General features: G+C 46.1%; 4 protein-coding genes and 1 long non-coding RNA gene across 6 annotated transcripts in view; 3 read left to right on the plus strand and 2 right to left on the minus strand.

Annotated features, from left to right (window-relative positions):
* The first annotated feature begins 12,974 nt into the window (after positions 1-12,974).
* On the plus strand, positions 12,975-41,234 carry LOC130190504 (protein jagged-1a-like). 2 transcript variants are annotated; one of them, XM_056409949.1, is made up of 26 exons: positions 12,975-13,282; positions 15,343-15,669; positions 23,077-23,134; positions 26,155-26,412; positions 26,791-26,851; positions 28,825-28,955; positions 29,033-29,152; positions 29,232-29,345; positions 29,432-29,545; positions 30,283-30,396; positions 30,720-30,766; positions 32,280-32,453; positions 33,197-33,347; positions 33,681-33,845; positions 34,010-34,123; positions 34,737-34,850; positions 34,934-35,047; positions 35,138-35,254; positions 35,845-35,872; positions 36,784-36,869; positions 36,992-37,105; positions 37,650-37,759; positions 37,933-38,040; positions 38,267-38,389; positions 38,961-39,111; positions 39,961-41,234. In XM_056409949.1, the coding sequence occupies exons 1-26, from the start codon at positions 13,217-13,219 to the stop codon at positions 40,470-40,472; spliced, it is 3,591 nt and encodes a 1,196-aa protein (XP_056265924.1). In that variant the 5' UTR covers positions 12,975-13,216; the 3' UTR covers positions 40,473-41,234. The 2 variants fall into 2 exon arrangements, with proteins under 2 accessions (XP_056265924.1, XP_056265925.1); XM_056409950.1 differs by lacking the exons at positions 12,975-13,282; positions 15,343-15,669 and adding an exon at positions 19,089-19,151.
* Positions 41,235-42,797: 1,563 nt separating this feature from the next.
* On the plus strand, positions 42,798-44,459 carry LOC130189838 (basic proline-rich protein-like). The gene has a single exon (XM_056408790.1). The coding sequence runs from the start codon at positions 42,798-42,800 to the stop codon at positions 44,457-44,459; it is 1,662 nt and encodes a 553-aa protein (XP_056264765.1).
* Positions 44,460-48,650: 4,191 nt separating this feature from the next.
* On the minus strand, positions 48,651-52,400 carry rrp36 (ribosomal RNA processing 36). Its single transcript, XM_056409526.1, has 8 exons — positions 52,318-52,400; positions 51,345-51,745; positions 50,883-51,015; positions 50,219-50,285; positions 49,992-50,096; positions 49,795-49,872; positions 49,478-49,595; positions 48,651-49,332 (listed from the first exon to the last, which is right to left on the minus strand). Exons 2-8 carry the CDS (start codon positions 51,736-51,738, stop codon positions 49,181-49,183), a joined length of 1,047 nt encoding a protein of 348 aa, XP_056265501.1. The 5' UTR covers positions 51,739-51,745; positions 52,318-52,400; the 3' UTR covers positions 48,651-49,180.
* A 2,031-nt stretch (positions 52,401-54,431) lies between these two features.
* The window catches only part of LOC130190121 (apoptosis-stimulating of p53 protein 2-like), a 19,814-nt gene continuing 4,090 nt past the window's right edge, over positions 54,432-70,155 (plus strand). Inside the window, exons 1-16 of the mRNA XM_056409324.1 lie at positions 54,432-55,037; positions 60,858-61,005; positions 61,125-61,226; positions 62,885-62,961; positions 63,145-63,246; positions 63,706-63,862; positions 64,573-64,781; positions 65,348-65,512; positions 66,596-66,806; positions 66,891-67,001; positions 67,114-67,214; positions 67,860-68,256; positions 68,409-69,130; positions 69,235-69,372; positions 69,446-69,579; positions 69,654-69,820. Coding sequence (XP_056265299.1) covers positions 54,999-55,037; positions 60,858-61,005; positions 61,125-61,226; positions 62,885-62,961; positions 63,145-63,246; positions 63,706-63,862; positions 64,573-64,781; positions 65,348-65,512; positions 66,596-66,806; positions 66,891-67,001; positions 67,114-67,214; positions 67,860-68,256; positions 68,409-69,130; positions 69,235-69,372; positions 69,446-69,579; positions 69,654-69,820 — 2,980 coding nt within the window. The 5' untranslated portion in view covers positions 54,432-54,998. The remainder of the gene's footprint in view (positions 55,038-60,857; positions 61,006-61,124; positions 61,227-62,884; positions 62,962-63,144; positions 63,247-63,705; positions 63,863-64,572; positions 64,782-65,347; positions 65,513-66,595; positions 66,807-66,890; positions 67,002-67,113; positions 67,215-67,859; positions 68,257-68,408; positions 69,131-69,234; positions 69,373-69,445; positions 69,580-69,653; positions 69,821-70,155) is intronic.
* LOC130190122 (uncharacterized) lies at positions 56,389-60,952 on the minus strand. Its single transcript, XR_008830910.1, has 3 exons — positions 60,869-60,952; positions 59,581-59,880; positions 56,389-59,339 (listed from the first exon to the last, which is right to left on the minus strand). It is a non-coding gene; the product is annotated as an uncharacterized LOC130190122 (long non-coding RNA).

The raw sequence follows: 70,155 nt of genomic DNA on the forward strand, positions 1-70,155 counted from the left end.
ACCTCTATGAATAAAACGTAATCCATCACCATGCCAACGGCGCAACGGAGATGGTTATTTTAACGAGAGTCCGAGGGGTCACCGGCTCGGTTGGAAAAAATAACTTTCCACTCGATGAACGAAGCGAAGCGATCGGGTTTCAGGCCGGAGCGCGTGAATAATTGACAGCGTCCAACGATGGACGTCAGCGGCGTCACAGCTGCCCGTTAACATCGAGAGATCAATAACCCGGCGTGTGGTCGGCGGCGTGGCTCTTCATTCTTCATCGGGATTCGGTGATGCCAGCTGCCCGCTCGAGATCAATTGACCTTTACACCTCTGTGTTTCTTCTGATGGTTTTGTTTCTCTGTTTTAGAGGCTGAGATAAGGATTATTCTTTTTTGGGACTCTTTGAATTTACATCCTGTCTGGTGACAAAGGAGGATTAAAAAAAACAATGTGAAACTGATGTCAGCTGACTCAGTAGCTGCTTGAGTTAGCATTAACAGCTAACATGAGCATGCTAACAACTGATATATATATATATATATATATATATATATGGACATTCTTCATTCTAATCATGAATGAACATTGTGCCCTGAGAGGCTTTATAGGACCTCACAGAGGAAGAAAAGTTATATAAGTATCTTGGATTTTGGAGTGAACTGTCCCTTTAAGAAAAGTTGTTGTCATATACAACTCTGGTAGCAGCAGCAACCTGTCAATCACAGTAAGCCCCGCCCCTAAAGCGTCCCCTGCTTCATGGTCTGTCTGACTCTAAATGACCATAAAGTACTAAATGATGACATCATGCTGTATAGAAGAAGACTTGAAACTAGAGACTGAGACATAAACTCATGTTTACAATGTTGACTGAGGGAATACATCAAGAGAAGTAGAGTCACTATATAGACTTCTATACAACCAGAGGAGTCGCCCCCTGGTGGTCAGGAGAGAGAATGCAGCTTTAACACGTGAAGCATAGACTTCTAAACAACCAGAGGAGTCGCCCCCTGGTGGTCAGTAGAGAGAATGCAGCTTTAAGACACTCCGTGTCTCACCTTCCTGTCTACAGACGAGAAACGACTTTTAAAATAATCCAACGCTTTCAATTTCCTCTCTGGCAAAAAAAGGAAAAAAAATCTCTCGCTTCCAGCTCTGACATCATCACCTCTCCAGCTCGTGTTTAAGAGGTTACCACGGAAACCGTCGCCGTACACAACACCAGACACTCCCGTATTTTGTCACTTGTTTAACGGGCGTATATGCAGCGTCATGCAATGCCCTCCACCTCGTCCTTATAAGAGGAGGAGGAGGAGGAAGAGGAGGAGGACTTTCCGTTCTTTTTCCCGTGAGATGATGACGTGGCTTGAGTTACAGGTTGAATTCTAACTGCCACCGGAAGGTTTCACTATTGAATGTTAGAAACTGGGTTTTTTCGGGGAGTTTTTTTTCCGACCTTTTACGACATCAGCAGATATTTGACCTTTCGGGTCTCGGCTTTCAAAGGCTCAACCCGGGATGTGAACCCACGACCTCTCGCACCTGAAGCGAGACTCCGATCTCTTCTAGACTCTGTTAGTTACTGTGAAACGAAGATTTATTGACTTGTGGACACGCCCCCTCCCCCGATTTCATTGTTGCAGATAACAAGCCATCAGTAACTCCCTTCTCCAACGATGCTAACGGTTCCCCCCGCTTCCAGCCTTTGTGCTAAGCTAGGCTAAACAGCGAGCTTTCCTATGTTCTGAACCAAGAGGCTAGCGGACAGTGTGGTGGGTTTTATGGAGGGGGGAGGGGCTGGACCCCAGAGTCCTCCTGGGTAACTCTCATCTAAATGTGTCCAAGTGAGTCATCTTCCCGTCTGTTGATGCGACGTCCCCTGAGGATCTTTGACCTTTTCAGAATGCCGCTGCAAAGACTCGTCTGAATAGAAACGCTTTGATAAATAACGCCGATGCATTCACTTAAAACGAGAACTGCAGAAATGTCAAGTCGGCACTTTTCAAAGATCGAGAGACGGATTCAGAAAACTGAAGTCCACAGTCTGGATTTTGTCTTTTCGCCCACCAGCACCTGGTTAAATCTGCTACGTCTCATTTCTCAATCCATTTTCCGTTAAAGGTTCATCCTCTGGGAACCCTGAACGCATCACATCCACCGTGACGTACATGGAGCCCGTCGTCGTCTTCACATCCAAAGCACAACTCCAAAAAAAGTGGAAATTTAAATTAAAAAAGGCCCGAAAAGAAAAGACAAAAAAGGAACAAAACTGCCAGACGTCGAGGAATGGGGCGGCGGTCTTTTCGGTCTCGTCGATCAGCCCGATGAATAATTTAAAGTCTCCTCAGACAATAACGTCTCTATCCTCTTCTCCGGGGACCGGTGTTCCGACGCCGGGCCAAACCCGCTGTCATTACGCTGTTTGCTGTTGTCGTGGAAAAACCACCTAAAGTGCAATGTTGCGGTTTCCTTTTTTTCTTCTTCTTCCCCCTCCACTTGAAATAAAAGCCTCATTGGGCCCTCGGAGCGTCTTGAGATCGGCACCGCGTGACGATTCCGACCAGAGAAGAAGTCTTACAGGTTACGCCCTTCGTTCTTTACGGGTTCCGTGAACACGTAGCTACGGCGGACGTGATGTCATCGTGTAACGCAGCCGCATGAAGTTACGTGAGGCCATTGAACACGTTAAAAAATGAACCCAGTGCATGTGGCTCTCAGCCCTGTAATACATTGATATACTGCAGGAATCTCCTCCAATTAGAGTTACTGATTGGAACAAGCCCCGCCTCTCCTGTTCAGAGAAACGTGAAGTGGAAAAAAAAACCTCATCGGCAGAAAAGGTGACAGCGACTTCGGGGGAAGCCGTCCTCAAACCGCGCTGCGTAAACGATGATGAATGCGGCGCTTGTTTGGGGTTTAAAGTCGTGAAACACTCGGTGCGGCGTCGAGGTTACGAGCTCACGGAATGTCTTTTGGCGAGCGTGCGGTCGCGCTATCGATTCGCAGATTGTCATTTATTTTCTTTTCTTTTTTCCTTTTCTTTCCTCACAAGAAATATCGTGGCACGGCAACTTTTTCCCCCGGAGTAATTCATGTCTTTTTTTTTTCTTCTTTTCCCCCGAAAATGAGAAAATGATACCCACCAAATACTTCGGGCCCTAATGCGGCCGCATTGTGAATCAAGATGTCTATATTATTATGTTTTTTTTCATGTCAAGCTTTCTGTCTCCTAAAAATCCGAGTGTGTAACGTACCCGGCGTCGTGTGTAATGTTGGAGTAATTGAGACCGAAGTCAGGAAACAGCTGCTGGCCCGACGGCCGCGGCGCCGCTCCAACTCTTCTTCGCGTGTTAACAGAACCCGCCCAGCCACTTTGAACTCGTCAAATAGAAAGTGAATGACCTCGGGAGCCGAAGGTCACAGTGAAGGTCGACGGAGCTCCACCGTCACCTTCTTTAAGTGTGAATGACGAAGGCGATGAGTTCCCTTACCGGCGGTTTATGTTTCGGTCTTTCACGCCGTGGGTGGAGTCGCATCTCGGCGTCAGCGGAGGTGAAGATGCATTCAAGGAAATACTGGAAAAATAAAACAGAACGCCTCATTCATTTTAATTCGAAAGCCGCCTCAGATCTAAAGATGACGTCATAAATACAGTACATTCCTGCGTAAGCTCTCTCTCTCTCTCTCTCTCATGAAACATGAAAACTGGAGCCTCTTGTTTCTAAACTTCCGTATGAGGTCATCGCTGCATGTGTTACATCATCACATTATTATTCCCTCTGTAACTTCAGTCCTGCACGTAAGGAAATTATCAAATGTATGCATATATATATATATTTATATATATATATATAATATACATGTAAATATATATAACAAATATATATATATATATTATATATATTTATATATACAGGACTGTCTCAGAAAATTAGAATATTGTGATGAAGTTCTTTATTTTCTGTAATGCAATTAAAAAAACAAATATGTCATGCATTCTGGATTCATTACAAATCAACTGAAATATTGCAAGCCTTTTATTCTGATTTATTGCTGATTATGGCTTACAGCTTAAGAAAACTCAAATATCCTATCTCTAAATATTAGAATATCATGAAAAAGTATACTAGTAGGGTATTAAACAAATCACTTGAATTGTCTAATTAACTCGAAACACCTGCAAGGGTTTCCTGAGCCTTGACAAACACTCAGCTGTTATAAATCTTTTTTTTAATTTGGTCTGAGGAAATATTAAAATTTTATGAGATAGGATTTTAGAGTTTTCTTAAGCTGTAAGCCATAATCAGCAATATTAAAAGAATAAAAGGCTTGCAATATTTCAGTTGATTTGTAATGAATCCAGAATGCATGACATTTTTGTTTTTTTAATTGCATTACAGAAAATAAAGAACTTTATCACAATATTCTAATTTTCTGAGACAGTCCTGTATATTATATATAATATATATATATATATTCCTTCAGGTCGTCGTCGTGAAGTGAGGTGCCTTGCCGAAGGGCCCCTCGGCCGCAGACGTTGAACACTGAGCCGTCTGTGTCCAGGTCGTTCCCGTGTTCGTGTGTCTGCAGCGCTCAGGTCCCACCGATCAGCCGCCATGTTCAAGATTCAAGATTCAAGATGTTTTATTTGTCACATACACACACAGGGTGTGCAGTGAAATGAAAGTGGCAATGCTCAGCAGGAATGTGCAAGGGCAACAAGTACACACTATTTACAATAAAAACAACACAATATTTACAGTAAGTGTGTGTGTGTGTGTGTGTGTGTGTGCCTAAGAGGGGCAGTTGTGTGGGTCTATGTGGGGGTCCTGGTGAGGTCGGAGTTCACAGTCCTGATGGCCTGAGGAAAGAAACTCCGTCTCAGTCTCTCTGTTCTTGCAGCGTGACTACGGAGGCGCCTGCCTGACCGCAGCAGCTGAAACAGTCTGTTGTTGGGGTGGTGAGGATCCTTCATGATCCTGCCGGCTCTGGTTCTGCACCTCCTGGTGTACAAGTCCTGCAGGGTGGGAGTGTAGTTCCAATAGTGCGCTCAGCCGAACGCACTACTCTCTGCAGAGCCTTCCTGTCCTGAGCGGAGCAGTTGCCAAACCAGGCTGTGATGCTTCCTGTCAGGACGCTCTCTACAGCTCCAGAGTAGAAGGACTGAAGGATCCTCTGGGAAACTTTAAATTTCCTCAGCTGCCTGAGGTGGTAGAGGCGCTGCCTTGCCTTTCTCACCAGAGTGTCTGTGTTTGTTGACCATGTCAGATCCTCGGTGATGTGGACTCCCAGGTATTTATACCCGCTCACCCTCTCCACAGTAGTCCCCTTAATCCCCAGTGGTGAGTACGTCCTCTGTTGTTGTGCCCTCCTAAAGTCCACAATCAGCTCCTTAGTTTTGGTGACATTCATGATGAGGCTGTTGTCCTGGCACCAGAGTGACAGATCAGCAACTTCCTCCAGGTAGGCCTTCTCGTCGTTGTCGGAGATCAGGCCCACCACCACTGTGTCATCCGCAAACTTGATGATGGTGTTGAGCTGAACCTGGCCACACAGTCATGTGTGTACAGGAGTACAGTAGGGGCTGAGGACGCAACCCTGGGGATCCTGTGTTCAGGGTGAGGGATTTGGAGGTGTGTCTGCCCACCCTGACCACCTGTGGCCTGGCGGTCAGGAAGTCCAGGATCCAAGCACACAGGGGGTGTTCAGTCCCAGCTCAGTCAGCTTGCCGCCAGTCTGGAGGGACTATGGTGTTGAAAGCTGAACTATAATCAATGAACAGCAGTCTCACATAGCCCCCTCTGGCTGTCCAGATGAGAGAGTGTGGTGTGCAGTACCTGGGAGACAGCATCATCCGTGGATCTGTTTGGGCGATAAGCAAACTGCAGCGGGTCCATGGAGGAAGGAGGAAGGCGCAGATGTAGTCCTTTATCAGCCTCTCAGCATTTCATGACCACCGAGGTGAGGGCCACCGGTCGGTAGTCATTCATACATGCTGGAGAAGCATTCTTGGGCACAGGGACAATAGTGGATCTCTTGAAGCAGGCGGGGACCACGGACTCAGCCAGGAGAGGTTGAATATTGTGGTGAACACTGGAGCTAGCTGGTTAGCACAGGTCTTCAGTACTCGCCCAGATATGCCATCTGGACCTGCAGCTTTCCTGGTGTTCACCCTCAACAGAGCCCTCCTCACACTGTGCTCGGTCACAGAGAGTGTGTGTTCATCCCCAGCGGTAGAACTCACCTTGGCTACGCTAACGGTGTTGTTGTTAGGCGGCGAGCTAGCGCTGTTGCTGCTAGCCTCAAACCGTGCATAAAATGAGTTCAGGTCGTCCGCTAGGGATGCGCGGCACTCACCATAGCGCGGGTCTGCTCTGGTAGTTTGTAATAGTCCGTAGCCCCTGCCATAGGCGCCTGGTGTCGCGCTGCTCCATCTGTGATTCCACTCTGTCTCGGTACCTCCTCTTGGCGTCCTTCACCGCCTCCTCAGTCCATAGACCGCTGCCTTGTACTCGTCCATGTTGCCGGATACAAGACCGGAGTTATAGGCAGCAGTACGGGCGTTCACAGCTTCACGGATGGATCTATCAACCCACGGCTTTTGGTTAGGAAAGTCCCTAACTTTACCGTGGGGACGATGGTGTCCGTTTGCTATGAGGCTCATTGCTACTTCCGTGAACTCGCTGACGGAACTGGAACTGGATTGGATCATGTCCCAGTCGACAATACTCAGAGCGTCCTGTAGCTCAGCCTCTGATTGGTCAGACCACCGCATTACGTTCCTCGTCACTACTGCTTCCCGCGATCCTTTGTTTATACTCCGAAGCAGAAAATGGCGGCATGGTCTGATTTCCTAACGGAGGGAGAGAGACAGCCTTGTAGCCTCTCTTGAATGGCGATAGCAGTGGTCCAACGTTCTTTCCTCTGGTAGCACACGTAATGTGCTGGTGAAAGTTCGGCATGACTTTTTTAGGTTTGCCTTGTTAAAGTCCCCAGCCACCACCACAGCCGCTCGGGATACTTGTTCTGATGCCGACATAACACATCGTAGGTCCGATAGTGCTACGCCGGTGTCCGCTTGTGGTGGAATGTAGACGGCTGTGGTGATGACCGAGCTGAACTCCCGGGAAGGTAGAATGGACGGCATGAGATCGCCAGATGTTCCAGGTTCGCGAGCAGGAACGAGAAAGAGTCTTAATGTTCTTGGGGTCGCACCACATGTTGTTCGTCATGAAGCAGACCCTCCACCCTTAGATTTACCAGACTCTTCCGTTCTGTCTGCACGGAAAACAGAGAAGGACTCGTTGGGCATATGACTCTATCCGCACCAGCGGGTCAGCCAAGTTTCCGCCAGACAAAAGATGTTACAATCCCGCATGTCCCGTTGGAATCTGATCCTTGCCCTAAAATCATCCATCTTATTTTCCAGAGACTGGACGTTAGCAAGAAGGATGCTGGGCAAAGGTGGACGGTGGGCTTGAACTCTCAGTCTGTTCCGAATTCCGCCCGCTTTCCTCGATGTTTTCGCCGTCCCCGTAGTAGCGGCTCCACTGTTGTTGTTGCGGTTCGCCGCAATCTCCGCCGCCACGCTGGATCGATGGAAAAAGTGGACAAAAACCCTTGTTTTGCGCAAAAGTTTATGTCCAAAAGTGTGCTGCGGTCGTATGTTGTTAGTGCCGATGTGTTTGTGGCAAAGAAAATATTAAAAATAAACACAAAAACTAAAAGAGCGCACAATCTCCGCGGAGCTGCCGCGACGGCGACTGGACACAGCCGCGCCATCTCATATCGGTGGGAACGCCGACACACAGAGAGGGGTTGTGTCTGCGGCCAGAGTGCATTCTGGGAAGGATACGCATCCTCAGGGAGGACAGAAGGTCGATTCTCCCACTTTATTAAGTCAACATTCTTTATCCCTTGAACGCATCGTCAACACACTAGAGGAGCCATGAAGGTGTGTGTGTTTGTGTGCGTGTGTGTGTGTTATTGTGTACTTGTGTGTATTTGTGTGCGTGTATCTGTTTTTGTGTGTTTGTGTGTGTGTGTTTGTGTGTGTGTTTATTTGTCTATGTTTACATGTATCTGTGTGAGTGTGTGTATTTGTGTGTCTGTTTGTGGGCGTGTGTGTGTGTATTTATGTGTGTTTATGTATGTGTGTGTCTGTTTGCGTGTGTGTGTATTTGTGTGTGTGTTTGTTTGTGTATGTGTGTGTCTCTTTGTTGTTGTTGTTGTTTGTTTTGAGATCAAGTGAACCAGCGAGACTGTAAAGGGCGGACGGAGGGAACCTTGAACGTGTCAAACAAACTCAGGACTTTCACCCAGTGGACCTCCGTCTGGGTCTCATTCCTCTGGGAGACGAGGCTGAACTCTTTTCTTTTCTTTTCTTTGTCCCAATGTTTTCCATTGTTTCCAAAATAAGAATGACAGAAATAAAGATGGAGTGTAATACCATCCGAACACACTTTAAACCTCTTCAATCCAAGCCACTGAGGGCCAGAAGACAAGCGGACCGACTGAATACTCAGACCCCTGTTGCAACATGTGGTTCAATAATAATGGAGGATCACTTTCACTTTGGACTGGATTTATATAAATATAAAAGAATCCTCCACAATAATCTTTGAAAAAACACAAACTGAAAGCTGAACTTTAGGGATGGAGGTCTAATCTGTCCCCAGTGGAAGCAAGCAGAATAGCATCAATTTATATATAATATATATATATATATGTATATATATATGAATATATATATAATATATAAATGAAGATATATATACATTGCATATATATAATATATATATGAATATATATAATAAATATATATGAATATATATATATATACATTATATATATAATATATATACATTACATATATATATTATATATGAATATATATATATAATATATAATATATATATAATATATATATATATATATGAATATATATATAATATATATATATAATATATATATCCCAAATGATCAAAAACAATGTAAATATATTATTAAATCTATCAAACTGTGTGCAGCTGAACGAGGAGGCGTGGCTCTGGCCTGAGGCCTCCTGCTGTGTGCTGACACAGAAACACTCGTGAGTTTTATTTTCTTTTGCCTCCAGATGAACAAGAGCTGTGGCGCTGGAGCGCCGCCAAGTCTTTTGCACACCGCACGCTGAGAAAATTCCTGACGCGACTGCATCGAACCGCAAAAGTCAACATCAGCTGATGTGGAGCTGCACGGCGGCGAGGAGGAAACCAGCTTTACACACGGAGGTGCTCTGCTCCTCGTAGAGTTTAATAACTTACCTCACAACTTAAAATAAATAATGATGAAGAAAACTTTATATAAAAGAGAAACATGTGAAAAATGGAAACTATTCCAGTGTGTCAATAAATAAAAGAACTTTACTGTGTGGATTGAGCCATGGACACACACACACACACACACACACACACACACACACACACGGTCATGACATCTTTAACTCTCGCTCAGGTTTCCACCATTGTCTTCTTGCAACAAGACACCTGATTTGTATAAGTATAATCTATACATATATATATATATATTCATTTTTTTACAGTGTTTTATCTTGTTTTCTAATGGACTCACACAGGTGGCCTGAAACACTACCACATTTGTCCACAGGGGGGCGATACAATCACGAATGGTGTAGCTTTAACTAATCAGACTTTTTTTCTTCATCTTTCCCTAAATAAAAAGTAAATACATTGAATACCTTTTTGGAGACTCAACGCACTCATGGAGGACAGGCCTCAGCATCCGGGTTAGTTTCTGCTCGGGATGAAAGAATCTGAAAGGACTCACGGGAGGTGAAGCTTTTGTTTTCTTGTTTTGTTTGTCAGTCAACACGCCAGTCCGTCTCACTTCCTGTCTCACAAATCCCAAAGAAAACCACAAAAATTAATATTTTCTTTCTTTTAAAGGCTGACAAACAGGAAGTGATCGTGAACTTGGTGCTATATTCTGCCGCGTATTAATCTGTATTAATCTGTATTAATCTGTATTAATTGGGTCTCCTGTGTAAATGTTGCAGTTCGTTGTCATTGAGTCACATGCAACAAGGAGCTCTACAGATGAAAACAAGATAAATCAGGCTTTGATACACTCTGATTTTTTTTTCTTGACAATAATTCAGCCCCAGAGGCGTCTCTGAGGCCAAAGGAGAAGGAGAAGGGATAAAGTCTTTCCTCTCGCTGTGGTAAAAAAAATACTGCCGATGAACCTCTGTGGTTGTCTTCGAGGAGTTTGTTTCGAAACACTCGGTCCCTCCCAGCGCCGCCGCCGCCGCCACCGCCACCGGCCTCGAGGTCAGAGACGGTGGGAGGACGGAGAGTGTGGGAAAGAACGACTTCTTCTTTGGAACCAGAGGAGTCGCCCCCTCTGGCCAAACGGTAGAATGCAGGTTTAAAGTCCGACTGGAACTGAATCACTCCCGAATTCCTTTTTAGGGGAATTTCACTCATTTGCATTTTAACCTTCAAACTCCTCCCTCTTCTCGCATTTCACTCACAATGCTTTGAGAAATCCACGTCCGGCGGTCATCGAAGGTCATCGGAGGTCATCAAAGGTCATCGAAGGTCGTCTCCGCCGTCCGTTTATTCGGTTGCGGGTTGATTTGCTGGTTAAAATGTCCACGTGTCGTTTTTTGGGCTCCGTTATTGTTTTGCTGAAATGTCTTTTGTCAAAAGAGGAAAATGGAGGAGATTTTCCAAACACATTTCTAATTTTACTAAATGTAATTACCGTGCGTCCGTCTGCAGCCGCAAGATTCCGCCTGAAAATTGATAATTTCAGAGAAAGCAACATGAAAAATACCAGAAAACCAAAGACGGCGTTTTAGAACGAACGCCGACCGAGAACAACGGAATCACAAACCTGGTCCTTGTTATTCCCGTGGATTGGGGGGGGGGGTCTATCTGATTATGGAGGGGGTTGGGTGCTGTTGGTTAGGGTGAGGTGGTGAGGGAGGAGGGAGGGGGGGGGGTCTCTTTCAGTGACAGCAGTCCAATAATCTATTCATGGGGCTCCTCGAGGGAAAAGAGCCCAGCTGCCCTCATTTGAGAATAAGGAGGAGGCCACCTTTGTTCCGTCGCTCGGGCTCTATTTCATGAAGAAACATCAACCACCTCGACCGCCTCCCCCTCCTCCCATCGGCCCCTCCCTCTTTCCTCCCATCACCCCCACGACTGCCTCCTTTCATTCCTCCACTCCCACCACGTTTGGCACATTTCGATATATCTTTTGTTCGACGCTCACGTTTTAAAGGATGCAGTTGTGCTGTTTGTTGGTCCAGGATGAAGATATTTTATATGCTTGTATGCGTTTCATATTTTTTGGGTTTCATCATTCACACATTTAGCGATCGCCCATTTCTGCTGTCTTTTCATATCCTGAAGAAATGTAATGTCAAATAAAATGTTGGAAAAAATATATAAATATCTGTGTCTCTCTTTGTCTCTTTCATCATTTTTTAAAATTCCTGAATCTTATTCTGCTTAATAAAATAATGATGATAATAATCAAGGATTATACAGGACTGTCTCAGAAAATTAGAATATTGTGATAAAGTTCTTTATTTTCTGTAATGCAATTAAAAAAACAAAAATGTCATGCATTCTGGATTCATTACAAATCAACTGAAATATTGCAAGCCTTTTATTCTTTTAATATTGCTGATTATGGCTTACAGCTTAAGAAAACTCTAAAATCCTATCTCATAAAATTTTAATATTTCCTCAGACCAAGTAAAAAAAAAGATTTATAACAGCTGAGTGTTTGTCAAGGCTCAGGAAACCCTTGCAGGTGTTTCGAGTTAATTAGACAATTCAAGTGATTTGTTTAATACCCTACTAGTATACTTTTTCATGATATTCTAATATTTAGAGATAGGATATTTGAGTTTTCTTAAGCTGTAAGCCATAATCAGCAATAAATCAGAATAAAAGGCTTGCAATATTTCAGTTGATTTGTAATGAATCCAGAATGCATGACATTTTTGTTTTTTTAATTGCATTACAGAAAATAAAGAACTTCATCACAATATTCTAATTTTCTGAGACAGACCTGTATGTTCAAACTAACTCATGTCGAAGTTAATAAAAATAAGAATATTTAAAACCAAATTAGAGAAAAGCCTAAAAAGTTCAAGGAAATCAAATACAGATAACGTTTTAAAAATAAAAAACTAAGTTTGTAAAAGTGTGTTCAAGTGACGGCTTTTATTTTGAAACCTGTTCAATTAACATTAGTTTGTTTTCATAAATGTTTCATTGTGGTTTGTGAAAGTCCAAATATATTCTATAATTTTTTGATCTTTTGTACCCTAAATGTCTTTTTACCCACATTATATAATATTCGTTAAGTCATTATTAAGAAGCTCTATATGTTTCGACATATACTATTTAAATTTTAAACCCACGATAAAAAGATGCTCAATATTACCTCAAAACTACTTAACCAACCATTAAAAACAAATAGTTATTTCTCTATATTGTGAAAACAGTTGATTTAGTAAAAATATATACAAGAATACAGAAAATGATAAAAAATATATACAAAATTAATAATCATGCAGGACTTGAAAGCTCTTTTTGGGATATTTTTTGCATAGAATTAAAATAAAATGTTTGTGTGTCAGTGAAATGTTGTGTTTGACCCTTCAGAGCCACCGTACCAGTAGCTGTATTTTAATACTACCGTAAACATCTCCAGCAGGACCTCACTTTCTTCTTTCTCCGCCTATAATAATCATTCAGACGTTAAACCTCTCTCGAGTCAGATTCGGGTCTTTTATTTTGGCCTCCGTGTGTGAAGGCACTTCCGCACCTCCATGTGAGCTGACTGTAAACAAACCGCGTGTCTTGAATATGCACGAGTGGGCGTGGCCTGTCATGGTGGATATTACCCAGCCTCCTCCGGAGCTCCACCACAGTGCTGTCCGCGCTTCAGCTGCGTGCCTCCGCGTCTGGTTGGAGCTGTGATTAAAGAAATAAAGGAAACAGAAGAAGAAGACGAAGAAGAAAAAGAAGGAAAAGAAGAAAGCAGGAAAATAGCAGACAAAAGGTTATCGTGCAGTAAGGAGGTAGAACACCTTTTTGTTCCTGTCTTCGTGGACATCTTTCTGTGCATGTCCCACCCGGAGGGAGCGGAGGGTCGCACCGACCACACCTGAGCCCCGCCGGCCGCTCGGCAGCAGCTCCCCGCCGGCATGACCCTCACCCGGAGCTCCGTGCTCCTCCTCCTGCAGCTCCTGCTGCTCTGCGGCCGCATGCAGGTACACCAGACTCCCGCGAACACAGCCAGGCTGTGTCACGTTCAGCCGGATGAGGTTTGGGGCAAAGAGTCCAAAACATGGAGCAAATATTTTTTTTCATGTTTCGGGGGAAAGAAGAAAAAATATGATAGTGACGTCTTGATAATCAGCTGCTTTCCATGAAGTTTGACAAAAGTTACAATATTTTATTTTAAATGTTAATACGCTTAGTGTGTCCAGTTGTTCCTATTGATCTTATGATGATGTGCCTGGGAAAAAATAATAATATTTAAATTGTTAAATATAAGTCTGCTACATTATTAAAACCCCAAAAATAATATTTTTTGAGAATTTACTTTGGATTTCCAGGGTTCATTTAATTATGTACAAAACAAACATAATCCTTTTTTTAAATGTAATTGTTTTAATTAACCTACATAATATTTGAAAAAAAAGAGATAAATCACTTAAATATAAGTTGACTCTTTGAATAAATGACTTTTTTTAGTGATTTTAATAAATAAATAAATGTTTTTCAAACCCAATGCTGCTTTTGCTCTTCAGGGGTTTTGACTTCAAATGAGATTTTAAAAAGGACCGTCGCTTCATATTTACAGTTGTGTGCATTAATAAGTGTTTTTTTTAATACTTCTACTCCATGAGGAAATGCATTCCATTGAGTTTCGGTCAGCTTTGGATCACATGGACTACGTTTTGAGGTGGAAAGTCTTTGGTTCTCTTTGCATTGACAACATTTGTATTTTATGAGAATCATTTTTCTTCGCCGTGATGAGATCCTGCAGGAGCCCTGAAGTCGTGAACAGAACCCGGAGCTCGGCGGCCCGCAGGAGGCCGAACCCGCCGACACTCAATGACTCCCTCTTTCCTTCTTGGTCTTCGAGAGTCAAACTAACGTCTCGTTCTGTTTGATCTTTTTAAAGCTTCCAGCAAAAGCAGCAAATTTTCACTTTTTAAGAAGCTGCAGTCGGAAAAAACATTTGATGCTTTTCTTCTTCACAGATTGTCTCTGAGAGACTTCCTGACGCCTCGTTGCTCCGTCTGACTTCAGATTCATGTTTCTTTCAAACTTGCTCAACTTCATTTAAACATTTAGTGGACATCGCAAAGTTGTGTGTGAATATATATGACTGAGAATATATCCCCCTGATGATGTCATAGTGATGTCACATCTGGGTCGCCTCACCTCGGCTTTAAAGACGACACATTTGATAAGCACGAGGGGGGGGGTGGGTCTAATGATTGTTGTTGTGTTGCATTATGGGAAATTGAGGATATAGCATTTGGACCTAAACTAAGGATTAAAAGTGTGGCTATCTATCTGGTCCAGGAAACAAGAGGTTGTTCCTGATGTAGGAAACGAGAGGTTGTTCCTGGTCCAGGAAACGAGAGGTTGTTCCTGGTCCAGGAAACGAGAGGTTGTTCCTGGTCCAGGAAACAAGAGGTTGTTCCTGATGTAGGAAACAAGAGGTCGTTCCTGATGTAGGAAACAAGAGGTTGTTCCTGGTCCAGGAAACAAGAGGTTGTTCCTGATGTAGGAAACAAGAGGTTGTTCCTGATGTAGGAAACAAGAGGTTGTTCCTGGTCCAGGAAACAAGAGGTCGTTCCTGGTCCAGGAAACAAGAGGTTGTTCCTGATTTAGGAAACAATAGGTTGTTCCTGATGTAGGAAACAAGAGGTTTTTCCTGGTCCAGGAAACAATAGGTTGTTCCTGATGTAGGAAACAAGAGGTTGTTCCTGGTCCAGGAAACAAGAGGTTGTTCCTGATGTAGGAAACAAGAGGTTGTTCCTGATGTAGGAAACAAGAGGTTGTTCCTGGTCCAGGAAACAAGAGGTCGTTCCTGGTCCAGGAAACAAGAGGTCGTTCCTGGTCCAGGAAACAAGAGGTCGTTCCTGGTCCAGGAAACAAGAGGTTGTTCCTGATGTAGGAAACAAGAGGTTGTTCCTGGTCTAGGAACCAATATGTTGGTCCTGGTCTAGGAACCGAGATGAGTGTTCTTGGTGGTGAGTCTTCTTGTCTTCTTTCCCCTCCCTGTGAACTCACCTGTCCCTCCTCTCCTCAGGTCTCTCGGGCCTCGGGCCACTTTGAGCTCCAGATCCTGTCGATGCAGAACCTGAACGGGCGTCTTCAGACCGGCGCCTGCTGCGACGCCACCGATGACGACGACGACTCCCCCAGGGACGCCGCGGATCGGCGGTGCCCGGCGGCGGACGAATGCGACACCTACTTCCGGGCGTGCCTGAAGGAGTACCAGCTCAAGGTGTCCTCGGCCGGGCCCTGCAGCTTCGGCGCCGCCTCCACGCCGGTGCTCGGCGGGAACACCTTTTCTCTGGGCGGCGCCAAGATCGACAGCGCCAGGATCGCGCTGCCGTTCAGCTTCGCGTGGCCGGTGAGTTCAAAAGCGCCGCAGCGACGAGGATCCGGTTGTGTTCGAGCTTATTCTCGCTTCCTCGGCCAGATGTTCAACATCAGGATGTGGAACTAACCGGCGGTCGTCTCCGGTTCTCCGGCTGGTCCAGTTGTCAGTAAAACTGAACTTTAGTTTTAGAGATTTCACCTTCAGCCGAGGGGGAACCGCTGAACGTCTTGTTCCGTGGGTTCAGGACGAATTGGTGTCCAATTATTTGTTGACTTCTTCCCCAAACAAAAGTCTTCTCTCGGATATCGACAAGACGAGGAGGAAGAGAACCGCTTTAACTTACTTACCGCTCGGTCGTTATTGGCAACTAATCGAGCCACGAAACTGTCCGTTCACGAAATGCAATCGCACACTTTAGTGTTTTCTGGTTTGAGTTGTCAATCTGCCGGTTTGCACCGAGCCGGTCACAGAGTTCTGTTTATATCTCCATCATCTGGATCTGGTAGTTTGATCTGGTTTGAGTCCAGATCCCCGTGACGCTCAGCAGACGCCCGGTTGAGGTTTTCAGATTTTTTTTTTTTCCTGCCCTGGAACTACAAATGCGGACAAACTGAGTGAAGACACCGGCGGGCCGAGGGGCGCCGAGTGTCTCCTTTTTTTATTTTTTCTCTCTTTTCTTTCACGCATTGTTGTGGTAGTTATCTCCCCTGACCTCTCGGCGGGGGGGTATTAAAGGGCCGTTGTTGGCGGCTCTGCTCGGCTGGCCGCGGCACATTCCTGCTGTTGACCCTGGTAACTGGCATGTTAAGTGGTCGTCGGGCAGGACGAGTTTTTTTTTTTTTTTTTTTTTTTTTTTTGGTTGCCTCCTTTTTAAAAATGTGTATTTATTGTGTAGACAATGTGGACCGAGCCAAACGGCTTCTCCGTGTGCGTCAGTCGTGTTTATTGGAGCTCAGGTTGTTTCAAGTCGTGCCAAACCTGAGGCATTTCACCCGCGACCCCACCGTCGGTTCACCCACCCTCCTCCTCCTCTCTTCTCTGCAGTTTAAATGTTTCACAATGCCATTGTTTAGATAAATCCTTTCCCTTCTGCCGGTTGGTATTTTTCCACCTTTTTTTTGTTTTGTTTTGGCGTCTCGTCTTCTCTCAGGCAGTTTTCCAACTTCATCCTTTTTTCTTTTCTTTCTCTCTGTGCTTTTTTTCTTCGGTTTCAATGATCACTATGGGAACAATGGGCTCCGGCCTGCAGCCGGGGCTTATGGGACAATGCTGCGAGCGCAGGGGTTGGGTTTGGGGGGGGCGGACGGAGGAACAATGTATCCACCGGCGGTGAGGCGGGAGTGGAGGCGGTTTAACTCACCGGCATCACCTCTGGACCCCGACACACAATCTCTATTCTATTCTTCATTTCACTCCACAATGCCTGCAGCATTCAACCCGACCTCTGTGAAGTTTGCCCTGAAGGTGGTGCTAGAGGGAAGGTCGGGAGGTCAAAGAGTTTATCCTCCGAGGAGAGGGAAAGAGATCCAACCTTTTTGGGATTTGGCCACAAGTGGATTCAGAGGCTGACAAGTTTCCTCTTTACTTTTGCCCTGAAGGTGGCGCTAGAGGGAAGGACGGGGGGGGGGGGGGGTGAGAAGGCTTCATGCTCTGGGGACGATAATCAGGATAATCTGACCAGAAGGTGTTGAGATATTTTTGCTCTGACGCAGTCCAGCATGTAGTTAATCCTGCTCTGGGGTGTGTGTCGGAACAAACGATGTCTTCACCAGACCACACACAGACACACACACACACACACACAGTCATCCATGCAGGCTCAATCTGGATGGATGACTTGTTGCCCAACAGTCAAAAGTTTTCTTCTGGTGAACTGAAAACAAACGATCTGCCCAGAATAATAACAACAACACTTATTAGATTGAGTCATGAAACTTAATTACATTATATATATATATATATATATTGTTTTAGAGATCAGCTTCTGAGTTCAAAGATCAAAGGCGGTTTCTTCATTTTAACTTTTTACATTTTGTATCAACATTTAGAGTTTTCTGTTTTCTTCTTCTTGGTTTCATCTTAAAGGGAAAACTTTACAAAGAAAGGAAAAGAGTGAAGGACGCAAGGAGGGAGGGAAGGTTAAGCTCCGGCTTAACTGCCCCAGTGAAATATTGTGCGAGTGGCTCCGGAGTCCAGATGTGGCTCCACTAGTCAACCAAACATGGACATGTCCTTCCTTCCTTCCTTCCTTCCACTCTCACTTTATTTTCCTCTGTCGTTCTCAGTTTGATCTTTGACCGTTAATTCCTAAAACATCTCCTTCAGCTGATAACCAACGTACATGAAGATTTAGTCATGTTTTATATGCATTCAGGTCTAGATCCCCCCCCCCCCTTTCTCCCCCTCCTATAAAACCAATGGCTCCCGTCTCTGTGGACGATGTTCTCGTGAAGAGTAAAACATTAACCCTTGATTACCCCGTGGATCACCGGAGCTAATCGCTAGCGTACGCGTGTCCCAGCCTGCATGCAAACGCAACTTCACAAATGTTAGTAAGAGTTTCAACGCCGTTTCTCCGTCACCATGACGACCCCTTGGAATTTTTGGTTAAAAAAAAAATCTTTTCCTGCCAATGAACCATGACGGCAAACTTCTCCCTTGAGCTTCGGTTTAATAAGCAACTAGCTGCTAAGTAGCCGCTGCTAAATGAGTCGAGTTTAAACAACGTAATCTTTCATCCACACTCAGATAGTCATTAATACTTCAGCGACCTCGTTGTGGAGCTTTCTGATATGTTTAATGTTTTACACAATCCTGCCGCGTGGAGCCAACGAGGAAGTGTCTTAAAACGTTCATTCTCTCTTCTGACCAGCAGGGGGCGACTTTTCAGTCTGAGAAAATGACTACTTCTTACGTTATAAACTTTGTAAACATGAGTTTATGGTCTCAATCTTTATTTAATACAGCATCAAATATACCATAAAGGGGAGTATGCTTTAGGGGCGGGGCTTCCTGTGATGACAGGTCGCTGACGCCGCCAGCCGTATACGTCTCTACATCACTCCTACATTGTCCAAATATGGTAACTTCGAAATCGCCACTGTTTTGTTGGACAAACTTGAAGATGTCACGTTGGGTTCTGGGAACGCGTTGAGGACGGGTTATCGGTGTTTTGAGGTTTAATGATGACTAAGACGATAATTAAAAGTTGTCGCATCAACAGGGAATCTTTCCATTGAGAAGCAGTGACGTCGAACCGGCAGCTTCTCAGCGTGTCCCCGGTTGGCATGGACGAGACCACCAAACAAAACACAAACTTGGGTAACTCCCCCCCCCCTCTTCCTCCTGCCTTCATATGTCACAAAACAGTTTTCCCACACAGCCCTCGTCCAGAGAAAGCAGTTCCGCCTCCTCAATCGAGCCATCCCAGAGCGAGCGGCGGGGGAATCCCCAACGGCCGGCAGCCCGACGCTGGTGGACGTTTTGGCAAGTGAGCGGAAACCTGTTGGCAGGTGAACGCTCCAAAATCTAATTAGCTGCTAAAATGCTTTTAGGTGCCACCCACTGTTTTTTTCGTTGGGCAGAACCTCCACAATTCTTTTTTTCCTGCGGGGTCGGGAGGCGTCCGCCCAGATCCGGTTTCAGCCAGAGGGGCGACGCAGGGATGATGCAAGAGGGTTGTTTTTCCGGTCGCGGCTCCGGCCCGTTAGCTCGGTTCTGCATTAGTGGCGGTTATGTGGCGTCGGGGTAAACGGCCGTGGCGGTTCACTGGAGGCGGAACCGTTGACGAGCAATCGGGAAATTCGTATTTTTTTATTTCACAGTATTTTTGGGGGGGATTCTCGGCGGTGAGAAAGTTTAAATATGTTGAAGAAAACCAACTTCATTTTCCAGCTGCCAGAAACGGTAACAAGTCGTGAGATGATGAGGCGTTTTGTTAAAGGGTTCAAATAAATAACTTTAATTACGTATTCTTGACACGCTCCAACTGAACTGCCGTGTTTGACTTAATTGCGTATTTTAATTCTGGTCTCTGATTGAAGAAATCCAACTCTGTATTCTCAGAACTTCATCGTCGACCCTCCTCCTCTCAGCCGTGGTGACGCTCGGCTGCTCGCGCTCGTCTCAGATTTTGGGTTTAAATAAACTCTTTTCCTGCTAATGGACCATGAAGATAAAAACTTCTCCCACGAGCCTCGTGGAATAAGCAACTAGCTGCTAAATGAGTCGAGTTTAAACAACGTAATACTTCATCCATTCACTCGTGCTATAGATGATCATTAAAACGTTCATTCTCTCTACTGACCAGCAGGGGGGGCGACTTTTCCAGTTGTATAGAAGTCTATGAGAAAATGACTACTTCTCAATTCATTTATAAACTTTGTAAACATGAGTTCAGGGTCTCAATCTCTAGTTTAATACAGCATGACATTCATTTACTAGTTTATGCTTTAGGGGCGGGGCTTAGTGTGATTGACAGGTCTCCGACGCCGCCAGCCGTATACGGCGTCCCTACGTCACTCCGACATTGTCCAAATATGGTAACTTCGAAATCGCCAGAAGCTTCAAAGGGCCAGTCCACCAACCAATGGGTGACGTGGTCACCATGGCTACGTCCACGGTGTTGCATCGTATTAAACTGAATTTGTTGTCGACTGTTGGTTGGATGAAAACTTGAAGAGGTCACGTTGGGTTCTGGGAAAGCGTTGAGGATGGATTATAATCCAACTAATAGCATCCTCATATACCTGCACCGTCATTGTCAGCCATACTCGGCTGCTAGCGGGTCCAAACTACATAACTAACTATTAAATGAATTAAATGTTGACGTTTTAAATCAAGTTTTTCTTTCTTTCTTTTCACGCGACCTCCAAACAAATTGGTTTCCGATAACCTGGATGAAGTTGCTTCGTGTTTCAGATCTCGAGTTAGAATGTATATTTTGTCGTAATCGATTTGAAACGCTGCATCCAAAGCGAGTCGGACGCTCGTTGTGATGAACCTTTCACAAAGTACAGTGAACTCCGTCTCGCTCCGCGTGTGTGTGGGAAAACGCTGCTGCAACCCGTCTGCAGGAACATCTGGTCGAGTCCAGCTGCACGCGGCTGTAAACACAGTGAAGCCAAATGTCATGTTTTTTTTCTTTCTTCTCCTCCTCTTCGTTTGTGTATAATTTCAAGCTTCAAGAGGGGGAAACGTGCAAGACGTGAACGAATCCCCACGCGTCTGGTTCTGTTACGGCTCATTCCGGTCCAATAATCCCGTCGGCTGCTCGACAACCCGACATCACAGCGCGGCGCTCACCGCTAATCTGCGAAGGCCGCGGACCCACTGCGGGTTTCCCGCTGGGCCGAGTGTCGGCGGGAGAGAGTTGATGTAGCTGCGGTGGATCCACGCCAACATCAGCAGGACTCGACCAGCGTGGACGGGGGTGATGGGGGGCGGGGAGGGACCACCGAGGTTTATTTAAAGCACGTTTTTTATCTATATAATATATATATCTAAAAGAGTCCGATTTTAACGTCAATGGCGCGACAAACCGAGAACCCATCGAGTCGCCGGGTTCCTGGTGTCTCCGGTGTGTTTGATGTCGGCAGGAGGGAGTCACTGGTCTGGAGTGACTGGGAATTTTGGTTCCAGCTTCCAAGGAAAAAAAAAAGCGAGTCCTGGAAGAAACTGAGTTTGTGGAATCGGTTGTTACGAGACGCCGAAATCTGTTGTTGTTGTTGTACCTTTAACTTGAGATTCATTTAAAGAATAGTGAACTTTTCCGGTTGTATGGAAGTCTATGAGAAAATGACTAGTCGAGTTTAAACAACGTCATATTTCATCCACACACTCGTTCTAGATAATCAGTCATTAAAACATTCATTCTCTCTACTGACCAGCAGGGGGCGACTTTTTTGTTTGTATAGAAGTCTATGAGAAAATGACGAGTTGAGTTTAAACAACGTAATATTTCATCCACACACTCGTGCTATAGATGATAATTAAAAATCATTCTCTCTACTGACCAGCAGGGGGCAACTTTTTTGGTTGTATAGAAGTCTATGAAAAAATTACTCTACTTCTCAATTCATTTATAAACTTTGTAAACATGAGTTCAGGGTCGCCATCTCTAGTTTAATACAGCATGACGTTCATATACGAACTTATGTTTTAGGGGCGGGGCTTACTGTGATTGACAGGTCTCTGACGCGGCCAGCCGTATACTCCGTCTCTACATCACTCCGACATTGTCCAAATATGGTAACTTCGAAATGTCGGCAGGAGGGAGTCGCTGGTTTGGTTCCAGCTTCTCAGGGAAAAAAGAGAGAACTGGCCCAGTGGAGTTTGTGTAATCGGTTGTTACGAGACGCTGAAATCCATTGTTGTTGTAGCTTTAACGTGAGATTAATTTGAAGAACAGTGAACGCTAAACACTGTTCTGTTCAGTTAAATTCATTTTTTTATAGCCCAAAAAATCTCATCACCACGTCATCTGCACTTTGGACCCTCGCATCTGAGAAGGAAAACTCTCCGAAAAGAGGAGAAAAAGAGAAGAAAAAGAGAAACCTCTTGGAGGAGCAACAGAGGATCCCTCTCAGGCGGTGAAGAGTCACCCTGTAGTCGGCTGTAGCGCCAACAAGGGAAGAATAAAAAAGGGAAGTTTACGACTAATAATAACAGCCGCAGTGGATGTAATGGAATAATATGTAATAGAATAATAATTGTATTAAAGCTGTACTGGTAATAAAATGTGAGCAATAATAATAATGGATTGTGATGACAAATTTCCCCAAATCCTTTCCTAAACTTGCACCTAAATCTAAAATTAACACCTGAGTCTTTACCCCCCACCCCATTAAAAAAAACCTGTGGAAGAAGTAAAAACCAGACACACAATTTATCTGCAGGTATTTAAAAAAATTAAAAAACTCACTTTCATCAAAGAGCCCAAAAACGCACACTGTTCAGTGTTTGTGGTTCCGCGCTCTTACTTTTGAGTCTTGTTGACGTCGAGCTCCAAATTTGGATGGTGTGAATGTTGGAGAGACACACACACACACACATACACATACACACACACACCTACACGCACACACTCTGGCAAGCTCTGGTCCGTCTGTCATCCGATAGCGGTGAGAGCGACAGTGTCCTTAAGAGAGACAAAGGGTTTCAAAGTGAACCCATAATAATGGGACACGCACACACACACACACACACACACTGTGCTCTATTTAGAGGCTTCAGGGTGTTTCGGTGACGCCTGTGAATTCCTTTTCCAGTGTTTCTCATCAAAGACCTGATTTGATCTGTCAATGCTTCATAAAGTTAAACTTTGGTGTGTGTGTGAGAGACGTATTTCATCCTTCTCTGACATTACAGTGTTTAAGTCGTATCCAGTAAGTACATTCTAGAAGCTGATTGTTGATTCCTCTCCGTCTTTGTGTGCAGAGGTCGTACACGTTGATCGTGGAAGCCTTGGACTTCAACAACGACTCGTCCTCCGGCAGTGAGTATATCATCTTCATCATCTTCATCTTCATCGTGCATCACTCCTCTCTGTGTCTTACTGACATGAACGCGACCTTTGACCTGAGAGCTCAGGCCTCCAATCCAAAATGTGTGAAAGCTAACCGACTGCAAAATCTGCTTCGGTTCGTTTGTTTTAGAAAAGTCAAAATACAGATTTTGGCACGGACGGAGAATTTAATATCTTAATAACTTAATATCGTCGATGAACTTAAAGCCGAGAGTTTGAGATTTTAATAAATAAAAAAAATGGAAAAGTATGTTATATAATAAGTTAAATTATATATATATATAAAGAACATTCCCTTTCCCCCTGTTTTCGAGTCCCCCCTCCCTCTAACTACAGCCCGTGGAGGTGTTTACATGCCCTGGATGAGTCCCATTCAGGAAACTGGTTGTAACGAGTGTGTGAGGAGAGCGGGCGAAGCTGGCAACGCTGGTTTGTGCGTCCGTTTATCGGCCGTAGCGAGAGTGTTGGCTCGGTGCTGTATTTGGCGTCCCTCAGGGAGCCATTATAGGCCCGGTGTGAAGTCGGCTGACCTCGGTCCAGGTGGGCAGACGGGTTTTATTCCGAAAGTAGAACCACAAATGAGTTTGAGTCGAACTTATCGGATGGATACTAGGAAATCTATTCATATTAATCGACATCTCGACAAGAGACTTGATATCGATTTGGATTTCGTCATATCTTCCTGGTTTAAAAAAGCCACTGATGTAATCTGAACTGAAACCAGACTGTTCTATTCGTTTACTTTTACCCGATTTGTCTCTATCTTATTATCAATTAACAATCTCATTGTTTAAATTAATTTGTTTGCAGTCAACTTTTGACAATACTGTCTCAATTTTGATATTGAAGTATTTGCACAACAAAATCCAGTGTTATTAGATTTTCACGAGGATGCTCGGATGTTGTTTTTTGGTTCAGAAACCTTCAGCGTGCAAACTAAACCAAATGAGGACGGACTCTATGTTGACCCTCTCAGTTTAGCGTCAACGCGCTAAGTGCCTCCGACACGTGGCCCTTAACGACCACCGGCAGCGTTGGCGTGCGGCAGGAACCCTCGAAACACGACCCGCAGCCGGTGAGAATAGTGACGCATTCAGCAGCTAACGAGACACAGATTTTCCCCGGAGGAGACCAAACACGGAGCTAAAAAGAGAGAATGTCGTACTCCTGAAGAGCGACCGTGTTGCGCTGTAATTTAAACAGGAATAAAAGCAGCTTTAAAAAGTCAGTGTTGTGATTACAGATTATTATAGTCAGCTTCATATGTCAACGAGTTGATGGACGACATCCAACAGATCTCCAGCGTTGCTTAGCAACTCCGGGGTCATCGGTGGACTACCGGCTGGAATTAAGGATTTTATTTATTCATTTAACTTTTTTTTTTTAAGACTGAAAACGAACATCAATCAAATAATTCAATTCAATTCAGTTTATTTGTATAGCCCTATTTCACAAATTACAAATTTGTCTCGGAGTGCTTTACAATCTGTACACATAGACATCCCTGCCCCAAAACCTCACATCGGACCAGGAAAAACTCCCAAATAACCCTTCAGGGGGAAAAAAAGGGAAGAAACCTGCAGGAGAGCAACAGAGGAGGATCCCTCTCCAGGATGGACAGATGCAATAGATGTAATGTGTACAGAAGGACAGATTTAGAGTTAAAATACATTCAATGAATATGACAGTGTATGAATAGTTCATAGTAGGCATAATGAATTTCATGAAGTATTATGTACATTTCTAAAGTTTCACTCGTAGTTGAAGTAGTCTCTGTAGGGTTAAACATCTATATAAACATTCTCCATCAACAAAGCAAAAAGTCAAACTCATCCTCAGGTCCTTCTGAGCTCTCGGCGGCCGTTTGCTCGACGGCTCGGTTGGTATTCATCGATAAAGTGCCAGCTTTGAATATTTGCTCAAATATTCTGGACAGAGCGAGCGGACCCCCTTTTCTGATTTTTCTATTATTTTAGGCTGACCGTTTCTCAAATCTGCCTCCTCCGTGCCATTTTCACCACCTTTTTTTCCCCCCAATTTTTGGTTTCCCCACGGCGATGTGAAGTGTCACAGTTTGCTCCCAGGCCGACGGCGTGACCCGCTCCGAGGGGTTCTGGACCCTCCGCCCGGCTGCTTGAAGTCCAGCTCTCTCGGTCGTTTGAGCGGACGCCGTCGCCTCGGCCCGACCGCACTTTCCACCCCGCTGGTGAAATACCACAGAGCGGCTCAGCATTTACAAACCCTCTGGAATATGACAGCCGCCCGCCTCCAGCCACAACTACCACCGTCCCCCCACATGCCGGGGCCGTGTTTGTCCAGCTGCTCAAATACTTATCGTCCCGTTTAATCGTTTTTGTCAATATTTGACGGTTTTCTTCGTCTTCTACGATAATAAACTGAGTCTTGAGTTTACCAAAACAAGCCGTTTGACAAATGTCACTTTAGGCTAATTGAAATTTAAGATGTACATTATATTTAAGAGTATATCCTTCACTGCCTTATCTTTGAACAAAGAATATTTTAAACGATTTAGCATTTTAAGCTAACGCAAAAACTTGTAGTGCCTGCAGTTCTTTCACAACAAAAACATTGTGAAAGAAAACATTTTTGCAGGCGGAAGTTTGCTTCTTCTTTTTTTCTTTGAAACCAGTCGGCAACCTCTAGTTCTGTAAAGTGAAGTCTACCATTATGTCTACGAACCACCAGGGGGCGACTCCTCTGGTTGTATAGAAGTCTATGCCTCATATGTTAAAGCTGCATTCTCTCTCCTGACCACCAGGGGGCTCCTCTGGTTGTATAGAAGTCTATATAGTGACTACTTCTCTCTTGATTCCCTCAGTAAACATTGTAAACATGAGTTCATGTCTCAGCCTCTAGTTTCAAGTCTTCTTCTATACAGCATAATGTCATCAGTTAGTGGATGACGAGCCTCATGGAACCGCCTCCTCTATGCAGTCTCACGGCGTGCGTCCCTTCGTCCTTGTCTGCAGGCGTCAGCGGGGCGCCGATCGAGAAGGCCGTCCACTCGGGGATGATCAACCCCAGCCGCCAGTGGCAGAACCTGAAGCACAACGGCCCCGTGGCCCAGTTCCACTTCCAGGTGCGCCTCAGCTGCGACGAGCACTACTACGGCTTCGGCTGCAACAAGTTCTGCCGCCCGCGGGACGACTTCTTCGGCCACTACGACTGCGACCACAACGGCAACAAGACGTGCCTGGAGGGCTGGGCCGGGCCGGACTGCAACACCGGTGGGTCCTCCGAGGGGTTCCAGCCCGTTAAATATGATGTCGTAAATCACGTCGCAGCAGTTTTTAATCGATTCTCCTTCCCTGGAGGCCGAGATTTATATCCTGCATTTATTAAATGCACTTAATCAACGTCACATTAAAACTGTATCTCCCTTCACGTCGACTGATTTAACCAAATGTTATGCGAGCGTATTGATCTCCTATGAAGGTCAATAAAAAAGAGAATTTGAAACTGCCAAGGAGAGATGATGCAGCTTAGAGGCCGGGAAGCCTTCCCGATGGTGCGTTCAAGTGCTCGTGGGAAAGAGAAGAAGAAAAAGGAGACTTTTATGAGCCGCATTTTCCCAACTTCTTTTTATTCTCTCCGTCCCTCTGCAGCGATCTGCAGGCAGGGCTGCAGCACCGAGCACGGATCCTGTAAAGGCCCCGGAGAGTGCAAGTGAGACCCCCCCCCCACACACACACACACACACACACTCACACACACACTCGCACAAAGACAGTGAGACAAAGATGAGCTTCTTTAGGCTCTTTTTTTTTATCTTTCAGGAATGGATTTTATTTATTTTTGATTAATGTATATTTTTTTCAATACACACACAAACAAACTTACACACACACATTTACGTACACAAATATACACACACAAATATACACACACGCACAAATGCACACAAACAAACGCACACAAATACACACACAGACGGGAGTTGATTTTATTTATTTATGATAAATGTATATAATTTTTTTTAAAGGTTGTTCAACAATACACATTGAGGTGTTTATTTTACTACTTTGTGTATCTAGTTTTAGATAAATACCTCATTTGCATATTTAAACGTCCTTAAAGGGTACCTGTAGTGCAAAACAATATGTAGCCAGATCAAAAGATAATGTGTTTCTAAAGGTTATTCATGCACTGACGGTCCAGTATTCAATAACAATACGTAGTTTAGGCTGTTCAAAGTCCTCAACTCCGACATGCGACATTGCACTGGAGCTTGAATATGTCGCGGGTGGTGTGACGTCAGATCGTTGATAGATCGACAGCCAGCCACAGCGGATGTGTTCAGAAACCAATATAAACAACGTCGAGCGCTCGCAAACAAATGCTGAGAGATTGATAATATGGACGATGAAAGATTGTCTGATTCAGCAACTGGATACTTGTTTGAACCTTTAAAAGCAGACTATCCCCATTTAGTGAATTGTGACAGCGATGATAGCGATGATTCTGATGAAGTTGATGCGAAGGACCGCCGTCCAGATGCTGCACCGTGCGGACCGTGCACGCAAGTCGGCGGACGTTTGGTGCAGTTGTGGGAAATGTGTGCCACAAAAAACAGACATAGAGTGCATTTGTTGTAAAGAGCACGAACTTATGTCCGATGATATAGTGTCATTAGACCTCATCTGCTTCACACAAAAGAGTGAGCTTGATAGCTACATCGCGCATAAGCCAGCGCTGGAGATGTCTTTCATTGATGCAATGTTCGGCCGACACGTTCGGGGGTGCTAGTGACTTTTTCTTTGCTCCGTCCGTCCCGATGCGCGCAAACCGGTGTCGGGAGCTCCGCGGCGCACGAGACGGCGGGCAGAGGACTGTCAACGCAACACGTAGAGACAGAAATGACATGCTGCTGCTGTAATGTGGCGCTATAGAGAAAGTGACAGGGGGGCGGGCCAATTTGTGTTTATGTCATGCGATCTACCAATACTACGCCGCGATCGACTGGCAGGTCGCCGCGATCGACGTATTGAGCACCCCTGATATAGATTGTGTAATTCTTGAGGCTACCGATCTATCCCAAGAAGCAACGCGTGTAGAAGTGGCTCCGGATTGGCTGAATTCCTTTCAACGACTCTACGTCATAGTTAGCTTTGAGCTGGAGTAAATAACTAGCAAAATGGCTGCGCCCATGGACTCGGAATGTTGACAAAGAAATGTAAATCCTCGGGCTATGCGTGACTTGTTGACAATAGCGGCGGGGTAAATATGATTTATTTGATGCGCCGAATGGATGTAGCACGTTGTTGTTTTGCACTACAGGTACCCTTTAAAGTAACGGTGCTGATGCCAGTAGAACATCGGGGGGGGGTGGGTTCACGGTGACCCGTAATTATTCTTTTACCCTATTTACCTGTAATGTCTTCCAATTGTTTACAATACGTATATTAAAAGGCAGTTTTATCAAAATAAGGTCATAATTTCTAAAAAAGATTATCTTGATGTAAATAATCAATTGTGGGGTAAAGAAGTTGCAAACTAGATTATTTTTACCCGCAGTAGGTAAATTAATACTTCCACCATATTACCTGCACACAATGGACTACTTATTACATCACAATAAAATTTAAAAAATCACAGTATTGTCGTTTTTTTAATCTTATAATTGTGTGTGTGTGCGTCAGGTGTATGTACGGCTGGCAGGGCGAGTACTGTGACCAGTGCATCCCTCACCCCGGCTGTGTCCACGGCAGCTGTGTGGAGCCCTGGCAGTGTCTGTGTGACACCAACTACGGAGGACAGCTGTGTGACAAAGGTACACACACGCACACACACACGTACACACACGTACACACACACACGCTGACCCTGCGTTGACCGTCCGCGCTGCAGATCTGAACACGTGTGCGACGCTGCAGCCGTGTCTGAACCGAGGAACCTGCAGCAACACGGGACCGGACAAGTACCACTGCTCCTGCCCCGACGGCTTCACGGGGATCCACTGCCAGCGAGGTGAGGACCACCACCCTCCCCCCCCCCCCCCCCCCGGTACCGGAAGAACGAATGAATACTGATGTCTTTACGTCTCCAGCGGACCACGCCTGTCTGTCCAGCCCGTGTCCGGGCGGAGGCAGCTGTGTGGAGACCAGTCAGGGTTTCGAGTGCCGCTGCGCCCCCGGGTGGACCGGGCCCTCCTGCTCCCACGGTAAGACCCCCCCTCCCCTCCGCCGCTCATCAGATCCCCTCTGAACCTCCGCTGACGCCTCAGTGGACTTTCTCTCCCCGTCTCAGATGTGGACGAGTGCCGGGGGAACCCCTGCAGACACGGAGGGGTCTGCCGGGACCTGGTCAACGGCTTCAGGTGCACCTGTCCGCCTCAGTGGACCGGAAAGACCTGCCTCATCGGTCGGTCCCCCTTAACGCAGAACCAGAGCGCTTTTACTTCTTGTGGTTGAAGTGTGAGGATAACTTTATTGAAGTGATGATTCACATCCTTCAGTTGGTGGGGATCCGGGTCCTCGGTCCAGCAGGTCTGGAGCTCCTGGTGGTTTTCATGTTTAAAGCCTGTAGGGGGGATCTCGGGGGTGGGGGGGGGGGGGTCGTGGTGGTTTGGAGGATTAGCTCCTCAACCTTTTAACCGTGGCATGTTTAGAAGTCCACTGCCGAGTGATTTCTAGACGCTTCCACTCCTTTCAGTTCTTCCTCCTGCGGACCGACTGAAGGCCAGACTCCAAATAAGTGACTCTGGCACATTTGCGCCTCCTCCTCCTCGCGACCTTTGACCTCTGCTGCCCCGGTTGTCCATTGAAGCGATGAGAGCTAACGAAGCGTTAAAATAACTTTTAACCGAAAACGAGCCGCCGTGGCATCCAAAGGATAATAATGCTAAATATAACAATTGACTTTAATCTTAGAGCACTTTTCAAAACAAAGGTTAAGAAAGTGCTTTACGAGATATAAACGGCAGACGAACGAATTCAATTAAAACATTTTTTCAAAGTTGTATAACGTTGAGCCAAGAACCATCATATATATATATACATATATTTATTTATATATAAATATATTTGTATATATTTATTTATATATGTATATTTAAAATCTTTTCTCCCTCTAATCGGTTTCTTCTGTTTCCGTTCCAGACGCCAACGAGTGTGACGCCAGCCCGTGCGCCAACGCCAACTCCTGCCGGAATCTGATTGGAGGATACTTCTGCGAGTGCGCGGCGGGCTGGACGAGCCCGAACTGCGACACCGGTGAGTGGGGCGCTGCGTCGGCACGGCAACGGTAACCGTGGCCGGTGCAGAGAGGAGGAGACGAGACGAGGCCGCGGTAACGATAATCTTTATCCGGGAGGAAACTTTTGTTTTGGCGCTTGAGTTTCAGCGTGTCGTCACGGTTCTTCAACGAGACCCGGAGGTGAAATATAAAACGAGGTTTTGTTGCCAAGTAAATGTATAACCATGAGCACCGGGTCGTTTATTCTCCTGGCAGACGACCCGGTGCTCTGAGGGGACCGTTCTGTGAGCTTTATTAAATACACATTTAAAACATATATAAATGATTATTTGTTCTGCAGATATCAACGACTGTCGAGGTCAGTGTCAAAACGGAGCGACGTGCAAGGTGAGCGCTCACACACTTCCTCTTCTGGCTGCAACACACACACATATACCAACAACACACAGACACACACACACACACACACACACACCAACATCACATACCCACACATATACCAACAACACACAGACACACACACACACGCTCTCACACACACACGCACACACACATATACCAACACCACACACACGCGCGCACCAACACACACAGGCACACACTAATATCACACACCCAAACACGCTCGCACACACACGCACGCACACACACATACACACCAATACATACACCAACAAGCTCATACACGCACACACACACCAACACACACCATCACACACACCATCACACACACCATCACACACACGCTCACTCACACACGCCGTGGCTCTAAAGGAAGCCGTGCTCGTGGGACGGAGCCTCGCTGCCTGTGTATTTGTGTGCGTCTCCATGGCGACAGCGGATCAGGTTTCTCCAACACGTTCCCACTTCCCAACACAAGATAAACCGTCGCTCGCCGTTCCTTTCAGACGCTTCGCCGCCGTCTTCATCTCACGATGCGTCGGTGTTGCACGAGGAGCCGCTAACCCTAACCCTAACCCTCGCCTTGCAGCAGAACCACCTGACGCTCGCTTGATCCACGCTCTTCAGGGATCGGGGGCTGAAACGGCATTTGCTTTATTGAGGGTGGCACTAAATCCCAAATGTGTGTGTGCAGGTTTTAAAGAGTAAAGTCTAGTGTTCTGAACATGCTGCTGAGTTTGGAGCTAGAAGCTAACGGTGAGAATTGTGCCGTGTGGTCAGTAAACTAGCATTAGCTAGCGAGTTAACGCTTGTGGAACGGTAGCTGCTGGTGTGGCTGTGTGTACGCTTTAAGGGTTTAAAGTGAACATCTAATTCACAAAGGAGTGTTGTACAATTGCTAACGAATGAAATATGCAAATGAAGTCTCTTTTAATTGGCGTACTCCGTTAAGGCCCCCCCCCCCCCATGGTGGATAGAGCAGGGCTCTCAAGTTTTGAAGACAGGCAAGAGTGACATTTCCATCAGCACTCCACCCCCCCCCCCTCCCCCGCAGAACGAAATTTTCGGATATCAGTCAGTCGCACGCAATTCCAGGATGCTTTATTTTCATTGGTTGCTGGATTAAATCTCACCCAGATACAACAGATACGTTTTTTTTGTCTGATTGGCTATTGTGTAGCCCATTTCTTTGTTTTGATTGGCTGATAAGTGGCGCCTCACAGCAGAACTCCAGGGGAGCGCTTGATTCCTCCACGGTGAGGGCAGCGCGGCTCATGTTTGCGCGCTGCGGCACATTAAAACATTAAATAGCCGAGAGTTTTTTTCAGCGTGAGAAATACGATGTGTGGCGGGAGTGTCACGCTCAATGCGTGACATTTGAGAGCCCTGCATTAACAAGTTCAACTCTTTGCTGATTAACTGACTCATCGTAAGAAATACAAAATAAAAATGCGCGATTTGTAAATGTAAAATACATATATATATATTTCTCTTCCAGGACCTGGTGAACGGCTACCGATGCGCGTGCGCTCCGGGTTTCGCCGGCGAACACTGCGAGGAAGACGTGGACGAGTGCGCCGGCGGGCCGTGCCGCAACGGCGGCCGTTGCCAAGACGCCGTCAACGGCTTCCGCTGCCTGTGTCCACCCGGGTTTTCTGGGAGTCGCTGTCAGGTGAGCCGGCGTTAAGATCCCCGTTCTTTTATAAATAACATTTTGAAAATGAACAAGTGAATATATATAGTTTGTAAAGGGAGAGGGATGTTATATTGAGAGAAAAGACTTTTAATATTCTCTGATTTAAAGTGGGACATTTATGAGAAAAGGAACGTACAAAGTTTAAAAACTCTTCTGTGGTATTTTTTGGTCAAGGGACCTCATCAACCTGTTAAACAGATAACGTGATCCCTTTAATGTTATATATATAATATTTGTATGTAAATATATATTTGTGTATATATACATTTCTATATAAATATATATATACATTTGTATATCTATACATACATACTGTATATAAATATTTGTATATATACATTTGTATATATATATCTATATAAAAATTTGTATATATATAAAATATAATATACATATTTATATATATATATATAAATAGTTGTGTGTATATACATTTGTGTATAAATATAAATATTTGTATATATACATTTGTATATAAATATCTATACATATATTTGTATATATAATATAATAATATATACATATTTTTATATATAGTATTATATATATATATATAAATAAGTATATGTTTTTTATTTATTATGTCTTCGATCAGAGGCCGTCAGCTGAATTATTTTTAGCGAGGGGTTCTTCCTCCCAAATGTCTGACGTGATCTAAAACGATATTAAAAAGGAGGCGTTCCTCCCGTCGGATGCCGACTTGTTCCCTCTGTCCTCAGCTGGACGTCGACCACTGCCTCCTCGGCCCGTGTCAGAACGGCGGCCAGTGCTTCAACCTGGGGGCGGAGTACGTCTGCAGGTGTCCCGACGACTTCGAGGGCAGGAACTGCTCGCGGCTCCGGGACCACTGCCGCACCACGCCCTGCAAAGGTACGACCCCCCCCCCCCCTCTACTGCTATCTAATAACTTAACGATCAGAATATCTAAGAAAAATGATCAAAATGCTCAAACGGCACATCAACATATTGCTTTTACATCTCTCGTGTTTCCTGGTTCCTAAAAAGAAATGTAACTATAAATTCCATCGGAGGATTCTTGCAAAAGAATTCATTAATTTAGTGCAAATTGCATTTATTTATTCCAAATTAATTTATATTAATAATCTTTTAGGCGGTTGAAGCACACAAACACAAATGTTTCCATTATTAAATGTATAATATGTTGTTACTGGGCCTGACCGTGACCCTGTAAACCTCCCTCAGTGATTGACAGCTGCACGGTGGCGGTGGCGTCCAACAGCACGCCGGGCGGGGTGCGTTTGATTTCGTCCAGCGTGTGCGGCCCACACGGGCGGTGCCGGAGTCACGCCGGAGGACAGTTCAGCTGCGAGTGCGAGGACGGGTTCACCGGCACGTACTGCCACGAGAGTGAGTCCAGACTGACGGTCCACGTTGTCCGTCCTCTGGTGCTTCTGGCTCTTTAATGTCATTTATCATATGATGGATAACTTTTGTTCCCCATTTATCTGTTTTATCATTTATTTTTATTGTATGAACACTAAATATATGAGTAAAAAGATGCTTCGTTACAGACATCAACGACTGTGAGAGCGCCCCCTGTCTGCAGGGAGGAACCTGCATCGACCAGGTCAGCCGGTACCGCTGCATCTGCTCCGCGGGCTGGGACGGACCCACCTGCCAGAGCAGTGAGTCCTCTTCCTCCTCCCTCTTCATCCTCTTCCTCCTCATCTTCCATTTCCTCCTCTTCCTTCCTTGTCCTTCTCTTCCACCCTCGTCATCCTCTTCTCCCTCTTCCTCCCTCGTCATCCTCTTCCTCCCTCATCCTCCTCTGCCTTCTCTTCCTCCCTCGTCATCCTCTTCCTCCCTCATCCTCCTCTGCCTTCTCTTCCTCCCTCGTCATCCCCTTCCTCCCTTATCCTCCTCTGCCTTCTCTTCCTCCCTCGTCATCCTCTTCCTCCCTCATCCTCCTCTGCCTTCTCTTCCTCCCTCGTCATCCTCCTCTGCCTTCTCTTCCTCCCTCGTCATCCTCTTCCTCCCTCATCCTCCTCTGCCTTCTCTTCCTCCCTCGTCATCCTCTTTCACCCTTGTCATTCTCGTCTTCCTCCCTCGTCCTACGCTTCCTTCTCTTCCTCCCTCGTCCTCCTCTGCCTCCTTTGTCATCCTCTTCTCCTTCGTCCTTCTCTTCCTCCTCTGCCTCCCTTTTCCTCTCTCGTCCTTCTCTTCCTCCTCGTCATCCTCCCTCTGCAGCCGACGTGCTGGTCGCGTCGCGATGTTTTATTGTCGTTGTTTGCCGCTCAGACATCGACGACTGTAGCTCCGCCCCCTGCCGTAACCGCGGCGCCTGTCGAGATCTGATCAACGATTTCTCCTGCGAGTGCAACGACGGCTGGAAGGGGAAGACGTGCCACTCGAGTGAGGACAGATCAACCTAAATAAACTGAGTTGGGTCACATGACTTTATGACTTATATATTTATATATTTATTCTACTCCCAGGAGAGAGCCAGTGCGACGAGGCGACGTGTAACAACGGAGGAACCTGCCTCGACGAGGGCGACGCCTTCACGTGTCTGTGCGCCGCCGGCTGGGACGGCGCCGCCTGCAGCGTCGGTCAGCACGCCGACGCCATTTCATATTCCATTTCATTTAGTTTTAGCCGAAGGAGATAAACGTGACATCCGGAGGTTCTCGTGTCCACAGCGCAGAGCAGCGGCTGCCGGCCGAGTCCCTGTGAGAACGGAGGAACCTGCGTGGTCGACGGAGGCTCCGTCAGCTGCCTCTGCAGGGACGGCTGGGAGGGCGACACCTGCAGCCACAGTGAGTCACTGACCCATCCTCTTCCTCATCCTCTTCCTCCTCATCATCCTCGTCCTCTTTCTTCTCGTCATCCTCTTCCTCCCTCATCATCCCATTCCTCCCTCATCCTCCCTAGTCCTCCTCTTCCTCCCTCGTCATCCCATTCCTCCCTCATCATCTTCTTCCTCTTCATCATCCTCTTCCCCCCTCGTCATCCTCTTCCCTCCTCTTTCTTCTTGTCATCCTCTTCCTCCTCATCATCCTCCCTCGTCATCCTCTTCCCTCCTCTTTCTTCTCGTCATCCTCTTCCTCCCTCATCATCCCATTCCTCCCTCATCATCCTCCCTTGTCATCCTCTTCCTCACTCGTCTTCCTCTTCATCATCCTCCCCTCATCATCCTCTTCCTCTTCATCATCCCATTCCTCCCTCATCATCCTCTTCCTCCTCATCATCCTCCCTTGTCATCCTCTTCCCCCCTCGTCATCCTCTTCCCTCCTCTTTCTTCTCGTCATCCTCCCTCATCATCCCATTCTTCCCTCATCATCCTCCCTCATCATCCTCTTCCTCCCTCGCTCACATTCAGATATTTAAGATTTTCTTTCTTTTCCAGATGCCAACGACTGTCTTCCTCATCCATGGTGAGTCCAACACACGCCGATGTACATGTTACATTTTATTTATATATATATATATGTATTTATGTTTATATATCACTCACCACTGACTTCTTTCATGACTTGACTGTTTTATGATTTGTTTTTTTCTGCTATACTTTCCTGTCCGATTCTTGCGCAACATACATTTTGTATGATCTTTTATCGTGAGATTTTTATGGTTTTATACGGAATTTGTTTTGCATACGATGTGTTACTTAAGAAAATAAACATTATTCAACGACTTTTAGAAAAATGTTCATGACATTTATTACATTTTTGTTTACATATTATAACATTCATTATATCATATTATTTCATTCATTTTTTTAACATACTGTGACTTTAAATTTAAACAGACGCATACTAAACTACTTTTGACTTTTTATGGCACGAACAATACGATAACATGTCATTATATGACCGACTATCTACCTTTTTTAAATGTATTTGTATCACTTTCTCACAGTTGTGTATTTATTTATATATAATACTGTTATTACTTTTTGAATTATATTTTTTATATATAATATATATTTAACTTTTTATGCCATTTTTTTATGGCTTAATTCAAAAGAAATGTCTGCAAACAATCCGACACTCTAAGGTTGTTACGTGTTTTATGGCCTTACACACGTGTAAGATCTTTAAAAGAAACCACAGATTAAAAAAAGAAAAAATAATCTATAACCGTTACATATTTTATTGTAAACTCTTTTGTCTTTTCATTTTTTTTGATTTTTATGACTTATGAGATTTTTAATGGCATTCCACACTTTAAAAGAAACCACTGATTTAAAAAAGAATAATAAATAAATAAATGTGTTGCAATCTAAAGTTTGTAAATGTCAAATCGCAGTCCTTCCCCCTAACGCCACCCCCTCTCCGCCCTGCAGCTACAACAGCGGCTCCTGTGTGGACGGAGTCAACTGGTATCGCTGCGAGTGCGCTCCGGGGTTCGCCGGCCCGGACTGCAGGATCAGTGAGTGTTGACCTTTGACCTTTCCTCCATATCCTCCCCATTCTGCTTCCACTTCCTCCCCTCAGACGGGACGGTGGGTTTGTCTCCGTTCGTAACGGCGACTCGCCGCTCGTTGTTTTCAGACATCGATGAGTGCCAGTCGTCGCCCTGCTCCTTCGGCTCCACCTGCCACGACCAGATCAACGCTTACCGCTGCGCCTGTGCAGCGGGGCGGGCCGGCCCCCGCTGCACAGAAGGTAACGCTCTGAGCACTTCACACACATTACGACGATTATATATAGATGTACACGAACGTTCAAAAGTTTGGGGTCACTTAGAAATGTCCGTAGCCTATTTTTCAAAGTAAAGCTCAGTTTTTTTTAATGAAGATACATTAAATGAATCATAACTCCTCTCTCTACATAGTTATGTGTAAATGACTATTCTCTGGTGTTTAATGAAGTCTCTACAGAGGTGTGTAGAGGCCCATCTCCAGTGTTCTAGTGGTACATTGTGTTATCGCCTTAGAAGACTAACATCAATATTTAAAATAAAAATCATTATTTATAACCTCATCAACATCTTGACTATATTTTATATTCATTTTACAATTAATTTGATAAATAAAAGTCTGAGTTTACATGGAAAACACCAAAATAGTCTGGGTGACACCAAACTTTAGGACGGTCGTGCTCATGGGGGTCTGGAGCTCATGGGGGTCTGGAGCTCATGGGGGTCTGGTGCTCACGGGGGTCTGGAGCTCACGGGGGTCTGGAGCTCACGGGGGTCTCTGTGCTGCAGCGGCGGGGCGGCCCTGTGTGGTCGGGGGTCTCGTGGCTCTGGACGGAAGCCGGTGGGACGACGGCTGCAACACGTGCCGCTGTCACAACGGGAGGATCGTCTGCACCGCGGTGAGAAGAGTGATGACATCACTGTTTGTTGTTGTGCTTGTTGTTGTTGTTCTACTTCTTGTTGTTCAAGAAATGTCTTCGTCACAGCTGAAGACGCAGCGACAGGATGGACCCGCTGGCCGTTTAAATGATACGTCAACGTGTCAGAAGTCACCTTGTGTTGTCTCTTAAAGGCGCAGTGCATGAACCCCGCCCAACAGGCCCCGCCCACATCCAGGTGTCACCCTGAGAGCAGTTGCGCCAACATCACCTTCACCTTCAACAAGGACGTCATGGCGATGGTTAGTTGGGGGTCCACCCCCCCCCCTTCACATTTTCTCATCTCCTCTCTTGACGCGTCTCCTCTCCTCTCGCCTCCTCTCTGACGCGTCTCCTCTCTTGACGCGCCTCCTCTCTGACGCCTCTCCTCTCCTCTCCTCTCGCCTCCTCTCTAACGCGTCTCCTCTCCTCTCGTCTCCTCTCTGACGCGCCTCCTCTCCTCTCCTCTGGTCTCCTCCGCCGTCGCAGGGCGTGACGCTGCAGCAGGTGTGCCGTGAGCTCCGGGATCTCTACGCCGGCAGCGACCTGTCCGACTCCTCCGTGACCTGCGAGCCGTCGCTCAGCGCCAGCAAGGAGATCCACGTCGCCATCGTGAGTAAAACATATGTATCCTAAATCTGCACAAGCTCCGCCCCTTTTTCCAAAAGCAAAGTTTATTTAAATGGGTAAAGGAGATAAGAGCTTTAAATGAGTTGAACTGGTTCAAACCGCCTGCTGCTGGAGCCAGAACCATTACATTCTTCCTCTTCCTCCTCTTCTTTTTCCTCCTTATCTTCTTCTTCCTCCTTATCTTCTTCTACTAGTACTACTTCTTCTTCTTCTTCTTCTTCTACGAGTACTACTACTTCATCTTCTACTAGTACTACTTCTTCTTCTACTAGTACTACTTCTTTTTCTTCTACTAGTAGGCCTACTTCTTCTTCTACGAGTACTACTTCTTCTTCTACTAGTACTTCTTCTACATCTTTGCCTCCCCCTTTTTCTTTTTCTTCTCCTTCTTTGTCTCCTTCTTCTTCTTCTTCTTCTTCTTCTGGAAAAGCTTTCACGGTTCATCGTGTTCCGTGACTCGGGGATTTAGAGGGCGCCAGCTCTTATTTAGACTGCAGCGTCACAGATAAACTTTAACGGGCGGTCGTGTTTTTACCCGTTGATTTCACGCCAGTGGACGGACGACCGGCGGAGAGGCCCGACCTTCGCGAAGGAGGTCACGGACCGGATCCTGGACCTGGTCGGCCGGCGGAGCGCCAACAGCACCGTCATCGGCGCCATCACCGAGGTCCGGATCCAGAGGAGGCCGAGCCGCGGCCCCGGCGGTGAGGACGGCTCGCCGGCTCTAAAAAAAATATTTAGTATTTTTAGACTCTTTTTTTATTTTTATTGTTATCTCGCTCCATCGACCACAGCGCCTCACTCGGGTCATGTGACGCCCGCCGTCTGGGCCAATGAGATGCGGTTGATCGGCCCGCAGGGGAACACTCTATTTAATTGGTTTAAATTGCTTCTGCATGCTTTTGGGTCTGAATGGATGATTTTAGGTTGTGGTTTTATTTTTGCAAATTTTTTTGTACGGAGGCTAGGCTAGCAGCTAACGGACTTTCTGCTGAGCTCGGCGTATTTAGCGATCATATTTGTCGACTATAGTGGTCAGGGGAAACCTGGAAAAGTCATGGCATTTTTAAATGGAGATTTCCAGTCCTGGAAAAGTCCTGCAGAGAAAAAAAATCCCAAAAGTTATGGAAATGTTTACGCTGAGTTTTAAATGATTAATATGCTTTTAAAAGAATGACGGCATGTATAATATAAACCGGCATACGTTCTTTCATACTTGCAGCGCACATTTTTCACACTGCAAGTGAACGCGCCGTAACTGAAAAGACATGAATGTTTATTCTTTTAATCTAAACTATTGTCTCATTCATTTGATCCATTTAAGGTTATTTACTGAATGCTTTGGAATTCACATTGTTAATTTAAATATTACTTTTTCTCACTTTTCTATGTTTACACACGAGATTTCACAAATTGTTTGGTCCTGGAAATTTGGTTTGAAGTCCTGGACACCCATTGGTCGACATGTGTGTGACCCCTGATCTCACGTTTACTCTAAAAGTGACTTAAAGATGTTTACGTTGTTGTTGTTGTTTTCTCTTCTGCCCGTCCAGCCGACCACCTCGTGCCCCTCCTGGTGTCCGCGGTGCTCGTCTGGTTGTTGGCGATCACCTTGATGCTGCTGTGGTTCGTGAGGAGGAGGAGGAGAAAGAGGAGCGCCAATGCCGGGGTCAGCACGGCGGCGGCGGATTCGGCGTCTTTAGCGCCGGTTGCCGAGGACAACAACGCCCTCCACAACAGCGTCGGCACCGCCCGCGAGCAGCTCAACCACATCAAGAACCCCATCGTGAAAAACACACAGAACCACCAACACCACCAAAACCACCTCCTGCACCACCACGACAAGAACGCCGTCAACGCCAAGATCAGGAAGTCGGACGGCGGGAGCCAATCGGAGGACGAGGAGATGGACAAGCGGCTGCAGAAGGCGAGGTTCCCCCGGGCGCCGCCGGCGTACTCGCCGGTGGACTGGGAGGACCGGCCCGCCCCCCCACACCGGACTAGCAAACGGGACAACCGGCAGCTGCAGTCGCAGAGCGTCAACAGGGTGGAGAACATCGTATAACCACCGGGGGGCGCAGAGCGAGAACAGGGTGGAGTACATCGTATAACCACCGGGGGGCGCGGAGCGAGAACAGGGTGGAGTACATCGTATAACCACCGGGGGGCGCGGAGCGAGAACAGGGTGGAGTACATCGTATAACCACTGGGGGCGCGGAGCGAGAACAGGGTGGAGTACATCGTATTACCACCGGGGGCGCGGAGCGAGAACTCTGCTGTTGGGTGTCTTTTCTTCTTCTCATTCCACGTTGGATTTTTTTTGCCGTTTTTTTTATTTATGACTGGTCCGAACGGTCCACTGCGATTGGCTGGTTCTCCGATTTCGTGGATATCTTTCGGGAAGGACGGAATGAGCACGAGCAATAAAGACTTGACATGCACGAAAAAGTGTTTTTTGTTTTCCAGAATGAGTTTCGGATCATTTGGGGGAAAAAATATAATTTTTGTTTTGTTTTTCCGTGGTTGGGGGGCGGGGCTTGAGTCAATATGAAGAATTGTCCACGTAGAATGTTTCTGTATAGATCTGTAAATATGTTTTAATTAATCATCGTGTGTATATTTCATTTATTAACTTAATCGTCAAGAGCCTGAAGATATTTACCTTTTTGTTTTTAATTTATGAGCTTTGTTCAGTCAAAGGTTTGTAAACTTTTTGAGGGATTTATTTTTAACGCCAAATGTGCTCTTGGAGAATAGTTTTATTTTGAATTTGTTTGCCTTTTTTTGGATTTGGGCATTTTTGTGCCTCCAACTAAATGTTTTGTACGTTGTGTGTTAGACACATGATGTCATGGTGGGGGGGGGGAGAGACATGATGTCATGGGAGAGGGGTTAGAGACATGATGTCATGGTGGGGGCAGGGGGGCATTGGGGGGGGGTCGATACACACCAACATGGTGGCAGACGTTTTGCTTTTGCTACTGAACATAATTCTTCGGACGACGCAGTTTTTTCTTTGAGGTTTTCGTACGAATAAGAATTTGAGACCCGAGCGTTGATCTTGTTTTTGTGTTTTTAACCTGCGTGAATAAATAACGGTTCTCGGGAGGCAGGAAGTCGAGGAGCGCTCCTCAGCAGGAAGTCGTCGGCGCGTTGTTGAAGTCCGGCTGTGAACGTGTTTTATTTCAGTTTCAGCTCCTCAGGAGTTTGACGGCAGAATAAATTAAATGAGTTTTTTTCTTGGACATTTTCTCTTTTTCAAACCGTTTCATTTTTTGGACTTTGAGAAATAAAAGTCTGTTTGTTACTGACGACAGTGAATTGTTCTCTTTTTGGGGGTAAAGTTATATTTTCTAAGTAATGTGTCTCGTCTCTAAAGAACCAATAACTCTCATTGATCGGCTCATTTTATTCGTTGTAAAGACGACGCTATAGAACTACTTTAGAGTTTATAGGACCAACTAGAATGTGATTTATTTTGTCTGACTAATGGTGAAAGATGCTGTGACATATTGTATAATGTTCTATTACATTTTTAAGAACATTAAACTTCTTTTTCATGATCTACTATATTAAGACTCGTAAAACGTATTTAAACATGCTATACACTTTCATCTAAGATCATAGTATATTTATATATATACACTTTTTGTTTATTTCTATGAATTTTTATTTTTTGTGATTTCATAATATAGTATAAAACCAGGGTTTTTTTCCAGGACATTTTAGGAGATAGAGTTTTTAATGATGTATTCCTAGGACTTAAAAAAAAAGATTTGATAAAACACTACCTACCCAACCTTGAGATTTATAACACTAAAACACAGTTTTCCCTGCGTTGGGACACACACACACACCACATACACAACACAGGAATTTCTACGCCCGATAACCAAACTGTCATAACAAAGTGAGCGAGGGGAACCACAAGCCGTGTGTTTGTGTGTAAAGGGTTCTGTGGATTCTTCTGAAGTTCTGCAAACTTTGTGACTTTCAAACAGAAGAAGATGGTGACGATGGGATTCCACACTGTAGACGCTGATGAGCATTTCATGAGTTCAATTAAAATACCAGCAGACTGAAGCACAAATAAACCTGGTGAACACGTTATAATAACTACTCTGACATTAGTTGAGTGAGTAAACACTTAATTCAGCCGTCATGAAGCACTCAGAACACACATGAGTTCATCCACTAGGCAGGTATAGGTAGAGTTATGGGTAGAGTTATAGGTATAGAGCGTGACTGAAATGTGTTTCTGATGCACATTTCTTTAAAGTCCCTCAAGTGGACCTCAAAGAGCGTCCGTCGCTCCCGTCGCTCAAGAAGCACGACGACAGCCACCAAACTCATGTATATTGTTTTTTGGGGTGTTTTTAATGGCCGAGTCATGAAACCTGAACCTCGGCCTTCTGGCTGCTTCAAAGCGGTCGTTAGGCTCAGCAACGCCGCCGCCTCCACCCGGACACCTCCACCCGGGCACCTTCACCCGGGGCCTCCACCCGGGCACCTCCACCCGGGCACCTTCACCCGGGGCCTCCACCCGGGCACCTCCACCCGGGCACCTCCACCCGGGGCCTCCACCCGGACACCTCCACCCGGGCACCTTCACCCGGGGCCTCCACCCGGACACCTCCACCCAGACACCTCCACCCGGGGCCTCCACCCGGACACCTCCACCCGGGCACCTTCACCCGGGCACCTCCACCCGGGCACCTTCACCCGGGGCCTCCACCCGGGCACCTCCACCCGGGGCCTCCATCCGGGGCCTCCACCCGGACACCTCCACCCGGGCACCTCCACCCGGGCACCTTCACCCGGGGCCTCCACCCGGACACCTCCACCCAGACACCTCCACCCGGGGCCTCCACCTGGACACCTCCACCCAGGCACCTTCACCCGGGGCCTCCACCCAGGCACCTCCACCCGGGGCCTCCATCCGGGGCCTCCACCCGGACACCTCCATCCGGGCACCTCCACCCGGGGCCTCCACCCGGACACCTCCACCCGGGCACCTTCACCCGGGGCCTCCACCCGGACACCTCCACCCAGACACCTCCACCCGGGGCCTCCACCCGGACACCTCCACCCGGGCACCTTCACCCGGGGCCTCCACCCGGGCACCTCCACCCGGGCACCTTCACCCGGGGCCTCCACCCGGGCACCTCCACCCGGGGCCTCCATCCGGGGCCTCCACCCAGACACCTCCATCCGGGCACCTCCACCCGGGGCCTCCACCCGGACACCTCCACCCGGGGCCTCCACCCGGACACCTCCACCCGGGCACCTCCACCCGGGGCCTCCATCCGGGGCCTCCACCCGGACACCTCCACCCGGGCACCTCCATCCGGGCCTCCACCCGGACACCTCCACCTGGCACCTCCACCGGGCCTCCATCCGGGGCCTCCACCCGGACACCTCCACCCGGACACCTCCACCCGGGCACCTCCACCCGGGGCCTCCACCCGGACACCTCCACCCGGGCCTCCACCCGGACACCTCCACCCGGCACCTTCACCCGGGCCTCCACCGGACACCTCCACCCAGACACCTCCACCCGGGGCCTCCACCCGGACACCTCCACCCGGGCACCTCCACCCGGGGCCTCCACCCGGGCACCTTCACCCGGGGCCTCCACCCGGGCACCTCCACCCGGGGCCTCCACCCGGACACCTCCACCTGGGCACCTTCACCCGGGGCCTCCACCCGGGCACCTCCACCCGGGGCCCCATCCGGGGCCTCCACCCGGACACCTCCACCCGGGCACCTCCACCCGGCCACCTCCACCCGGGGCCTCCACCCGGACACCTCCACCCGGGGCCTCCACCCGGGGCCTCCACCCGGACACCTCCACCCGGGCACCTCCACCCGGGGCCTCCACCCGGGCACCTCCACCCGGGGCCTCCATCCGGGGCCTCCACCCGGACACCTCCACCCGGGCACCTCCACCCGGGGCCTCCACCCGGGGCCTCCACCCGGACGCCTCCATCCGGGGCCTCCACCCGGGCACCTCCACCCGGACACCTCCACCCGGGGCCTCCGGTCCGTCTGAGAAACCCGAGTCCGCCTCCATGAGCGGGAGGGCGCTGCCGGCACGAGGAGCAAGGCACCAACGCCGCCGAAAGGGGGTCAGGGGTTTGATGCCCTGCTGTGGCTTGAACTGCTCTCCTAACGACGTGAGCAGATGTGGAGAAAGTTCAACTCCCGACTCCGGTTGTCATGGAGATTGTAATTTAAGAACTCTAGTGTTTGCACAAATTGCCGTGTGTGTGTGTGTGTGTGTGTGTGTGTGTGTGTGTGTGTGTGTGTGTGTGTGTGTGTGTGTGTGTGTGTGTGTGTGTGTGTGTGTGTGTGTGTGTGTGTGTGTGTGTGTGTGTGTGTGTGTGTGTGTGTGTGTGTGTGTGGGCGAGGGGAAGGGGACTGACGTCAACTCCCTCGATCACAGAGGAGTCAATTAAATTATCCTGACGTGTTTTGTGTCGCTTTTGTTCTCTTTGCTCCATTTTTCTGTTCACTGTGTTTAAAATATATATATATATATATTTTTTTTTTAAAGAACATCTTGACTCAATTTCTCACAATGGGATCTGCAAACAGAGACAGACAAGACGTGGTGGTTGTAATTTTGACTCATATGAATACTTTCTGCCGTATGCATTGAATGTGTTGTTCGTCCGGGTCACATGACCTCTGTTCTCCATCCTGATTGGATCCTCCTCTGTTGCTCCCCTGAAGGTTCCTTCTCTTTTTTCCTGATCTGCGAAGGTCAAAGGTCGTAAAGCCCTCTGGAGGCACGTTTGGGATTTTGAACTTTACACAAATTAATTTAATTTAATTTAAATGTTTCCTCGGCAGCGAATATCAAAATCTCGGGTGTTCAAAAAAAAGATATATATATATATATATATATAAAGATTTCAGAATCTTGTTTTCTGAGACAGAAGCTGCATAACGTAAGACGTGTTGGTTCTAACTGAGCTGCACGTTTAAAACCGTTTAGTTCGCCTGTTCTCGTGTTAGCTCGTAAACACGTCTAAAGTTTTTAAATATCTTATGAAAAGAAAAATCCGGTCGGCTCGAACCCAAAAAATGTAATGCTTCAAAAAGCGGTTTAAAGTTGTTTTTTACTTTATGTGTGAGCCTCCCAGGGTGTGTAGTTAGTTTGCAAGGAAACACGCACACAAACACAAACACACACACACACACACACACGCCTCCCCCCCAAACCATCTGGCTCTATAAATCGTGACTCAGTGTTTCCCATGAGGGATGCTGGGAGATCGTTTGAAGTCACTCTTTTTCTCACCCTATTCAAACCTCCTCGAGGGAGGAACGCATGCACACACACACACACATGCACACGCACACACACACTGTTTCTTTTTACTTCACTTAATTATATTATTCTTGTATTATTCAGAGGGCGGAGCTGAATATGACCGAAAACATCACGAGTAACTTTCATGAACTGAAAGAAACCCAAAGAACTACCAGTCAACGCTGACTGTCATTCACCTTGTAGCTCCGCCCCTAAAGCGTCCCCTGCTTTATGGTCTGTTTGACTCTAAATGACCATAAAGTACTAAATGATGACATCATGCTGTATAGAAGAAGACTTGAGACTAGAGACTGAGACATAAACTCATGTTTACAATGTTTCCTGAGGGAATACATCAAGAGAAGTAGAGTCACTATATAGACTTCTATACAACCAGAGGAGCCCCCTGGTGGTCAGGAGAGAGAATGCAGCTTTAACACATGAACCATAGACTTCTATACAACTAGAGGAGTCGCCCCTTGGTGGTCAGGAGAGAGAATGCAGCTTTAACACATGATGCATAGACTTCTATACAACCAGCTGACCTGAAGCCAGATCATCAAACTCTGAATCTAAACCCGCAGCAGAGACCGCTGTACATACAGAGAAGTGTGCGTGTGTGTGTGTGTGCGTGTGTGTGTGTACGTGTGTGTGTGTGTGTGTAATGACTACCACATGCTGCTGTGTGCCGTCCTCAGTGTTTGTTTCCAGTCTGACTCGTGAGATAACGGCGGAGTGTTTGAAGTTCATCTCCGAAGCCTCTCGATGAAGGACGAGGCGGTTTCAGGAACCTCTGAACGATCCCGGGACTAGAACCGGTTTTGGGTGGTCCGTTGTTCCGAGTCCGGCCCGGTTCTCTGCGGCGGCGCTCACGGAGGCCGCCAAGCCGCGTCGTCTTCTCAGCGGAGGACGTAAATGAGTTTGACTCCGACTGCCTCGTCCTGGCCGCAGGGTTTCATCAATGAGTTGTGGTGGAACTCTTTTTATTAAAGTAGGGGGAAAGTTAAATAGTAAATCACAAAATACAACATGAGCGTTACCGGCGGTAACCGGGGAGGTCCGGTGGTCTGTCTGTCCGTCAGCGGCAGGTCCAGTCAAGTTATGACATCAACGGAGAATTAGTCAAATATCTCCAGCACCTGTCAATCAGACATGTCAATCATACAACATGTCAATCAGACAACATGTCAATCAGACATGTCAATCATACATGTCAATCATACAACATGTCAATCATACATGTCAATCATACAACATGTCAATGATACATGTCAATCATACAACATGTCAATCATACAACATGTCAATCATACAACATGTCAATCATACATGTCAATCATACAACATGTCAATCATACAACATGTCAATCAGATAACATGTCAATCATACAACATGTTAATCATACAACATGTCAATGATACATGTCAATCATACAACATGTCAATCATACATGTCAATCAGACAACATGTCAATCATACAACATGTCAATCATACAACATGTCAATGATACATGTCAATCATACAACATGTCAATCATACAACATGTCAATCATACATGTCAATCATACAACATGTCAATGATACAACATGTCAATCATACAACATGTCAATCATACAACATGTCAATCATACATGTCAATCAGACATGTCAATCATACAACATGTCAATCAGATAACATGTCAATCATACAACATGTCAATCATACAACATGTCAATCAGATAACATGTCAATCATACAACATGTCAATCATACAACATGTCAATGATACAACATGTCAATCAGACATGTCAATCATACAACATGTCAATCATACATGTCAATCATACAACATGTCAATGATACAACATGTCAATCATACAACATGTCAATCATACATGTCAATCATACAACATGTCAATCATACAACATGTCAATCAGACAACATGTAAATCATACAATATGTCAATCAGACATGTCAATCATACAACATGTCAATGATACATGTCAATCATACATGTCAATCATACAACATGTCAATCATACATGTCAATCAGACATGTCAATCATGCAACATGTCAATCAGACATGTCAATCAGACAACGTCAATCATACATGTTAATCAGACCGACTGGGAGTTACTGGGAAGTACACGGCTGGATTATGATTGGATATGCCGAGTTATGGACCGTCAATAAAATCATACAGTTAAGATAATAGGATAAACATGTTGTCTAAAAGAGATTTTTATTTTATTAATTAGTCAAATCTAGCCTATTTATTTCTTGATGTGCATTGTTATTGAGATATAACATGACATGTGTTGGGTGGATGTAAAGATGCTAAGCGTTGCGACGAGAAGGTGTGCGATGCTAACAGTTTCCCCCCGCTTCTAGTCTTTGTGCTAAGCTAGGCTAAACACATCCGTGACCATCTGGAAACACAATGAAACAGATTTAAGTTCTCTGGAGAAGAGAAATGGTGAACTTTAAGTTGCAATAAAATGTTAGTTGAACCGCTAAAGACGGTAAATTACAGAATTGAACATATTTCATGGCGACGCAGGTCAAACTGCTCTTCCATGCAACTTTTATTATTATTATGATTACAATTATTATAATAATAAGAAGGGAAACTAAATAATAGAAAGCACATATAAAGTTAAAGGCCCCATGTAACCACAGGGAGGGAGAAAGCTGCAGGAATGTGGAGAGGAAAGAAAAACTATGCACCGAAAATGATTTAAAGACGCTATTGAATTACACCATAATAACTGTTCATTATTCAGCTGTGTGTGTGTGTGTGTCTGACTAAAACATCATCGCTCTGAGAAACCAAACCAAGCGATCGATATCAAATTTAATATTTATAAGAAATAGAAATAATTTCTGTTCACGTGAAAAAAAATGAGGGGGAAAAATGAGGAAAAATGCAACATACAAATATAGTTTTATGCCACTCAATATTATCAATTTATTTTCAAATAAAAACATAAAAATTGCAACAAATAGTTTTATTTAAAAGAAATGTAAATAAAGGTGAGAGTTAAACATGAGTCAGCATTTCTGAGGGGAAGCATATGTTTCCAGTGAAATCTGTACTGCTGAAAAACCACATCGAGCTAACAACTTGAGACTTGAGACCCCAAAACGTCCCATTGATGGTGCGTTCATGGACCCTCCAAACGACCAATTTCGGTATTACTGTTGCGCAATAACACCCGCCTCCGGAGGCTCGAAGTTCCACAAACAAGTCGAATGGACTCATGAATGTGAATTTTCGGATGTCCGAGCGTCGTATATATATATTTTTTACAATAAAAGATCATCCAACAGTGAAATAAATGTGACTGACGCCGTCAGCCCTTCATCCAACACCATGAATAAACAGACCACAGCTCCCCCTGCTGGCGGAGGCGGGTCATTACAGTCTCTCATGTTTGCGTCCAGCTTCTTCTTCGTGTTTTCTCCCTGCGTCACTGAAAGCGCTCGTTCTGCAGCTGTCGGGGTAGCTTCCGGCGGTCCTTCCCTGCGTTCCTCTTCCTCTTCTTGCTCAGGAAGGTCTCCAGCTTGCCGCTCTTCTTCAGCTCCTCGTATTTGTCGGCCAGCTCGAGCTTCTTCTTGTCAGCTGGAAAAAAAGAAGAAAAAAGTCACCAATCGACTCGTTAATAACTGGAAACCTAAATTAATTAATTTTTCGTTGCAAACAGAAACGCCTCGCTCCAACAGAGCGGCCACGCGGGCGGAAACATCCGGCGTGAACTCGTCCTCACAGCTCTTGAGGAAGAACGGCCGGGCGCCCTGATTGGCTCTCTCTCTCCGCTCCCTCTTGAACTGCAGCTCTCTCTCTCTCTGCTCCTCTCGGCTCTTCCTCGCTCGCTCCTGGTTGTCCTGCAGGGAGAAGTCACGGTTCAGGCATTAAAACAAATATATAATAATAATAAAAAGCGACGCGCTCCATCACAGCAATTGCGGCGCTTTTATTGTGAAAAGCCAAGCCGGAAGTGTGCGGTAGCTTCTGAGCCGCAGGTGGAGACGGGTCAACCAAAACGTTGGGAGTTGTAGTTTTTAAACTAAAAGTCGGACTCACCATCTTCTTCAGCAGGAACTTGAGGTCCTCTTTGTGCGGCGTGTTCATCTTCATCTTCTTCAGCTTCTTCAGGACGATCTGCAGACAAACACGACTCCATTACGCCGCCCTGCCGACATTAAAGCTCTCTCTCTCCTTCTCTCTCTCTCTCTTCTTCTCTCCTTCTCTCTCTCTCTCTCTCTCTCCCTCTCTCTCACCTCTCTCTCTTTCTGCTTGATGACATTGATGAAGTTGTACGTCTTCTCAAAAATCTCCGGTTTGTATTCTCCAGACAGGTCGTCGAATCGAGGATCTCTCGACGTCTGGAGTTGCAAAAAACAACAATAACAAAAACAAAAACAACAACAGATTAATGAAATGTCAACTTAAAGCATTTATAAGAACGCGAGCCTCAAGTGGAGTCCGTAGGTTTTCCTTCACTCACGGGTTTCTTGACGGAGACGACCTGACGGAGGAACGGAGCGCGTCTCTTGGCCGAAATCTCCATCGGCCTGAAAAACAAACAACAAATAAATAAAGACGCTTAGAAAACCCACACAGGGGATAAAAGGCCAAAAGGCGGAGGAGGAAGAGGCAGGTGGAGGAGGAGGGCGGAGGTGGGTGGAGGAGGCAAAGGAGGAGGCAGGAGGAGGTGAGTGGAGGAAGCGGGCGGAGGAGGTGAGTGGAGGAAGCGGGCGGAGGAGGTGGGAGGAGGAGGAGGGAGGAGGAGGGAGGAGGCGGGCGGAGGAGGAGGCAGGAGGAGGTGGGAGGAGGAGGAGGGAGGAGGAGGTGGGAGGAGGTGGGAGGAGGAGGAGGAGGAGGAGGTGGTGGGTGGAGGAGGTGGGAGGAGGAGGTGGGAGGAGGAGGAGGAAGGAGGAGGAGGAGGTGGGTGGGAGGAGGAGGTGGGTGGTGAAGGAGGGAGGAGGAGGGCGGAGGAGGTGGGAGGAGGAGGTGGGAGGAGGAGGAGGTGGAGAGGGAGGAGGAGGTGGAGGAGGAGGAGGAAGGAGGAGGGAGGAGGAGGTGGGAGGAGGTGGGAGGAGGAGGAGGAAGGAGGAGGTGGGTGGAGGAGGTGGGAGGAGGAGGAGGAAGGAGGAGGGCGGAGCGCTCACCGGTTCTTGTTGAGCCGTTTCTTGCGGCCCGCCGCGTGGCTCCTGCTGCTGCCGTACGCGACCTCGTTGTACACTTTGGTTCCCACCTGGTTCTGAAGCTTCAGGATCTCCTCGAAGGACATGGTGGACAGCTCTGGATGGAGGGAGAGAGAGAGGGAGAGAGAGATTTAAAAACATGGAGACGTCCACGAGAAAGACCCGGGCCACGTGTCACGTGATCACGTCGGCTTCCAGATACAAAAACAGGTTGAACTTCTTCTTGTGAAGATCTGTCATCATTTAAGTCTTTTTAAGACAGAAGATGTTCCTCATTAGCCTTGAATCGTCTTCTGAGTGAATAGAAAAGCGCTATTATAATAATTATAATAATTATTATAATTATTATTATTAACCTTAAATTAAAGCTCAACACTTAAAAACCACTGAAACTAAAGCGCGGCCGAAGCTCGAGGTCGAACTCACCGCTCTTCACGTCGTCCGTCGTCTGCATCTCACCGCTGCCGCCGGCGGCCTCTGGATCTTCATCATCGTCATCATCCTCGGAGGCGTCGCTGTCTTCGTCCTCCTCTTCTTCTTCAGCGCCATCGGGCGCATCATCGCCTCCTTCCTCGCCGCCGCCTCCTTCCTCCTCCTCCTCCGGACCGCCATCGGACCCCTCTTGGTCGTCATCGCTGAAATCTTCCTCTCCTCCATGGTGCAGCTGTCCCTCCTCATCTCCTCCTCCTCCTCCTCCTCTTGCAGTGAGCAGAGCGAAGTTCCTCTCCACGTCCGAGTCATCGTCGTCGCTGCTGCTCGCCGCCATGTTCTTCTTTTTGGGGACCTTCACCTCCCGCTGCTTCTCTTTCGCCTTCATCATCGCGGTTCTGGAAGACGAACAGCAGCAAAGTGTTAATAGTGTTTGATTCATCTCAGAGGTAAATGTTGCAGTTTTTACTCCACTACATTTATCTCAAAGCTTTAATACTTTACATATTACAGATGTAAAACCTCGTATCTCCAGATGTGATGTTGAATGTTTGTGTTTTAATAAACTCTTTTGATAAATATATAATATATTAATAAAAAGCCTTTTGAATCAGCTGTAAAATGCTTATTCCAAAAGCTGCAAACAGGTTTTACTTTCTCAAGATAAGAGGTTCTCAGAGAAAAAATAAAGAAAAAAACAGCAAAAATGTGTAATAGGAATATACACACAGACAGAATAACTACTCTAACTTTTATACTTTGTTATGTTAGTATGTCGATCAGTTACACTTGGATTATTTCCAGAAACACTCGTGTTTTGTTTCGGTAGCTTGGTCTCACCAACTTTGTTTACATCATGACTTCCATGAAAAGTAGATCTTGTTTTCAATCGGCAGGTTTTAAATTCAGTTGTGGTTTTTGTTATGTCAATCTGCAGTGGTCGAGATAACGATACGGTGTATTTATTTACCTGTTTATCGAGATATTTAAGTCCTGTTTCGTTGAGCTCTTGTTATCCACGTGTGCGCATGTCGGCTGCGGGTTTCACTCCAGGAAGACAAAACGAAGCACTTCCGGTTTTCAAAGTAAGTGTCTCACTAGGTTGTTCGACAGTTTTGACCACATTAAGAAGCAAATATGTTCCAATTTTATCCAGGAATATATATCAACTAAACATGTATTGTTGTTTATTATTGTTCTGCTTCAAGTTAGGTATTACTTTTACCCCAGACATTTTCTTACGCTGTTATTTTGTAGGCGACAGTACTGACTTCCTGCCCAGGGCTGCCCCCTGCTGGTCATTTGTATTATTTATAAACTATCCTTAAATTCTTCTCTACAATCATCTACATTAAATATATATTCATAACATTCATCAACTGTTACTGTGTTTGTATTATTTTTAATGAAGCCCCTACTCACAGTGAAGGGTTTTATTTATGTATCATTATTATTTAAACCTGTGCAATGTTAATGGACTATGCAATAATAGTTATAATTGTTAATATATCTCTATGTATACTATTTAAATTATTTTCAGTGATTATTTAATTTTATTTATTGCTGATTTGATTATTTATAATACTTGTTTTGATCTTGTTTCTTTTTAATATGTCTCATGTTTGCACTAAACACAAATAAATCTTCTTTTTTATAATAATGTGTGATACATATTGAACTTGGATGTAATTATAATCCACCACTGGAAGGAAGCAGATTAAAAAAATATGTAGAATTTTCTTTACAGTTAAAAAACGTCCCAGCTCGTAAATATGCGTGACGTAGGCTGACAGGAAGTAAACATGCGCCCAAGCTGTTGCCTAGCAATGCGTTTCCCTTGAAGCGGTCATTTGGAACTGTGCCAGCAGGTGTCGCTACTAGCAACAGAACAACCAACCGACACCAACTGCCGGAAGCGTTTCATTGTTCCTGTTCGCTTTAGTTCATTTCATGGCGATAAAGATCAAGATGGCCGGGTTTACTTCCTGAATGAACAGACACAGATTATTATGACGAAATATATAGAATTGTATTTTTCACACACGCCAACGAGGGAGAAAGGAGGAGGAGTTTATTCCCGTTGCCAGGAGATCCTGGTGACGAGTTATGTCAATCCGTTCTATTAAAACCGGAATATTGGATGCAAACCCTTCAAAATAAAAGCTGGTGAAAAATAAATATAATATATGAATCTGAAGGCCTGTCTTGATTTTTTTTTCTGGGAACGAGACATGTTTTCACGTAAGATATTATATTGGATGCATTTTACGCCTTTTGCCCCACATTAGAATGTCAATCAAATATATTGAGTCGACAACAGACGCACATCTTTTATTTGTCATGGAATATAGGTTGTCCAGTTTCTAATAGTTTAAAAGGTTTACTGAAGGAGGATATGTTAGCGAATTTGTGTGATTTTCCTTTATTCACTAATCATACATTCTCTTAGCTAAAATAGTATTTAATCATTTTTATTTGCTCAATGTTTGTGACGTTAAAGGGACTCACACTGAATTTATTATTGACCAATAACATTCTTAAATCCTGAAAAAATGTCTTCTTCCTCTGAGCTTCAAGATTAGATTTTAATTTTCATCAAAGTACAAATTCATTTACTTGAATATTTCCATATTGGGCCACTTTAATTCTCCCTCTACTAACGTTGGAGGCCAATTTGTTACTATTGGATCCTACATTTCTTGAATATCTTTTGTTACAAGTTACATTGCTGATTCAGATTACAAATCAAAGTCAACTCGTAAATCATGATGTATTAGAATACATATATACTATAAATAACATAATACAAATAACATTGTTAATACATGGACCTTTCTCCAGAACAATACTTTTGCTTCAACACTATTTTTAAAGTTTTACTTTAACTTAGAAATCTGAATACTTCATCCACTACTGCCTTTTAGTACTTATTTATTTGAATTCAAATTATGAGATGAGATCAACTAAGACAGAACAGAAAAAACTGAAGAATAACAACAACAAATACACATATATGAATAGGATAGCCAGTGTCAAGTGTAAACCGATCTTTATAATCATGTGATTATCAGAATGTCTTATTTGAACATTATCTATGATTTTTAGGACTTTACGTATCGAGTCAAATATACAAACAAAGGCTTTTATTGTGAAACCTCGTCCCGGAAGTGCTGCTCTGCTGTGCAGCGGAGCCCCGGCTGCGCACCGGGCTGCGTTGATTGAGGTTTTGATCCAACGCGCTCACAGACGGATCCGCGGCTCCGTGTTCGCCTCCACAAACTACTGCCGTTATCCCCCGGGCGGGGTTCTTCTTCTTCTTCTTTTTCTTCATCCTCTTCCTCCTGCACAGCTTCAGCGAAATCCTCCTCCTCTTTTCTTTCTTTCTCTCTCTCTCTCCTCTTCTTCTTCTTCTTCTTCTCCTCTCCAGAGGGTCGGACCGCCGACAGAGAGGATTAAAAGGCCGCTGCCGGTTCCACTGCAACAGGTCGAGGAGGTGCTGATACACATACATGATAATACCAATAATGAGGATGAGGAGGATGATGATGATGAGGCGGATGTGAGTGGAGCGCACGGAGGAGACGCGCGCGCCGCAGAGGAGGAGGAGGAGGAGGAGGAGGAGGAGGAGGAGGCGTTGATGGTCCGGGCTGCATGGGTGCGACAGAGCGGACAGCCGCCGACATGATGCCGGTGAGCGGGCCGTCACCTGCAGTGTGGCTATGATTTATGATTTATGATTCATGATTCATGATTTATGATTTATTATTTATCATTGCATAAAAAACAGATTCCCTTAATTTCACGTGTTGTAAAAAAATATATTTTAAAACTCAAATATGAACATATTAAGGTTAAGGTGACATTTTAATGAAAGCAGTGTCACAAATGGGTAACATATGTTAATATAGTTTAAACTGCTTTAATAATGTATATTTAAAGGTTTAAATAAAGTCGTTGTGTTAAAGTTGCTGAGGGTCTGTGACCTTTAGAGCACGGAGGTCACGTCCTTATGTGAATAAACTTAGTCCACAACATGTTGGTGAAATGGTATCCATAGGTGATGATTTTACAGGAATTTAAGTCCAAAAAACTATAAAAAATAAAGATTTAAAGGTCTTTTAAAAAACAACCTTTCTTATATTTAATTTTATTAAATTAAATAGAAAGAAAATATAATTGGACATCCGGCTAACAGAAGAAACGGATCATGAAGAATCAAAGTAACTCCTACAGTCCTGTGTGGTTCATTCTTATACATATGTCATGGATAATATTATATAAAAATATACATATTTAATGTACAATAATATAATATACATATTTAATGTAAAATAATATATAATAATATACATATTTAATATGTTACATTTCTTTTTTTTGGGACATGAACGTAAAATTAACATGACTCACCCTACTGTTAATATACTCTCCCTGTATATTAATAATAATGCCCCTTTCACCAATAACAATAACAATATAGCATAACTGTGAAGCTTTAATTCTGATTTATGGACATTATCAGGGATTCAAATATCTTAAAAGTTACAGCCGCAACTAATGCGTTGCTTTTGTATTGTTTACATTTTTCCCTAAAATAATGAATTTTAAAAATCCCCAAATAAATAAAAAATATCACCAAAGAAGGAAAACTCATCTTCCCCATTCACAGAATGTGAATACCTATTATTATTGTTTATTATTTAAAATGTGACTCGACAAACAAAACAGATTTTAAACTGTTGAAGTAACAAATATAAGCAGATAAAACTAATTACACGACTTTACACGCTTACACGACCTGACTGAGAGATCAATAATATAATAATAATAATATAATATTAATGTAATAATATATTAATCGACGCGTGGAGGAGTTCCCCAGTCGAGCGTTGACCTTTCCATCCGCGCTGCAGTGCTGCTGCTTCTGCCTTTTTACTTCTTCTTCTCTTTTTATTTTTTACATTTTAGGGTTTTTTCTCCTCCTCCACCCATAAATATATATTTACATTTTTAGAAAAGATGTATTGATTAAGTAATAAACTGCTGCTGTAGTTTTTTAATCAAACAAACAGGAGGAAATGGAGCGTTATGCATGGGGACTATTTTCAACGGCGGATGAATCCACATTTAGTGACCTACAGTGAGTGTTTGTGGCAGCAGGAAGGTGTGTGTGTGTGTGTGTGTGTGTGTGATGGACGGACGGACATCAGGCACAGGATACTTGTTATGATTTGGCTCTAAATAGTTCATAATAGTTAATATTAGTGAACAAGAAATGTAGACTCTCCTCAGGCTTCTCCTGTGAGATCAAACCCTCGGTACGGTGGGCGGGGCTTAAGGGGAAGCACGACTTCAATCAACAACAACAAAACATATTACATCTAAATCCATTCCAGTGATTTGCATTCACCTCTTTAAAGAAAAAAATGTTTAAAAAGATAATCCATGTTTTTCCTGCGGAGCTCCATGAACTTCTAAAAATGAAGGTCGAGCCTTGAAGGTCAGACTCAGGGTTTAGAGGCCCGTGTGCAGACTCACTACCGAGGCAGCAGAGCAACGCGGGCCGTCTTGGACTTTGACCCTCTCGCTCAAACATCATGCGCCGCAAAGGATTGTGGGTCAGAAGAGCCATGTCGGGTCGGTCGCGTGTTAAATGATGAAATGAGGAACACGAGTAGATGGAGGAAGAGGAAGAGGAGGAAGGCCCGCTGGAGGAACCAGAGAGCTGGAGTTCTCCTTCCTGAACCCTGATTGTTATTCACACAGCAGCGTGTGACAGTGACTGGCATTCAGAGAGCTGCAGCCCTGACAACAGGAAGAAAACACACACACACACACACACACACACACATCGTCTCAGTGACGGTCGTCGGGTTCAGGTGCTCGACTCCCGAAAAAAAAGCTGAAATCATCCCTGAGATGTTTCGTGCTTCCTTGCTGGTTGTTAGCCCACAGCCTCGTCTTGCAGGCGTGCAGAGCTCGCCTTGCTGCTTGGTAACTGTTTGCCACAGTGACCAGAAACACACACACACACGCACACACACACACACACACACTGTTCAAGGTCATGCGGGAAGAGTTTGAAAGCCGGTATTCCTCACGATGAGGAACTCTGTGAAAGGGAACCAGATTACAGGGAAATACAAAGATGAAAAGATTCTGGTACCGGGTCCTTAACTCTCCTGGTTCCGGATCCTTCACTTTTCCGGTACTGGGTCCTTAACTCTTCTGGTTCCGGGTCCTTAACTCTTCTGGTTCCGGTCCTTAACTCTTCTGGTACCGGGTCCTTAACTCTCCTGGTACCGGTCCTTAACTCTTCTGGTTCCGGGTCCTTAACTCTTCTGGTTCCGGTCCTTAACTCTTCTGGTACCGGGTCCTTAACTTTTCCGGTACCGGGTCCTTAACTCTTCCGGTACCGGTCCTTAACTCTTCTGGTTCCGGGTCCTTAACTTTTCCGGTACCAGGTCCTGAACTCTTCTGGTTCCGGATCCTTAACTCTTCCGGTTCCGGTCCTTAACTCTCCTGGTACCGGGTCCTTAACTTTTCCGGTACCGGGTCCTTAACTCTTCTGGTACCAGAGGGGAGGGGGGGGAGGGTCCTTTTGATTCTGTTCCTCTGACCCGGTTTGACTGCGTCGTTAATCCGTTCACGTCACGGTGTAATTCGACGGGCCTTTGGGTTTAGGGGCGTCGGCCTCAGACAAAAGGCAGCTTGCCCGTTGGTCGATCGGTCGTCGGGGATTTTACCCGGCGACTCGATTCCCGCAGCGACAGACGATCAATTAGCGGCTAATTAGTGACTCTGGGAGATGATGCTCCGCAGCCGGCGGCCAATCAGAGCGCAGCGCCCGAGCTCACAACAAGAGCTGACTGTGATTCCTGAACAGCAGGTGTGTGTGTGTGTGTGTGTGTGTGTGTGTGTGTGTGTGTGTGTGTGTGTGTGTCTCATTAATCCTCTTCCGGTGGTCACGTGACGCATGTCGGCCATATGGCTCCTCAACATTTGGGAGGTGGCAGCTGCCGCCTGTTTGCCTCGACGTTTTAGATCTTATTTTTCGTAAACGTGTGTTTTCAAAACTGTTAAAGAGAAAATTATTTAGTGAAGATAAAATTAAACCTTTTATATTTAGATATAAATATTAGGGATATAATCACATCAATGATACGAGGTATTTAACAAATAAGAAGAGAATGAAAACATGTTTCTCTTCAAAATTATTTTTGTTTTTAAAGTAACAGTAAAAATGTGTGATTAAAATCACAAACTGTCTGACCGGCACTTTGCATTAAAGAAAACAACAACAACAACAACAACAACTCCTTAAATCAGACGTACAAACACCAGTTGGAGCTCATTGGTGATCGACTGGTTTCAGGGTCATTGAACCAGAACCGTGTGTTCGATTCTGGCCTCCAGACCTGTTGTTGCATGATCTCTCTCTTTCTCTATCTCCCTTTCTCCCTCCCCCTCTCCCTCTCAAATGAAGGAGGGTATGAGCCCTAACATGATAACACCCTAATGAAGGATGTTACTTGAGACCCACACAGTGAGCTGTGTGCCGTGTGTTCGATGCCTGTTGAGGCTCCATGTCGGTGAATCCTTGTTGTTGTTGTTGACGTGTTTCAGGCCTCCATTAATTTCCTCATGTTATTGTTATTGTTGTGTGTCGGCGGCTTTAAGCTGCAGGACGCTGAGCTAACTCCTGGATTAAGAGCTGCTCACGAGTTAATGAGGCAGACACACAGACAACAGACAGACAGACAGACACCTCCCAGGGACGTATGGAGCTGACGACAGGAGGTCTCACTCTGCCTCGTCGTCGGCGTCCCGAGGGACAGGCGGCGGGTTCCCGGTCGGCTTCGGGTTTCCCGCCTGACGGCAGCGACCCACTTCCTGCCTGGAGGAGGAAGCGGCGCTCCAGTTTCCTCATGTAGGACAGCTCCTTCCTGTCTGAGGCCGGCCAGCTCATCCTCTCAGTTTCTTCAGCTGAGGCTGAAACATTAAACATCAAACATTAAACATTAAACATCAAACTCTGAATTATTTAATCTGTAAAAGGAAAGTTTTCTGTTTCCATGTCCAGTCTGTAAATGTGCTTTACGAATAAAGGTTATTCAATTCATCATTGAAGTCCTCCTCCGAGCCTTTGAGCAAGTCGTTTCTCCGGCACCGGCAACCCGGCAGCACGAACACGAGCTTGAAACGCTGCCCCCCACCACACACACACACACACCCTGCTGGAGTAACAGATGGCCCCAGTGCATCATGGGAGTTATGTCCACAAATATATCTGTTATAGTCCTGAACGGCGCGGGAGGCGTCCGTGAAGGAGGAGGAGGCGGGTGGAGCGTGGAGCGTAACCACGGCGACGCCATCTGCCGCGCCGTAGCGACGCAGCGGGCCGTGTTCACGAGGTTCTGCTCGCCACTCGTTTTGGGTGCAATGCTCTGATTGGTTACGGAGAACACACAGATCCAAAATGGAGGACACTGCGTCTCCATCGGGCGTCGTTAGTGATCAGCGACTCGCTCACCTGGACAGGTGCGTTCAGAACAGAGAGAACCAGAAGAGGAGAAACGAAATGATTCAAACACTGAAAACTGAAAACAGGAAGAAACTAAAACATCAGAAAGAAAAACACACAAAGAGACACAACATGTGACCTGGAACATGACACAAGTGTGTGTGTGTGTGTGTGTATGTGTCTGTGTGTGTGTCTATGTGTGTGTGTCTGTGTGTGTGTCTGTGTGTGTGTCTGTGTGTGTGTATGTGTGTGTTTGGCTCTGTGTGTGTGTGTGTGTGTGTGTGTGTGTCTATGTGTGTGTTTGTGTCTATGTGTGTGTCTATGTGTGTGTTTGGCTCTGTGTGTGTGTCTGTGTGTGTGTCTTTGGCTCTGTGTGTCTATGTGTGTGTGTCTGTGTGTCTCTGTGTGTTTGGCTCTGTGTCTGTGTGTGTTTGGCTCTGTGTGTGTGTGTGTCTATGTGTGTGTCTGCGTGTGTGTCTGTGTGTGTGTCTATGTGTGTGTGTCTGTGTGTCTATGTGTGTGTGTCTCTGTGTGTGTGTTTCTGTGTGTGTGTGTCTATGTGTGTGTGTCTGTGTGTCTCTGTGTGTGTGTGTCTCTGTGTGTGTGTTTGGCTCTGTGTGTGTGTCTGTGTGTGTCTCTGTGTGTGTGTTTGGCTCTGTGTGTGTGTGTCTATGTGTGTGTGTTTGGCTCTGTGTGTCTGTGTGTGTCTATGTGTGTCTCTGTGTGTGTTTGGCTGTGTGTGTGTGTGTCTATGTGTGTGTGTGTGTGTGTGTGTGTGTGTGTGTCTGTGTGTGTCTATGTGTGTGTGTGTGTGTGTGTGTGTCTCTGTGTGTGTGTGTGTGTCTGTGTGTTTGGCTCTATGTGTGTGTCTATGTGTGTGTCTATGTGTGTGTGTGTGTGTGTGTGTCTGTGTGTGTGTGTGTTTGGCTCTATGTGTGTGTCTATGTGTGTGTGTGTGTGTGTGTGTGTGTGTGTGTGTGTCCTAGATGTTCCTCACCGTGTACCTCAGCAGCAGTGACCAGCAGGTCCTCGAGGTCCCCGTTACCCCGGAGACGCTGTGCAGCGACGTGGTGGCGCTCTGCCAGGAGCCGGGCGAGGCCGAGTGCCACCTGGCCGAGGCGTGGAGGGGCTCCGGTGAGTCCGACCTCGCCTCACACACACACACACACACACACACACACACTCCTCATCCCACTTCCTTGAGACCAACCTGTGTGTGTGTGTGTGTTGTCGTTTATTTTTCAACCAATCAGAGCGCGCCGTTGGAGAAGGGGAGCGGATGTTGGAGGTGTTGCAGCGATGGGGGCAGCAGATGGGGGAGGTCCGCTACGTTCTGCGCCACCAGAGAGCTCCGGGTAGGAACACGAGGGGGAAAGGGGGAGGTGCTTCCTCCGATTGGTCGAACCTCCAAACTCCTCCTCGGTCACAGAGATAAGGGTTCGTCGGACCGTGTGGGTCAGGAATGCTCGAGGGTCACTTACACTTTTCCTGGACTGGAAAACCAAATTAAAAATCGATGTTCCGACCAGATTCCTCGCTGCGGGGGCGTCGACTCGAATCATTTATTTATTCTTCGTCTGGGTCCAAAACTTCAAATGTAAATAATCCATTTGGGGTCTTTTTGTTCTTCCTGGGAAGTCGTTTCCCCCCAAAGGAAAACAGAGATGTGAGTGATCTTTAAATCTGGTTCTGATTCAGTTTAAAGCCTGAACAGAATTACCGGAACAGTTACGGTTACACAAGCTTTAAACTTTAAAACCCAAAGGAGGAGTTATGTTTCGACATGCTTCTATTTATTTATTTATTTCCTTTATTTAATCTCATTTTATGTTCAATAGGTTAACTTCTCTCAGCTCCAAATTTAAAGAAATAAGACGCCTGCATCTTTCATCACTTGGTAGAAAAATATATATTTTTTTATTCGTCTTAAATTGAAACTGAGACGGCCCAAACTAATCTGGATTAGTCGTAAAAGTGCCGAGGCGACGCTCGTTGTTATAAAGAGTTTAAATACTAAAACGTCTCCAGTTGTTGGCGTGCATGTGGAGGTGAAGTCAACAGCAGGAGGCTCAGCGTTACACACTGTAATCAGCTTATGACTCCAGGGAGTGTGTGTGTGTGTGTGTGTGTGTGTGTGTGTGTGTGTGTGTGTGTGTGTGTGTGTGTGTGTGTGTGTGTGTGTGTGTGTGTGTGTGTGTGTGTGTGTGTGTGTGATTTGTTGTCTATTCCTGTCCCAAAAACCAAGAAATCCCCTCTGAGGTTTTCCTGCTCCGACTTTTTTCATTGTTAACCTCGATCTCCAAAATACTGTGACCCCCACACACACACACACACAAAACAAACCATGACCTCAGAGGATAAAGCTGTTCCTCAAACCCGCGTGTTCGTCGGTTCCTACATGTTTTCTGACTTCCTGTCTGTGGCTGTCAGCTCAAAGCTCATTGGTTCCTGTTGAAAACGTTTAAAAAAAACACACACACACACACAAATAGATATTTTTTTATTTTCAGTAATTTCCTAAAACAGCTGCTCACTGTCGTTTTTTTGTCAAACAGGAGCGAATCCTGCATTTTCAGATTAATCCACATTTCGTCAGAATAAACGTCAGAATAAAACACGACAACCAGATTTCAGATCTGTGCCGTTCTTTCCAGAACGTATATCTGGCCGTCGATGTTTAGCACTAATACAAAGAATTAGTTTGATGTCGATATCTGTGAGAGTTTACGAGGATATAACTGTGTGTCATCAGCATAATTATGATCTCAGAGGTAGATTTCAAGACGTCATTATTTTTGCAGTTATTTGGTCTTAAACCAAAAGTATTGGACACATTTAAAATATTTGACCCATAGAGTAAAAGTCAGAGAATCCCTATTAATCCTTGGGGACCATATCTGTGTGAGATGTCATTGTAATCCATCCATAAAGTTTATCATAAATTACATTCTGGTCGCTCCTTAGCTAAAAAATGTGAAATCAGCATTAACGGTAATTGTTTAAAAATGTCCAGGTGGATCCAGAGCGGACCATCAGATGATGAAGAGGAACCAGGCGAAGGCTTCTGTGGAGAGCTGTCTGGACAACGGGGTGAGACACTCTTCAGCCGTGGTTAGCCTAGCTTAGCACAAAGACTGGAAGTAAAGGGAAAGTGTTAGCCACCGCTCCACGGAAAGAGAAGCTACATCCAGCAGGTAGGTGGTGAACTCTGACTGTGTGTGTGTGTGTGTGTGTGTGTGTGTGTGTGTGCGTGTGTGTGTGTGTGTGTTGCAGGTCTCAGCTCCCCGTCTGGACGTGACGCTGAGCGACCTCCAGGACCTGGCAACCCGGCAGCAGCAGCAGATCAATGCACAGCAGCAGCTGCTGGCCTCCAAGGTGCCAAACATCCCATAATAGTTTAGATTAAAAAAATATAACTGGAAGACTATTCTGTAAAAAATATACAATCTAGAGAATATTTTAGTCTGGGACAACAAAGAAATAAAAACACATTTTCTTATAAATAATCGCTTTTCGAGCCTCAAGTGGCCATGCGGGGAACTGCAGGCACACCTCACGCACGCTGCGGACAGCATTTTAAAAATGGGTACGCTCGCATAAAGAAGCAGGTGGACAGTTTCTTTTTTTATCCCAGGAATCTAAATATACAGGAAAATGAACATTTATACAAAAAAGAAAAAACAGTGTCGGCATGAAAGAAATAAAATAGAACATTTGTCAACGGAGGCTTTCTGGTGAAGTCTCCCTGACTTCAATCTGCCGGTGTGCAGCGGATGAAGTTTGATCTTTGAACTTTCTTCTCAACATGATTTTTTTTCCTCCTTGCGGCTGCAGGAGCAGCGTCTGCACTGCCTGCAGCAGCAGGAGACGTGTGAGCAGGAGCGTCTGCAGCAGCTCAGAGAGAACGCTCACAACCAGGAGGCCAAGCTGAGGCGGGTCCGGGCCCTGAGGGGCCAGGTGGAGCAGAAACGCCTCAGCAACAGCAAGCTAGGTCGGTGCTCCGGCTCCGCCGAGGCGTATTTATTAAGGCTTTTAAAATTGTTTTTCTGGAGCTGAAGCCACACATTCTGTCCCAGAAAGATGTTTGTATTAAAAAACACAAAAATGCCATGTCAACATTTTTATGACACGGTGTGTGTTTGCAAGAGTGTTTCCTTTTTGTTAATGCATTAAACGGAGAAGTTAACAGAAGTTTTATTGTCGATGTATTTAATTTGAGAAATGTCATATATATATATATGTAAATATAATACAGTATATAATATATATATGTACATATACACACATATATATATATAAATAAATATATGTATATATATAAATGTATATACACACATATTTATATATATATTATATTAATATATATATATATATATATATATATTATATATTTATAATATATGTGTATATATATTTATATCGATGTGTATATATACACACATATATATAAATAAATGAATAGATATAAATGTATATACACACATATATATATATATATTATATTAATATATATATATTATATATTTATAATATATGTGTATATATATTTATATCGATGTGTATATATACACACATATATATATATTATATATTTATAATATATGTGTATATATACACACATATACATATTATATTATATATATGTATATATTTATATATACAATTAAATACATATTTACATGTCTGGGTTTGTTGCTGCAGTGGAGGAGATCGAGCAGATGACCGGTCTGTTCCAGCAGAAGCAGAGGGAGCTGCTGGTCGCCGTGTCGCGGGTGGAGGAGATGAGCGACCAGCTGGAGACGCTGAGGAGCAACAGGCTGGAGCCCCCTCTTCATCCTCCTCCTCCTCTCCTTCATCACCACAACACCTCCTCCACCGCTGAGCTGGAGCGCCTCTACAAAGAGCTGCAGGTGAGACCTCCGCGTGGCTTCGGGGGTCTTCAGTCCTCCCGTCGATGATCTGGACCGACTTGAAGCTCTGCTGGCCGAAGCTAAAGATCATCTTCACTCTCGATTAAATTGCTCATGACTTTCTCGATTAATTGATTAATTGTTTGGTCTAAAATGTCATAAAGTGGGAAAGTCAACTTTAGACTGTTCTGGATGTTGGAATATCAGGAGACCGACTGACTAGCTTATCATGATGGGCGACTGTGGGTCAGCGGTTATCAAGTACAGGAGGCTAGTACGTCTTTCAATCAGGGGGTTGGCGGTTCAATCCCCGCCTTCGTCGATGTGTCCTTGAGCAAGACACGTAACCCTGAGTTTCTCCCCGTAGCTGTGTGTATGAATGTAACATGTAAAGTGTCTTTGAGTACCGTAAAAAGCGCTCGATAGATGAAATGGTTATTAGCGGCGTGCTGGTGTAGCTAGCCTGAACTCAGCGGGAACGCTATGCTAACTAGCTGTTTGCAGCTTCCGTCGTACCATTTAAAAACACTTTGTTTTGTCTCTGCGCTGCGTCTCCGACGCGGCAGCTGAGGAACAAGTTGAACCAGGACCAGAGCGGCCGGCTGCAGCAGCAGAGGGACAGCCTGAGCAAGAGGAACCTGGAGGTGGTGTCCATGGACCGCCGGCTGGCCGAGCTCCGCCAGCGGCTCTGGAAGAAGAAGGCCGCGCTGCAGCAGAAAGAGAACCTGCCGGTGAGCGCCGGCAACCCGCAGAATCACTTTCAATCGATCCGTTTCATGCTGGAGCAACGTGGCGACGACTGAGCAGCTACGCGCTAACGGCGCTACGTGCTAACGGCGCTACGTGCTAACGCCGCTAATGGTGTTTACCTGGGGCTGAACCGGAGGGCGGGAGTTACGCTTTTTGATCGTTACGTCAGCGCTAACTGCTGTTTGAGTAAAAGTAAGAAGATCAAACTGTAGAAATATTCTGTAAGTCAAAGTCCTGCATTTAACCCTCCTGTTACCTTTCGGGTCAATTTGACCCCATTCAATGTTTAATGTCGGTGTTCTTTGGGGTCAATTTGACCCCAGGCTGTTTTTCACTGTGTCAAACATATAAGAAATATCAACTTTTTTATATATTTAAAGGGCTATTTAGGTAGTCAACAAACAAACATAAAGTGCCTCACACTTAAACTTGGGAAACAATATTAATTCTAATAATTTTCTGGAGGTTTTAATTACTGGGGTCAAATTGACCCCGAGGGTAAAATATGTCAGTAAATATAAAGGTAACAGGAGGGTTAAACATTGAATGGGGTCAAATTGACCCTAAGGTAACAGGAGGGTTAAAAGGTAATTTGAGTAGAAGTATGTAAGTATAATCAGGAAAATGTACTTCAAATTAAAATGTCCCCTGTGACTGTTTAATTATATATTATATCATCCGATTATTTAGAACTGATCACATTTTGCAAACCTCAATATTATTTCATTTTATTTAAATTACAATTATTAACATTATCCAGAGGAAAAGCTGCAAATCCTCACGCCTGTGAAGCTGGAACGAACCATGAAATGGTTTTACGTGAAGAAAAGGAGAAACGCCATCAAAATAGTTCCCAATTAATTTCAACTCGTTGACATTTTACTGAACTGTTTGTTAAATTTTCAATTCAATTCAGTTTATTTTGTATAGCCCGTTATCACAAATTACAAATGTGCCTCAGAGGGCTTTAGGATCTCCACATACGACGTCCCCGTCACATCGGATCAGCAAAAAGTCCCAAGAAATAGAGAAAAATCCTTTCCAATATCTCATCGCCCCTCCAGGTGGCGTCAGACGGAGCGGCCCCTCAGCTCGGCGTGGGCTCCAGAGTGGCGGCGGTGGGGCCGTACATCCAGTCGTCGAGCTCCCAGGGGCCTCCGGTGTCGGCTCGCCACGAGGTTCTGGTGAAGCCGGCGTACCCGGACGGCACCGCCACGCTGCCCATGCACGACGCGTCCCAGAAGCCGCCTCCCAGACCGGTCAAACCCGCCTCAGGTCCCTGAAGTCACTGTGAGGCGTTTCTACTCGACGGTCCAAGCGTCACTTGGACCGGTTGGTGACCGGTTTCTCTCTTTCCAGGTCTTTCCACGTCAAAAGTGACCACGCTCTCGGACTGGAGCTACCCGGAGCCCGGCGGCGGTTACAGCCACGCCTCCACCCTGCCTCGCATGTCCAGCCTCAGCAACTCGGGTCAGCTGGAGCACGACTCCGATATAGATGATGTGACGGTTGCGGTGGTGATGATGATGATGATGAGGAGGAAGAGGCCCTGATGTCTTTTCCTTTTCTTTTTTTTTCGTAGGCGCTAAGACCCTCACAGATCAAAAGGCCTTCTCTGGGTCTGACGTCCCGCCCCCTGTCCCCTCCAATCACATCGCTGAGAGCCTGCTGAGGGACAACCAGGTACCAAGGGACTCTCACTTCCATTACGGGGATGAACCAATAGAATCACACTGTGACGTCCTCCTCCCATGTGACTTTTCTACTCGAGTTAACTGAGAATAAGAATAGTGAATGTATTTAAAGGGACAGGAACGCCTTGCAGAGCGATACAGCTTCTGAACTTGAGCTCTGAATTGTTTCTTCGTTACATTTCAGCTTGTTATGTTCATAAAAAGTATTTGATTGTCACCTTTCTTTCAGTGTATAAGTACGCCAGAGTACCTGTGTCCTTTGTTTCCTTCGCATTGAAAATGAGGAAGGTTATGTTTTTATCGCCGTGTATTTATTTAGTTATTAATTTATTTATTTGTAAGCGTGTTATTCGCATAACACAAAAAGTGTTAAACCGAATCGCATGAAATTTGGTGGGATGATTGGATATTATCCGGGGACCATTTGATTAGATTTTGGGATCAATCGGGTCAAAGGTCAAGGTCAAGGTCATGGAAAGGTCAACATCTTCTTTTTACCATAGCGGTCAATTTTTATCCAATTGGCATGCAACTAATGCCAACATGTTCATAATTCAATGCCCAATCTTGTGATATGCGAAGGTATGCGCTCTACCGAGTGCCCGTTCTAGTTAACTCTGTATTTATCCTTCAGGCTTCCGGCAAAGGTTCCAACACGATGACGGCTCCGCCTCCAATTCCCACCAAGCCCAAACCGTCCTCCTCCTCCTCCTCCTCCTCCTCCGGCCCGCCGACCTTCTCCAAGAAGCCCCCCTACTGCACCGGCACCTTCCCCGGTAAGGTGCGCCCGGTCGGGGGCCAGCTCCGGGCCCCGGGGGGAGTCCACTCCAGCCACACGCTCCCTCTGCCCAACAAGCAGGAGAGTCCGCCGGCCGCCGCCGTGCGACCGTACACCGCCGAGCTCTCGGAGGCTCCGCCCCCTCCGCTGCAGAAGCCTCAGACTCTGGCGGCTTCGTCCATCTACTCCATGTACACCCAGCAGGGGAAGGGCTACCAGGGCCAGGGCACGCTGACCCGCAGCCAGCCCAGAGGTGACGCGCCCACACACACCGTTAGCTAAAACTCTTCTTGCTAAAACTCTTTTAGCTAACGTGTTTTACATGTTTTTATGGCCACAAACATTGGATTCTGGATTTCTGATTATTGGGTAATGGATTAACTGATGATTGGTTTCTCTTCTCAGTGTACGGGAAACCAGTGCTCCCAGCTAGCGGGGGTCAGCCGACCGCCGCCTCCGACCTCGCGACCTCCGAAGGCATCGAGGCCGCCGGCGGTCGCCGAGGCAGCGGCGAGGGCGTCGGGGCGGAGTCGGCGGAGCGCGGCACCCCGCGGCCGCTGAGCCCCACCAAGCTCCTCCCCTTCCTGTCCAACCCTCACAGGAACTCCAGCGACGCCGACCTGGAGGCCCTGCGGCGCCGGCTGCACCACGCGCCGCGGCCCCTGAAGAAGCGCGGCTCCATCACGGAGCCCGAGGGCCCGGCGGGCCCCAACATCCAGAAGCTGCTCTATCAGAAAACCACCCTGGCCGCCATGGAGACCGTCGCCATGGAGACGGTCGGCCCGGCGGGGACGTACGTCCGGGATCGCGAGGACGGGACGGGCGGCGGCCAGGCGAGAGCCGAGACCCCGGAGGACGGTCTGACTCCGCCCCCTCTGCCCCCCCGCGCGCCCGTCCCCGACCCTGCCGCCGCCTGCCGCTCCCTGCCGCCGCCTCAGGAGAGAAACGACGACGACGACGAGGAGGAGGAGGTTTGTCCGTCCGCCTCCGTCCACCTGGACTACTTCGCCGATGAGTTCCCGCCCTACCCGCCCCCACCGTACCCGTCCTGTGGGGAGGGGCATCAGGGAGATGACGGCCTCAGCCTGCAGCCGCCGGAGGTCACGGGACAGGTGACGGCGCCCCCGGTGAGTCGACAGGTGTACGAGAATAACCCAATTTACGCTTTTGCTACTCAAATTATCACGACGGCCGAAATAATAACGGAGGATCGACCTCTTCCCCCTCTCAGGGGAAGAGGTCGATCCTCCGTCAGGCCGACTCGGGGCGGATCGACCACGGCATGCGGGTCAAGTTCAACCCTCTGGCGCTGCTGCTGGACTCGTCTCTGGAGGGCGAGTACGACCTCGTCCAGAGGGTCATCTACGACGTGAGTGCGTGTTCTTAATCTGCCGGCGGACCCCGCCGACGTCGTACACACCGTCCGCCGTTTCCCCCGGCAGGTGGACGACCCCAGCTCGCCGAACGACGAGGGCATCACGGCGCTGCACAACGCCGTCTGCGCCGGCCACACGGAGATCGTCAAGTTCCTGGTTCAGTTCGGGGTCAACGCCAACGCGGCCGACAGCGACGGCTGGTGAGTGAAGACGACGTCCTCCTCTTCCTCCTCTTCCTCCTCCTCCTCCGATTGAATCCCTCCCTCGTCCCCAGGACCCCCCTCCACTGCGCCGCCTCCTGTAACAACGTCCAGGTCTGCAAGTTCCTGGTGGAGTCGGGGGCGGCGGTGTTCGCCACCACGTACAGCGACATGCAGACGGCCGCCAACAAGTGTGAGGAGATGGAGGACGGCTACGCCCAGTGCTCCCAGTTCCTCTACGGTGAGACCCAACACGGCCTCTTCAGAGCGCTCGTTTCACGTGGAAAACACCCCCACCCAGATCGGGTTTGGGACCCTTTGGTTTGTTCAATGAGGAGATTTCTTGGTCCTCTGAGATGATTTTGTAGTTCAAGGAGACCTCGAGGAGTTTGTGTTGACTCCAAAGGGTTCAGGGGGTATTTACCGAAGTCCAGTGGTTCTCTGAGGCGGTTTTGTGGCAATCAGATCGAGAAACCTTCGTTTTTCGATGGTTTTGTGAGAAAGGTGTCACTGGTTTTCGGGAGCTTCCAACACGGTTCTGGTGGCGTCTGAATGAGCCTGAATGGATCATTTCAA

This window comes from Pseudoliparis swirei, chromosome 24 (assembly GCF_029220125.1).
Source record: "Pseudoliparis swirei isolate HS2019 ecotype Mariana Trench chromosome 24, NWPU_hadal_v1, whole genome shotgun sequence".
NCBI classification, from domain to species: Eukaryota; Metazoa; Chordata; class Actinopteri; order Perciformes; family Liparidae; genus Pseudoliparis; species Pseudoliparis swirei.

What these genes read in the sequence shown, in the direction of transcription:
- LOC130190504 (XM_056409949.1), top strand. Translation starts at nt 13,217, where the DNA reads ATGACCCTCACCCGGAGCTCCGTGCTCCTCCTCCTGCAGCTCCTGCTG. An exon ending in CGGGCCGGACTGCAACACCG is followed by an intron (nt 26,413 to 26,790) that starts GTGGGTCCTCCG and finishes GTCCCTCTGCAG; the next exon opens with CGATCTGCAGGCAGGGCTGC. An exon ending in GACTGTCTTCCTCATCCATG is followed by an intron (nt 35,873 to 36,783) that starts GTGAGTCCAACA and finishes TCCGCCCTGCAG; the next exon opens with CTACAACAGCGGCTCCTGTG.
- LOC130189838 (XM_056408790.1), top strand. Translation starts at nt 42,798, where the DNA reads ATGAAACCTGAACCTCGGCCTTCTGGCTGCTTCAAAGCGGTCGTTAGG.
- rrp36 (XM_056409526.1), bottom strand. Translation starts at nt 51,738, where the DNA reads ATGATGAAGGCGAAAGAGAAGCAGCGGGAGGTGAAGGTCCCCAAAAAG. An exon ending in AAACGGCTCAACAAGAACCG is followed by an intron (nt 50,286 to 50,882) that starts GTGAGCGCTCCG and finishes TTTGTTTTTCAG; the next exon opens with GCCGATGGAGATTTCGGCCA. An exon ending in AGTTCCTGCTGAAGAAGATG is followed by an intron (nt 49,596 to 49,794) that starts GTGAGTCCGACT and finishes TTCTCCCTGCAG; the next exon opens with GACAACCAGGAGCGAGCGAG.